Source organism: Diadema setosum, chromosome 16 (assembly GCF_964275005.1).
Source record: "Diadema setosum chromosome 16, eeDiaSeto1, whole genome shotgun sequence".
Classification (NCBI taxonomy): Eukaryota; Metazoa; Echinodermata; class Echinoidea; order Diadematoida; family Diadematidae; genus Diadema; species Diadema setosum.
In genome coordinates, this window is record NC_092700.1 from 6,641,970 (window position 1) to 6,714,058 (window position 72,089).

General features: G+C 38.6%; 1 protein-coding gene across 1 annotated transcript; it reads left to right on the forward strand.

Moving 5' to 3' along the window:
• Positions 1-36,426: 36,426 nt before the first annotated feature.
• Positions 36,427-52,386, forward strand: LOC140240150 (succinate dehydrogenase [ubiquinone] flavoprotein subunit, mitochondrial-like). The gene is made up of 14 exons (XM_072319955.1): positions 36,427-36,585; positions 39,388-39,443; positions 40,041-40,128; positions 40,771-40,935; positions 41,843-41,991; positions 42,569-42,693; positions 42,821-42,989; positions 43,744-43,939; positions 44,305-44,505; positions 45,930-46,022; positions 46,751-46,849; positions 47,842-47,985; positions 48,955-49,068; positions 50,092-52,386. Exons 2-14 carry the CDS (start codon positions 39,415-39,417, stop codon positions 50,176-50,178), a joined length of 1,659 nt encoding a protein of 552 aa, XP_072176056.1. The 5' UTR covers positions 36,427-36,585; positions 39,388-39,414; the 3' UTR covers positions 50,179-52,386.
• Positions 52,387-72,089: the final 19,703 nt, after the last annotated feature.

Below are 72,089 nucleotides of genomic sequence, written 5' to 3' on the forward strand. Positions count from 1 at the left end.
TCACCGCTGGATGAGAAGACTACTGCAGTGTATGATGTCACATGCGTACAACAATAAATAAGGAAAATATAAAGAGAATTTCACAAAATTTCATCTTTTGAAAAAAGTACGCATTCTCTTGACTCGTTACTGACATTATGTTATGGGTAATATTATTCCCATTGCCTTTAGAAAGAGGCAAGTCAAGTGCTCTTTTATTATGCGAAAAAAGTGAAAAAATGTTGAATTGTCTTTACATTTCTTTCATACTGTTGTACTCATATGACATCACGAGCCTTAGTAGTCTCCTCATCCAGCGGTTCCAACAGAAACATTTTAAAAAATCATAACTTTTGCATCGATTGTCCAATTTTCCTCAAACTTTCACTGATGTGTTCTACTAATATTGCTGCATTCTCTCAATCCTTATGTTTATGAAGGTGAACTTGTCCTTTAACTTTTGTTGACGAAGTGATACGTGTTCTGTGTAATAAAATTTGCGTGTATATTTATATAGTTCATCTTGGAATATATATATATATATATATATATATATATATATATATATATATATATATAAACAGTCCAGTTGATGCTACTTTCGCAGAAGAAAATGTGAATTAAGACAGTTTTATTTGAGAGGTCACTGTATACGCTATCCAAACTTCCCATGAAAACGTTCACAGATCAACTAATCCATGTCGATATCATACAGAATCTTTGCGGCATGGTTCGCCCTTGGCGTCCGGTTGCGTTCAGTGCAACAGTGCGGCGTAGGGTAGGGTTTGTTCTGTCTGGAGCCCCGTGGTTCTTGACCACATGGCGATGTGGTCCCACTGTGACAGGTGTCCCGAATCGGTACACTCTGTTCTCAGGGGGGTGTTTCATCAACGTTTGTCGGCGCTGACAACTTGAATCACCATAGTAACAGTCAGTGACCACAGCATCTCAGCCAATCAAAACCAAGGATTTTGCTGAAATTGGTCAGCGCCGACAGTTGTCGGCGCTGACAAGCGTTGATGAAACACCCCCCTGGCATGGTCTGATGCACGGCAGGAACTGTCAGTCCCAGATCAAAGTACCGGTATAATTATGTTCTACACCTGTGACACGTTTGAAAAGTGTGACTACGTACATGGCGCATCCTTCATATAGGCCTACATACATGTAAGAAGTCCAGTTTAGCTTATCTTTCATTCTGCTGATCTGAGTTTACCCGCCTGTGATACAGGGTAAACTCGGATCAACAGAATGAATCAATGTCAGACAAATGACTAGAAAGTCATCAAAGAATTATTACACATGTTTCTGCGTGCGTGCATGACGTGTGTCCACAGTAAAGTTGCACAAACTAGTATATAGATCGCAACTGCATTACCAAAAAAAAAAAGAAATAAAAGAGGCATTGATAACATCACCTCCTTTCCTTCCCTCTTGATTTTTACCAATAAACACACGTGAGCACATGAGGAATAGTTTGCACATTGTCTCCACAATGATATTACTACTACTATTCACTACTATACTGCTACTACTATACTAATAATAATAATAATGATAATAATAAATAATAAATCAGGATCATCTTAATAATAATCATAATTATAATAATAATCATAATCATAATAATAATAATAATGATAATAATAAGAAGAAAATAAAGCTGCTTCAGGGCATTACATCAAAGCCATGTGTTTGGTAATATTACATACCGACGATTCAGGCAGTTTCAGATTCGATGCGGCATTTTCCGGGGGTATCAGCGACATTGGGAAAATTTAGTATACACCCAGCTTACATGAAGTGTGCTTACTTTTGTGGTACCAACATTCCGAGACTGTACGATGTATTATGGTTTAATATGCGGCAAATTTCTGCGTCACAGGCGGGTTTTTGATTTATAATATCAACTCACGTTCATCTTTCAGAGCACATTTTACATCTCATAACCCTCTTGGTCTTAGGTCTGTTAAATTATTATGTCCAATAGATCAGATAAGGATGCCGCGGCCGTACACGTCTTTTATCCACATGAGCGGATGATTAGCCTATTCAGGCATTATACCAGGAACATGCCCACGTAACTACACGTAAAAAGTGTCATACCCAACCAAGACGTCAAAATAGTGGGAGAAATCCTGCTAAAAACTGATGATGAAAAATTAGAAGACATAATTTTTTATTCATGAGACATGTACAGTGTGTAATTGACTTACCGAATGTTACATCAGTATACCGTTGTCTTGCATCTACTGGTTATATCTAGAGCGAATATGTCTGAGTCGAACTAGATCACGTTGAAATTGAATGCAATCCTCTGGTACAATGCGAGCAAAAATGCCCGGCGCTTCGTTAATGGAAATTCGAACGTACGACCTGTTACTATGCTTAGATTGCCGATCACAACACGATCAGCTCTCTGTGATGCATACGCAAATATAGTGGCGTATGCGTCACCACTATTCCAGACGTCAAACCAGGAAGTACAAAAATCATCCATTGACAATCAAGCAAACGAAAAGCGGTATGTCTCACCTGCAAATCGCAATTTAATCAGCACTATGGGCTGGTGCATTGAAAGATGACCGGATGGATGCATTTTTTATATAATAAAAATGATAAATACACAATAACAATAATTTTGCCCAAATATACCGGAAAACAGAATGTCCTTCCTCAAATCATTGGCTTTGATGTGGAATATGAAAGACACACCATTTCCAAGTAGCCCACCTGAATTCAGTGCTTTCCTGTAAACTCTACCCCACTTGCCTTTCACAGAAGTTGGTGATAAACCGTTTCGCAGCTGGAGTCAGATTTCGGGATATCCTCGTTTCTTGCAACCTCACGATACTGATACTGTATCCGTCCATACGTAATGCTACAACAACATGACTTCCTTCGTTTCTCGAAGCATGGACCTACAACGATCGAAGCTTGCATACTTTTTTTTCACCAGTTATTATGCACAAAAATCCTGGGTCCCTTTAAATCCTGGCGTTTTAAATGTCAAAGCTGGAAGTACGTATACATAATCACAAATCACAAATTCTGCTCTAAAATCCTCAATTTTTGTCCGATTTCATCCATTCAACTTTCTGCATGGAGGCTGCCATTTGTCTATCTAGAAAAAGACATTTGCGCGAATGTCTTTATCTCAGGCTACAGGACAGAGGGCGAAAAACACACATTTACGGTCAATCATCTTTAAACGCACCACGCTATAGAACCTGTATTACATGAAATTACAATAGGGCCTACAAGATTTTTGGACGTTTTCAAAATTCATGTGTATTGTTTTGAAATAAAATAAAAAAAAGGAAATATCACGTATAGACAAGTTATGTCACGGTTGCTTTAAAGAGGTATTCCAGACGATTTTCATAATTTCACATCATGTAGTACATAGATCGACAACTCCATGTATAGATTTATGGAATTTATTGTGGCCCTTGAGCAGAGAAAGCAATACTCTGAAAAATCTTGAACAAATTACACTGAACTGTGTTGATGACATAGGAGCCTCACATATTTCAGAAATGTAGCAATGTAATTCCATTACAATACCTTTGCTTAACAAGGTCACCTGTGTAGATTCTATATGCATATGCCTTCTTCTTTTGTTCTGCTTCCTTGAGCCCCAACTCATCGATTCTTATGGTGAGGCTGCCATGTCATCATCCTTGTTCATTGGAATTCGCTATGAATTTTGAACAAAAAAAAATATTTATATATATTCTTTATCCCAATCACTATAAATTCTGAAACTATGTACTCAGTATAACTAATTTAAGGTTGTTCAAATGTAAAAGTTTGAAAATCATCCGGATGTCTCCTTTAAGTCTGGAGTTAACGAGGCATAGATACGATTCTTCAATATGACTGGCAGAGAGATTTCCCTCACGTACAATTTCTTTGATTGATTCATTCATTTATTTTTCCATTTCCAACAGAATCATAAACATATCTTACAGAAAATGAATACGTAAATTACATCACAATATACATAATAAAAGATGAGTTTACAGAATTTCGTAAACATACGGATATGCTGGGCATGGGGAGGAATGCTAAAAAGCAGTGCATGTATAGGGTGGATTCCCCAACAAGTAATACAGCAAATTATATGATTCTATGATTATAGATTGGTAACGTGAAACATCTAATTCTAAGTAGGAATGCTAAGTGGATAGTTATTGAGAGTACACCCAATACTGTATGAATATTGTTTTAAATGTCACTCCATGTAAGATATAAAGGGGGCATGAGGGCAACTTTAAGGAAACACGCAAAGTCGGCAATGTGCCTTTGTATCGTTGACAGGGTCCTTGATTTGATTTGATTTGATTTGATTTGATTTGATTTGATTTATATGGGTTGGCTTGGATTTGATTTAATTTGGTTTGACATGATTTTGATTTGATTTGATTTGATCTTGATTGGATTAAACTTGATTGGATTGGATTGGATTGGATTGGATTGGATTGGATTGGATTGGATTGGATTGGATAAATTATGCAGCTAAGCCACATAGGAATTATTTATGCACGCCGTGTGGGTGGGCGTGTCTCCCAGACTACAGTGATAGAAACCTCCCCATACTCGCCTTGCCAGATCAACTTGCAATACAAGACTCTAATACATGATTATGATAGATTACAGAAATGTATTCACGTGCAGTTACACATACAGTCTTGTTATTGTCAAATTAAAGTTACATTGGGTACATATAGGATTGGAAAAATAAGCTAAGGAGTAAATATAGTTCAAGATAGTACATCACCATATCATGGCGTAGAGAAGAGCATAACTTGCCCGACATACCAAGAATAACTGACAACAGAGACAAATATGTGTCCTATAAAATAAGAGGAGCGGAGTATATTGTAGGAACTGTCAGGTGCATGTTCAGAATCTCAAAAACAAATATATAAAATAAATTTAGTCAGGGGTGTAACGAATGAATCGCCTATGGGTTTCTAACTTGCTTTGAATATAGGCAAGTTGAACTACATGGCCTTTTCGCCTTCTCATCCTAAACAAACAGCAGGAGTGAGCTAATATTTCCCTTCTGTTTCTCGTTGTGAAGGAGGTACCTAGTCCAGTTATAACAATCCACTTTTTTGTCTTTTCGCCCATACAGTCGTGTCACAGACAAAGCGTGGAAAGGAATGTCAAAAGTTTGTCTTTTCTTTCTTATCAATTGACTTCAATCGACTTGAGCTTGAACCTGAATTGACTTTTCATCTCGCCTTCGAGTTGAGCTTCCATTTCATGTATATGGACCCAACTTTATGGGGGGTAATATTATAAATTTGACGGAAACACTCGTATACACGGACTTTGAGACTTCTTTTGATGGGTGGATCATGCGTTTGAGATTGCGCGCAGATATGTGTATACATATCATTCTGTTGTTTGTTTTTTTCCTAACCGTGGTGACATGCATGCACAGTTCTTATCGTCATTGATAATCATATTGATTCAGGTACGTCACAAAGCTGGATGATCTTTCTTTCTAATTGGGAATAATGGACCATTCTCATGATACGTGCATATTGAACAACCCGTAGATGGCGTACTGTCTGGGAAGCGTTATATCTTTGAACGCACAAGTCAATGCATTTTCAGTTTTCATTTTCAGAAGTCTTGTACCTTGTACCTTGTAGAAATAGACCTCCGGAACACTTCCTCTAGGAAATATAACTGGAGGTTGACGAGAGCTGGACGGTGGTTATTGGTTTAGTCTATTTATTGAGTTAGGGCAGTCGGCGGTTCTAATGTGATTTTTGAAGTTTTGGTTTGATGTGGAATCAACGACAGTCTGGGATAGCCTGTTCCAGGCAGAGATTACTTCCGGGAAGAACGACTGTTGGTGTGGCTTGGATGTGCAATGGTTTATCTGGAACTGCTTTGTATGCGAGCGTCTTGATCTGCTAACTTTAGGTCTTGTGTAGTTTCCCGGATTGATGTCTATTTCCCCCGTGAACATCTTGTGAAATGTGATGAGTCGTTGGTCCTGGCATCTTTGTTCCAAATTTTCCCACTTAACATGCTTAAGATCTTTTAACATGTCGCTGACACTAGCATACTTTCTATAATCACCTTGAAAAAATCTAGCAGCCCGTCGTTGAACTCGCTGGAGAATTTCCCTATTTGTTTGGGTTCCCGGGTTCCACGCTGATGTAGCATATTCGAGGTGAGGTTGGATGATGGTTTTGTACAGATTTTCTTTAACTGTCTTGGAACAATGCGAGAAGTTTCTTTGAGTGAAATTCAGCATTTTTGTAGCATTTGCAGCTGCATGCTGGGTTTGTTTATCCCATTTTAGGTTGTTTTGCAGAATGACTCCCAAATACTTATCTTCCTTGACTTCTTCAAGTTTTTCACCAAGCACTGAGTAATCAGCACTCCCTGGTTGCCTCTTTCTAGATATTCTAAGGACTTTACATTTTGATACATTGAACTTCATGCCCATGTTTCGGACCAATTTACAAGACTATCCAAATCATTCTGGAAGAAAGTTTCATCCTCTGAGGATATGATGGGTTTGTAAATGATGCAATCGTCAGCAAACAATCTGATGGTAGCCTTGACGCATTCAGTGATGTTGTTGATGAAAACAATTAATAGGTGTGGACCCAATTCACTCCCCTGGGGTACTCCGCTGAGTACCGGCATCCATGGTGATGTTTTTTCCATTTACGACCACTCTTTGGAACCGGTGGGTAAGAAAAGACTGGATCCACTTGAAGGTCTTACTTCGTATGCCGTAGTAGTCAATCTTTAGGAGGAGTCGACGGTGAGGGACGACATCAAAGGCTTTGCTGAAATCAAGGACTCCAATGTCAGTTGTTAACTTCTGATCATGGTTGGCTGTGAGGTCATGAATGGTAGTGATGAGCTGTGTATCGCATGATCTAGCTTTTCTAAAAGCATATTGGGTATCAGAAAGAATATTTTTATTGGTTAAATGCTTCATGAGATGGCTGTCGATTATGTGTTCCATGAGCTTACAGCAGACACACGTCAGTGATATGGGCTGGTAATTCCCTGGGTCTAATTTAGAACCTTTTTTGAAGATAGGACAGATGTTTGCCTTCTTCCAGTCCTCAGGCAATTAATGGACCAATCTCATGATACGTGCATATTGAACAACCCATAAATGGTGTACTGTCTGGGAAGAGTTATATCTTTGAACGCACAAGTCAATGCATTTTCAGTTTTTATTTTCAGAAGTCTTGGTTCGACATATCATTTTGCATCAGCTAAGAAGAGAAATCAGTAATCATGCGTTCCTATGCAGAATTTTCTGAATGTACCAAGTTCGGCAACATCTCTTGGATTTATTTGCTGAAGATAATATCAACCACATCTTAGGTTGATCACTTTCTAGTGTGGAATGTCAATGAGTTCAAGAGGCGTTGGTCAAGTTCATGGCATTTTACAGAAACGTTTTCTTGGGGTGCAAATTAATGTGTTCTTTTTGTGGGGCGGACACGCAAGCAATGGAGCTTTTCCGCTTTAAGAATTGACATTCAACAGTCTGATGTACAATTTTGGTGGAATTTGGAGAGTTTTCAATGAAAACAATAGGATGATACGTTGGTTATTTCGATTTAAGTTGCAAGAAATGAAAATCGCCACACAATTTAGATTCTGTAACTGTTACGTCATTTCCACATTATCGAAGAGCGTGGTTCCAAAAGGCACTAAATCCATCATTTGCAATGGATTTAGCACCTTTTGGTTGCAAGCTCTTCATTTACTGATCAATAATTTGAAACAAAATAAAAATCTAATTTCATCATCACTACAATAGGCCAGTGCCACAACTCAGAGTATACTAGTAATACTGAACCTGTGAGGCCATTATTCTTTGTTTCCAGGCGTTACGCTGTAAATTTTTGTGTGATATTTACTCAGTTATTTTTGTGATGACAACTGGTATGCAAGCTTTTCACCGCAGTATTCAAAGCCCTCGCATTTCCATCATTGTAAAGGTCTGTTTGCAGTAAGTCTACTCTATCAGTGTCAGTTTTTCAGCTACATTTCACAGCTCCTCAGGAGTCTAGTGTGTTAAATATTTTTTTTTATTTTTTTTTTTACTCTTTTTTTTTCTTCTTTTTTTTCAGTCCTGAGCGCTTCGACTCGTGCGAGGTTTGCTGTGTATGCAACATTTGCCATAGCATGTAGCTTGTCAATGTCACATTTTCATACTCATTGTTACCTCTCTGTACAACTCCCTTTGAGGAATATTTCACTGCAATGTTGTCATGGGAACTATTATCATGTTTTCGTTGGGGTTTTTTTGTGTGTGTTTGTGTTTGTGATGTTGTAAGGCAGCTCACCACAAGCTTTCCTTTTTTGAGGTACTGCCTTCCTGTACAATAATTTCATGCATGTGATTTCCTACATGGAAAAAAGGATGGAAAATAAATGTTATACAAACTTGAAATATCAGAATTGCAAAAGAAAAATAAATAAAAGCTCTACTACCCATCTATGAATACCAAGGTTGATTTCTTAGTGGTCATAAGAGAGTTGTTTTTTTGTTTGTTTGTTTGTTTGCTTGGTTTATTTGTTTGTTTGTTTGTTTTCTTTTGTTTTGTTTTGTCTTATTCAATCACTTGATAAAATCCCCTCGATTACCTATAGGTAAGGCTGTTTTTCGGAGGGAGACGCCGTGAATATAATGTTACTACAACAACAAAAACAACGCAAATCAAAGTAAATTAGCATTAGTATAATACAAGCATAAAATATTGATAAAATAAACTCCTACATAGTAGAAACTACATACCATAAAAAAGAAAAAACATAGACAAAAGCACTGAACACAAACGCTACAAAAGAAGGTGACACAAACAGGCTCACGAAAATGAAGACAAGTTAGATCAAACATGTAAAATCCATACTAGCACCCAAAATTGAATATTCTTTCAATGAGTAACTGGTGAAAGAATTTAGGAATTAATATTGCAGCGTGTTTTCCCCAACGGTTACTAAGTGCTCCCCCCCCCCCCCATAATTAATCGATACAACGCTCGACTACTAAAACGCTTACAATCTACTATTAGTTGGGGGCCTAAGGGCTCAAAATGGGTCGTTTCGTTCAGATTCTTCCAAAAGCACCAAATTTGGCTCATAGGTCCCTTGTATCATCCTCTTTCGATTTTTGATGGACGCCAAGATTAAAAACCCTTGTGGCCGCTATATTGGTGAAATCCAAAATGGCCGCCATCCGGGTTAAAGGTCAACTGCAGTTACAAATTGAAAGGGTTTATTAAAGTAATGAATCCCATGTGGGAGGGTTTAAGGGGTTAGAGAATGTGATTCTAAATATCATTTCTGCAATCCAAGGTCACTATCACCTCTCAAGGTCACTGTCAAGGTCAAATAAGGGTCAAATCAGGCATTTACAGTGAAAACCTTGAGCAAAGAATTTTTGTTGTATTTTCCTCATCCGAGGTACTTTATTTTTCCACATAACTTCGCATATTTACAATCACTTTATCTGCAAGTATCCAAAAGGCGTTCAACATAATCATTATGACAGGAAAAAAAATTAATTAAAGGGTACATCAATGATACCAACCAAAATAACTGCCTATTCTTCTTAATCCAATATAATCAAATCTTGTTTGATTGCACTTCAAACTGATATAAAATCTTAATTCCGCTTTCAAATCTTCTACTAAATGGTGTACATTGTGTACATTGAATAAACATTTGTTTCTTTCATTGCGTTCTCTGACATAATTCCTGTAGACAATGAATTGGGCATAATTTAAAAAAAGGTTTACTAATTTCGTCTTTTTGTTACCTATATCATATCCGAGAATAATGACTTTTTCATTGATATCTATTACAAGATCAAAAATATTTCGCATTAAAACCGAAACCACTTTCCAATACATTTTGATTTTGTGCATTTCAGCAAAAAAAAAAAAAAAAAAAAAAAATGACAATTGGTTTCTTTACAATTACATATAGTACACAAATTATCATTCAAAATTTCCCATTTAAACAAATTGTCTTTACTGGGCAGTATTCGATGAAAAGACTTGAAATTAAATTGTTTTATTTTGTTATCATTAATCTGATGAATTGTAATACATTTTTCCAATCAAAATCACAGGGTAAATCCAAATAATCGAGTCCGTGCACATGCAACGATGAGCAACAATGTTTGTGGTGCAGCCGGTGTCAACGAGAGTAGGCATCATCTTGTCATAACGTGGGAATCAGAAACCACCCGTTCTGCTCAATCGGCGCTGTATCAACATTTCGAAGATGAGTGCTGCTACAAGCGAGTTTCTACTGGAATCATGACAGCATGGGTCATGATGTGACCCCTGACTTCAGGGAGTTAAGTTGGAGTAAAGATAGCACAGGTACATGGCAATTACTATCAGCCATTCTCCGCAATGCTTCAGTACCAAATGTCATTCTTCTGCACTATACAGCTATATTTCAAGGCATGCATTGGGAGGTGGAAAAAATGGAAATGGAAAAAAAAAATGAATGACATGAATGAATGAAGGTGAAAATGCACAATGTAGAGCAGTAGGTGTCAGACGAGCCATGATCAGTAGTTTGATATTCCTGCAAATTTAAAGTGGGGGGGGGATTGAGGGCCTATCTGACGGGAGGAGACATTAGTTACGTTCAGACGACAAGCCTTAACCTCGAGGTTAGGAAACCTCGAGGTTAGAGCTTGTAGTTAGGGACCGTGAAGACGCACTCGAAGTTAGCTAACCTCGAAGTTAGCTCGATGTTAAGAGCCACGAGAAATCTTATGGTTAGCGCTCTAACCACGAGCCGCGGGGGGTCCCACTTGTAGTTAAGCACCGTGTGGACACAAAAATCAACGTACTCAAAGGGGCAGGAGCTTAACCTCGAGGTTAAGATTCGTCGTGTGGACGCACGTCGTAGTTTGGGGGCAAGAGTTTAACCTCGAGGCTAGGGTCCGTCGTCTGAACGTAATTAATGTCGCAATGCCAGCGTCCCCAAGAAAATTGTTTGCGCTGTCACAACTAACGCGATTTCCAGGGCGACGTCCGAGACGTCTTAAAACAAAGGGACAATTTATTTGCTTGGAACTCACGGCGATGTCGACAGGGCTTTTGCAGTCGCAGGGACTTGTCAGAGACGTCTTTTCTCAGCGACTTCTCCATCTCGTCGCCATTAGGTTATTACGGGTCTCCACAAGATGCGGGGACATCTCGAAGACGTTGCAGACAAATTTAGTCCCGACGACATGGCCGCAGTGATGGAGACTTCGCGGAGACGTCTTCGAGACCACCTGGAAGCCGGAAATATTCTCTGCAAAAATCGACAATGTTCGATTCTCCTGCGACTCCTGGAGATTGGGCTCGTCTCCTGAGACGTGCGTCGTAGAGATGTTACGGAGAATAGAGTTGCAACCTAGTCTTCAGACCAACGAGATACCAACTTACAGTCTTGTGATATCATACCCATTCGCGTCCAAGCACTTTAGAATCTCAATAGACCCTAGATGTTGTCATGAAAGTTGTACTATGGCATATCTAATCTGTACCCCGTTTATAGTGTCACTGTGGCATCTGATGTGAAATATGCTTGTTCCCTGCATGGCGTCACGAGGACCGTCATATTCTCTAAATGGCATATTTCGCTGTGGTGGCACATAAAATTTCCTATAAGGAATTTAGAGTCGAACTTTCTTACACAAGTTCGAAAATAGCGAATTGATGCCAACCTGATCTACTAAAATCTCTCTTAAACAATGCAGAATTATTTTTTTTCATCCAGAGTAGGAGTGATCTTCATAATTATTATTCTATTGAATTCAAAACTGAATTATGAATATAAATTGTGATTGAGGATCCTTGAACTGCAACAGAAAAAATAAAAACACTTCTCTTTTTATTGGCAACGTCAAGGACGCTGGTAATATAGAGAGTAGCCCTCCCCCTTATTGCTAAACTATTAATGTATTAGATAGCAATTGGATTCTATTTCTCATATAAGAATTTTTTTATCGCAGCATTCCTTGCAGATGAAGATGAAAATAATAATCCAACCATCAAATCTTGAAAACTCTTTGAAAAGGCACTACCCATGATTCTAACTAGCTCTTTTGGCTGTCATTAAAGCGAATGAAAACATATTGAATTCCGCAAATATGACCAGGCGATGAGGACCTTTCCTCTTAGCGCCTGTAAAAAAAAAAAATAATAAAATAAAAAAAAATGGAATGATTGTGACGTGAACATGATATTTCATAGCTTTGGACAGAACCTCACTTAAAATCTTATGTAGCCATATACTAACAGACCATAACTGAAATGATGCAGAAAAATACCATAAGTAATCATTAAAGTGAAATTGAAGGGTAACCAAGTCTTCAAATTAAGTTGTGAAATAAGGATCTGCGTAAGATCCCTAGAACCTTATTACTCTCAGAAAGGGGTTATTATCATGAGGGGTTATCATGAGTGCATATCTAGTGTTTGAAATCTTTAACACGAAAGCAAATATATTGGTGTTACTCGTGAGAAAGCCCACCCCTCCCTCTCCCACAGCCCTCAACAACTGCAATTCTATTAGCAAGACTGGCATTCCTGCTATATTGATTATAGGCAAGCCATTTTTAAATTACCTATTGTGAATATAATGGTTTGACCCCAAATGACCTCTAGGGTGACCTTATAAATAAAAGTTGACTTCAGACCTAAAAAACAACTTCAGAATCGAATTCCTTGACCCAGAAAACCTCTAAAGCTGGATTTTGAAATTATTGTAACACTTTTAAGGTTATTAATTGTTATACTGGCCTTTAAACGTAGGTGGCAGCCATATTGGATTTTGCCAATGTGCCGCCTTGGAGGGCGCCCTTCACCAGAAATATGTCCTTTTTCAGCCGTCGACAACTGCAATTCTGTTACCAAGGCTGGCATTCCTGGAATTGATCATGGGCAAGCCATTTTTAAATTACCTGTTATGAATACAATGGCTTGACCCCCAAATGACCTTTAGATGACCTTCTAAGGAAAAATTGACTTCAGACCATAAAAAAAAAACTTCAGATTCGAATTCCTTGACCCAGAAAACCTCTAAACCTGAATTTTCAAATGATTGTAACCCTTTTATGTTTTCTGCAAGTGACCTTTAAATTTATATGGCGGCCATATTGGATTTTGCTATTATGGCCGCCCCAGAGGGCGCCCTCCTTGGCGCCCATCAAAAATGGAAATAATATGGTTTCGGCTACATGTGTGCCAAATTTGGAGCTTTTGGAAGAATTTGAACCAAAAAAATCCCTTGCACCCCCAATATAATAAAATGGTGCGGAGAGCCCTTTTTTGTCAAACATTAATGTCATTAGTTTACTTATTGTAGACTTTTACCGGCGTTCCTCCACACAATTGAACAATAATCTAAATGGGGCTGATTAAGCCTTTGTATAAAATAAGGGCCGTGCCTCGCGGAATATATGACCTTATTCTCTTGAAGCAGTTCAACGTAGGAGAGAGTTTGGCCTTTACATTCGCAATTTGATTGTTCCACGTCAAAGTGTCGTTTATGATCACATCTAAATACCTGCAGAAGTTTCTTTGTTGTACGCAAAAATCTTTAACCGATACCTCAGAGTATGTTAAGGAGTGTTGAAAGAAAAGAAGCCAGAATACACCATAAGTTTTCCATCGATGCGTCAACTTATGAATTTGAAATAAACAAAACACGATGGACGTTTGAACAGTGTATTATTACACGTTGTAGCCTACAGCGCCTGTAGGAAGCTATCGCAGTCATGACTTTGTATACAACACAGGTGCCGCACGGAGCTATCAATAATATAACCTGGAAATTGTGGAACCTCTATGTAGTACAAATGCCGGTCCAGACAAATCATCGATATCTATACATGAAACAAACAGGGGAATACCCAGGTATTCCTTAATTTACCCAGGTAAGCCTTCATTTAAACATTCACGTACATTGGCATTAAAAGCTATAGAAATACAGCGTATAAATGTATGAATAAGACGAATATGCAAATGTAGCGTAATAAACATGAATACCTTTTGACAATGTGAATTCATATATCTAACGTCATGGCATCATTTTAAAATGGAGGTTCTCTTCCTTAGTGATCTACGAAGATGATCCGTATTATTCATAGTCAAAAGAGGAGACCATGCAGTGAGTTCCGGGAGTGAGTTTATAATGGTAGGCTTATATGTTGTTCTGTGAGCGATGGATTATCGTAACGCAGACGTGAATATTGTGTTACGCTCTCGCAAGCGATTTAAAGGGAACCCAAACCCAAAGAGCAATGTTGATTGGTTGAAAGTAGCAACATTAGCAGAAACATCAGTGAAAGTTTGAGGAAAACCGGACAATCGATGCAAAAGTAAGGAACCTTTAAAGTTTTGGTGTTGAAACCGGTAGATGAGGAGACTGCGAGAGGTTATGCATACAATATAAAGAAAATATAAAGAAAATTCCACAAAAATTCACTTTTCCAGCATAATGAAAGAGAACTTGACTAAATGTTTTCAGAAAGCAGGGGGATAATTGCTACCCTTAACATATGTCAGTATCAAGTTGATGGAATGTGTAATTTTCATGAAAAATTAATCTTTGTGGAATTCCCTTCATATTTTCTTTATATTGTTGTCCACACATACGTCAAAACCTCTGTAGTAGTCTCCTCATCCAGCGATTCCAGCACCAAAACTTTAAAAATTCAAAACTATTGCATCGATTGTCCGACTTTCCTCAAACTTTGATTTGATTTGATTTGATTTGATTTGATTTAATTCTGCATTTTTCAACAAGTATTTAATAATAATAATAATAATAATAATAATAATAATAATAATAATAATAACAAATCATTTATTAAGCGCAGAAGCTGTGTCTATATATTGTACTGCGCTTTGAGAGCTCTTAAATTCCTATGTCTCATAATGCTGCATGGGAAGTAAAAAAAAAAATAATAATTTAAAAAAAAAATAATAGGTCCATGCTAAAACAAAAAAGTTTTCACTTTTGATTTAAAACTGTCTAAAGTCTGACATTTCCGAATGTCTAATGGTAATCTATTCCACATATAGGGGCTGCACAAGAAAATGATCGGTCACCTGAGGTAACTTTTGTTTTGTTTTGGGGTATTTGCAATATCAATCTATCATTAATACTGCGGAGATTATGACCATGAGTCTGAGATTTAAAATTCAATAATTCACTGATATAACTAAGGGCCTGACCATTAAGAGCTTTATAAACCAGCATTAATGTCTTTATTCTTTTCTTCTTCTTCTTCTACTGAACAGTCCACTATGAGGTGTATCAGCGTACTGGTTGGGTGTGCAGTGCAGGCAGTTAACAGTGGCAGTGCTCCAGATAAAATTCATGTGGGCTATGTACAGTGGTAGAAAAAAAAAATGTGCAGCTAAAAAACACTCCCACTGTCTAACGGAGCTGAAGATTTTTCACCTCCTCCTTAAATGTAAGTGGGGAGGTACATCTTATGAGCTGATCAGGTATAGACCGGGGGCCCAGAAGATTTATTCAGCTGAAAAGGGTCACACTTTTTAATGGTCTCATCATATAGGGATGTGTCCAAGGGTCAATAAAATGCATTGCTGGCAAGTCACATCCTGTACCGTAAGCCTAGGGACCACAAAAAGGGACCCCGAAAAATGGATTTATTCAGCCGAAGGGGGTCACGGACAAAAGTTGGTGGATATTGTTCCTTTGGGTGTACTTATCGTGAAAACAGCAATGCCAGCTATTTTATCCTGTACGGGGCCCCAGACAGTAGCCCCAAAGGGCCCCAGAAATATGGTGTTATTCAGGTGAAAAGGGCCACGGCTAATTTCTTTTGCGATGGAAGTAGTTCCCATCAGAGATATCCAAAACACCAATGCCAGCTATTTTATCCTGTACGGGGCCCTATACAGTAGCCCCAAAGGGCCCCACCCCCCATAGGCCTACGTACAAACACACACAAACATTGATTTTATTCAGTTGAAAAGAGTCACGGCTAATTTCTTTTGCAATTGAAGTAGTTCCCATCAGAGATATTCAAAACACCAATACCAGCTATTTTATCCTGTACGGGGCCCTAGACAGTAGCCCCAAAGGGCCCCACCCCCCATAGGCCTACGTATAAACACACACAAACATTGATTTTATTCAATTAAAAAGAATCAGGGCTAATTTCTTTTGCAATGGAAGGAGTACCAATCAGAGGTATCCAAAACACCAAAGCCAGCTATTTTATCCTGCACGGGGCCCCAGACAGTAGCCCCAAAGTGCCCCACCCCCTATAAGCCCTACGTACAAACACACACACACACATTGACTTTATTCAGCTGATAAGCGTAACGGCTAATTTCATTTGCAATGGAAGTAGTACCCATCAGAGACATACAAAACACCAAAGCCAGTTATTTTGTCCTGTACGGGGCCCTAGACAGTAGCCCCAAAGTGCCCCCCCCCCCCCCAACACACATACTCACACAATAGTTTCATTCACGTGAAAAAGGGTCACGGCTAATTTCTTTTGCAATGGAATTAGTACCCATCAGAGAAATCCAAAATACCAAAGCCAGTTATTTTATCCTGCATGGGGCCCCAGATAGTAGCCCCAAATTGCCCCCTTACCCCCTCCCCCTCCCCAGAGCTACCAAGTCTCACGCATTCTGCGTGAGACTCAAGCATTTAGGGGCCATCTCACGATCTCACGCATGACACCCATTTTTCACACGCATCGGGCAAAGTCTGCAACTTGGGGCTATTATAATGAGCATAGCTCAAAAGATGTAAGTGATAGTTGCAATTGAAGGTATATTTAACTTATGTCTTTCAAAATAAGTAAAAAATAGTCACTTAACGTTAAGTATGCACCTGATCGCACCATTAAGAGCTCAAAATTGAAAAAGCTCCCTACCGTGGGAGGCCACAGGGGAAAAAACCCCTCCCACACCCTCGCTCGCGCGCACATTCGCATGCCGAGATGCCGAGTCATGAAAATCTCACTCATAAAATCTTTTTGAACTTGGCATCCCTGCCTCCCCCCCCCCCCCACACACACACACACACACACATTGATTTTATTCAGCTGAAAAGGGTCACGGCTACTTGCTTTTGCAATCGGAAGTAGTACTCATCAGAGATATCCAAAGCACTAAAGCCAGTTATTTCATCCTGTACGGGGCCCCAGACAGTAGCCCCAAAGTGCCCCCTACACACACACACACACACACACACACATATATATATATATATATATATATATATATATATTGGTTTCATTCAGCCGAAAAGGGTCACGGCTAATTTCTTTTGCAATGGAAGTAGTATCCATCGGATATCAAAATACCAAAGTCAGATATCTTATCCTGCACAGGGTCCCGTACAGTAGCTCCAAAGTGTTTTGCTTTATTCTCTTTATTGTTTGAATCTCTTCTTCTTAAATATGCGCTCCTTCGTCTTCATTTTCGCGACAACGACAACGCGTCCTCCTCATCATCATCAGTTTTGCTGTTCTGGCAAACATTTCCCAGCGTATCGGCTACGTTCGATTTTAGAGCGGCGAGTGCGGAAGACGTGCATAATTGAGTCTGGGAAAGCGTAGGAACAGCGTAGCTAAAGCGGAATTGTTACGCTCATTCCGCGGTATTTACACCGCGGTATTTACACTGTCACTGCTCTCTCCCCGTTTGAGCTACGATTCAAAATAGGTCAATCTTGATGGGGAGATGAGGAAGAAAATGTTGAACCAGTTCAAAATTTCTTCCCGATCTGTAAAATTGCCAGATCCAACCCCATCACCCAAACGCTGCTGCTACGATGCTCCCGGTCCCCGTACACTAACTTTTGCAGCTCTCTCCCGATCTGACAGATTGAATAGATCGGGATGCAGATCTTGATAGTGGAATTACATGTGGGGACACTTTAGGAACACTCCGTGGGGCCCCGTACAGCTATATAACTGGTTTCGGTGTTTTTGATACCTCCTTGAGTAGTACTTCCATTGCAAAAGAAATTAAAGCAATGATTCTTTTCACTTAGAATAAAATAATACGGGAGCACTTTCCAGCTACTGGCTGGGGGCCCCTTAACTGGATGGGTTTGTGTTTTACGTATCTCAGCTGTTAATTCCACTGCCAAGGAAAATAGGCATACATGACTGTTTTCACCTAAAAACAATTAATTCATATGGGGTGGGAATACATTGGGGCTATACCTGTCAAGGGCCCTGCATCCGGGCCAATATCGCACCTCTTTTAATCGAATTCTCTAATGTTGAATTAAATTTAGCAAAAATTTCGCCTAGATGACATGGTAGTTCAATGTCATATTAATCTCTTCATTCAAATTTATTTTGAAACATTCACATTACCTCTAACCTTATTCTAAATAACACTTTTTCAACTGAAATCCATATATAAGACAAGTACCATTCCACTATCCGTTCATTCATAAATTCATAATGATAATAGTCACGTGATTACATGCTGCGCTCGTTCATTCAAATTGATTTCTGGCTATCTAATTTAACATGTTCTGCAGTCAATTAAACAGATATGTTCATGTTTGGCCTCTTTCCTTATTTTCTTTCGTCGTAGTTATTGTTTTGTAAGCATCATAGCATTTCATGTTTTCGTATTCGTTTAAGAGACGTTGACACCATTTTTTAACGTGCTTTTTGAATCCAAAGAAGTAAGAAGCCACAAATTATCTGGCCGTTACGAGCGCTTTATTACGAGCGGTCGGCCAGTTACAAGAAGTCATGGTTATGATCCTCAAATGTTTTTTTTTTTTATAATTCTTTCTATGTCTTCTAGAGATATACGTCTGTATATATTGTGCTGTCATGACTATAAAAAATGAAGTTAAGCTGCATTACTGGTACATGTATATAGGCCTATAATGACATGTATATGAAAGAGAAGGAGCGTTACCAGTCTGGTTACAGAACAACCAAATCCAGTTATGCTAGATAAGAAATATGACACTTTTACTGCTTTATAACAGTAATTTATAGATAAAACGAAAACACACATAGAAAGACATGTTAAAAAGATCTGAAACAAAGAAATAGCATGATTTGAATTTGAATGAACACGTTTGGAATTTGACTGTCTTTCGCGAAATTTAATGACTGAAATACACTTTCCGGCAAGTCAAGGCGAATTTGAATGAACGTAGGGTACCAGCCAATTTGAATACCCATTTTACGAATTCGAACCTTCTATCAAAATTAATGAACCAACAAAAGTGCGAAATTGGCTGGGAAAACCTAACTGGCTTTGATGTTTTGGGTATCTATGATGTAAACTAAGGCCTACTTCGATTGTAAAAGAAAACAACTATGACTCTTTTCAGCTAAATGATGTCATAATAATTATGTGGGGGAGGGGCACTTTATGGCTACTGTAACCTGGGCCCAGTGCAAGATGAAATGACTGGTTTTCGTAATATGGTCATCTTGGTTGTGCACTATACAGAAGTATGCTTCCTTTGCAAATTTCTGGAGTGTTTTGCTACTGTAACCTATGGGACCCCGTATACAGGATAAGATGACTTGCTTTAGTGTTTGTGATCTCTGTTCAGTAGGCCCTGATATTAACGTTACAAAAGAATTTGTAAGACCATTTTCAGCTGGGTGCACGTCACGAGACCGACACCCACGAGTCATACAGCCCACAAGTTATACAGCTCACAAGTCATACAGCCCACAAGTCATACAGCTCACAAGTCATACAGCCCACCAGTTATACAGCCCACGAGTTCGACACTGAGTGAATAAAGCCCACGAGTTCGACATCAAGTAAAATAAGCCCAGGAGTTATACGGCTCACGAGACCGACATTACGCACAAAAGGCTCACGAGACCGACAGTAAGCAAACAAAGCCCACGAGACCGACACTACACTTAAAAGGTCCACGAGACCGACGCTACGCATACAAGGCTCACAAGACCGACATTACGCAAAAGAGGTTCACGAGACCGACACTAAGCAAAGAAGGCCCACGAGACCGACAGGATGAACAGCGCCACCTATAGACCAATAAATTGTATAGGGTGTCCTGATACTTGGCATAGGAAGATATGAGAGATGGAAAAGAAGAGTTGCCATCTCCGGCAGGGTGTAACCCCATCAGTTGCCCCCCCCCCCCCCCCCCTGAAATGATCAGGATCTTTAATTGTGTTTGCATTGGTGTGTGTTTGTGAAACAAAATGAACAAAGTACAGTAAAAGTGTGTAACAGATCTTTCTACAATAAACCTGCGAGGGTGTTGATTTAGTATCAATAAAAAATAAAAATAACGTAATCGTCTATTAACCCTATAAAGCCCAAGGGGGGGGGGGGCACATTGTGCCCCCCTACCAGATTTTCGTTTGCCACTCCTTCGTCCTTAATCCGATTTCAACCAAATTTGGTGACTTTTCCTAAAATCTTATTGCGAACATTTTGATATATAATTTAGCTATATTTGATGTTGCCGGTTGCCATGGCAACCATAAACTGACAACCATGTCAGTCAGATTTTGCATCTTTTTTCTGTTCCCATTTTATTTAACAGCATTACCGTGTATGAAATGGGTATTTCTTGGCTGAAATTTGTTGAAAAAGCAAAATTTGAAGTAATTATGGTCCTGGAAAGTTTTTCTTATTATTTCCTTTGTTTTTATGTGACAAAGGCATAAAACAATAGATATAATAGAGATAATTGGAAACAATAATATTTTCTACAGATTGCCCTTATATTTTGAGTTATTTTGATTCCTTCACCCAAGTTATGCCTCTAATATCATTAGTTTATCATATTATCAATTTGCAATCTCAAAATTCCACTATTATGCAAATATAAAATGTCATAACTATACATGTACCCATCCCAAACATTTCATCCCAGGTCTCATAATGTATCACTATGTTGATATGAATAGCGCCCCCATGTGGTGACCTTGAGAAATTTCAAACATAACAAATAATAAAATTCCACTTGCTTATCACTTGTGACAAATATGAAAATGATTGGTCTGTAATAAGACATATATAATGGGGATAAAGAAATTATACCGAAAAATCATGTTTTTAGCATATTTCCTATGTATTTCTTTATATTTTTGTAAATAGCGCCCTCCATGGGTGACCTTGTGAAAATTCAAATGTACGGTCATGTAGAGTATGGAGTTACTCTACCCACGTGCCAAATATGACGATGATACATCAAATAAATAAAAAAGTTATATAGGGGGGGGGCACAATGTGCCCCCCCCCCCCTTGGGCCTGCAAGGGTCAAAATAGCTTGGGCTTAATAGGGTTAAGGTAGCGTAAGGGATTCGGAAAAAATTAGATGCATCCATGAAAACAGCTATTGTATTTCACGAAAAATGTACTGTTTGGAGAAGAATAACACAAGCCACAAATTGAGGTGAATCCCTGCGATATAAAAACGTTTTAATCAGTAGCATTACATTACAGTTACAGAGAAAATTACAAATAGATCTTACTGCAAACTTCCATGCAGGAGGGTAGAAAATCTAAAATAGAATAAGTAACTAGTGAATAGGGAAAGAGAAGAGGTAAAAATTATATCCTGTCCATCTTCTAGCTAAAAACTGGGAAAGCCTATTAAAATAGCACGATGGCATTATTAAAAAGTTTAAAATTAATCCGTACATCGTTCTTGCCCTATTTTAATTCATTTGTGGGTTTTTTTTTTTTTTTTTTGTCTTTTTTTTTTGGGGGGATGAAGAATACTAATTCTTCTATTTTTTTTTGGGGGGGGGGGGCATGAAGAATACAATTCTATTTTTCTACTTGACAACAATGTCGCTCCCACACTTGCCCCCCACCAGAAGTACAGTGTATGTAGAAATACATGTTTGATGTCGTTCATTAAAATTTACAAATTACAACCGCCAGTATCTTATTTTTCCGTTCATGGAACACCCTGTACAGGTGATTGACATGTAGATGGCGCTGTTTATCCTGTCGGTCTCGTGGGCCTTCTTTGCCTACTGTCGGTCTCGTGAGCTTTCTTTGCTTAGTGTCGGTCTCGTGAGCCTTTTTAGCTTAGTGTCGGTCTCGTGGGCCTTTTCTGCCTACTGTCGGTCTCGTGGGCTTTCTTTGCTTAGTGTCGGTCTCATGAGCCTTTTACTGCTTAGTGTCGGTCTCGTGGGCTATGTTTGCTTAGTGTCGGTCTCATGAGCCTTTTGTCCGTAGTGTCGAACTCATGGGCTGTATGACTCCTGAGCCGTATAACTCGTGGGCTGTATGACTCATGGACCTATTATTGATGTCGGTCTCGTGGACCGTATGACTCGTGGGTGTCGGTCTCGTGGGATGCCCCCATATTATTCCCCCTGCCTTCTGAAAGAGAGAAGTCGAGTGTTCTTTGTTATTCGAGAAAGTGAAAATATAGTGAATTTTCCTTATTCTTTCTTTATATAGTTGTACACATGTGACATCACAAGCTATAGTAGTCTTCTCATCCAGCCGTGACTGAGCAGAACTTCAAAAATTCATAGCTTTTTAATGGGTTGTCCGATTTTCCTCAAATTCTCACTGATGTGTCCTACTAATATTGCTGCATTCACTCAACCCATATGTCTATGAAGGTGAACTTGTCCTTTCAGTACTAAAGATAGTGCAGATTTCCATATGCGGTTTATTTCGTTTACATGTCAATTACGATAACGTGCAGGCTTAAGCACTATACAGTAGTTTCTGCATGTCATACATAATGATGAATAGGACACATTGCATGCGAGTGCTTACTCCGTACACTCAAATTCATAGCTTCATTATAATGTGTCGTGTATCCACTTAACCCTACACACAATGGATTACAACGATGCTGAAATGACGGTTCAAATTCAATCAAGCGTGCTGTATGTACACGGAATTGCATTACCTCATTAATCAACATGGTGGATGTCATGGACAGGTAACGGGGTACATTGTGGTCCTTTGTGGTCAGGGGCCATTTATGTTGGTTAGACACGGCTCATTGAATAGTGCCTGCGGGCTTAATGTTAGATTATCCTGAATTTGTTTTATGGTGTGTTTTTTTTTTTTTTTGTAGGCCTACTTTAAAACAGCAATTATTTATAAAAATGGCGTAAAGTAAATTGTTATGTATTATGTTTGTGAGTGATCCATGTATTACAAGCCTTGCTTCTTCTTTTTAGTGGATCATGCACTCTTTTCCATACTTACTTTTCTGTCAACCTTCCAAGCATGCATTTAGATGTTCTTAGTTATTCTACTTAAGTGTACATATACTTCAACAATTTATAACTTCCTTAATAAATCGTTTTATATCAGATTTGATCATACTTTAAGTGGTGTGCTTGTAGGACTTTTCTCTTTCTTTATAGAGACTAACTGTTTGCTTGTTTTTGTCCAGCATTTCCCCTTTAAAAAAGAGCAAGCCCTATAGTTTTGCGCTCTCTTAGGGGATGGCTAGTAACTGATCAGTGGGAATCAGTGGGAATGCTCGGGGATGATTGTTCCAATTCTTGTGGGATTAATTTAAGAGCAGATTATATCTATTGTTGTGTGAAATATCATTTGCCTCAGAATGGTCTCATATTCGAGTAATGTGCAGTTTAATGGTTCCAGGCTAGCATGCCTGTACAGTGACGGGGCATTAAACTGCACATTACTTGAATATGAGACCGTTCTGAAGCAAATAATTTTCACACAACAATAGATATATAATGTACTCTTAAATGAATTCCACAAGAATTGGAACAATCACCCCCAGCATTCCCACTGATTCCCACTGATCAGTATATACAAGCCATCCCCTTTAAACCACCACAAGATTACAAATATTTGATGAACGCACTGAAATATTCTGTCTGTCAGGTCGTTATTGACATATTAAATATTTAGATTACCGGTTTCGCAGGCTAAATAGCTTACACAAACTCCAGCAGTATACACAAAGGCTACAGGGCTCTCACGGGTAAATATTTTCCCATAGAGACACGTGTTAAAATTCAAAATGCCAAAAAATTCTGTAAAATACCTGGAAGAAATTAGGTGTTACATCTTTGGTAACCTGAAAAAGTGAGATATACCCTTTCATCCATCAAACAGAATTTCCAAGGGGGGTTCTTCAGCTAAAACTAGTTCGGAAAGCCACAGACTACGAGTTCTTTTTACTTTAAAAAAAATTACATATTTCCGTAAAGGAATGATATTCTATTCTAATTTTGTGCAGACATGGGTAATATGCAGTAGAACCCCACCTAGGTAGCTGTTGTTGTAGTGTTTTTGGAGTGAATGATGGGGTATTTGCCCTTGTTATTATGTTAAAGAGATTGGTGGGGAGCTTACCTTAGTCGACAAATCTGTATTTAATTTTTTTTTCTTTCAAAAGTGGCACCCAGCCGTTATCTCAAATTATTGTGAATGCTTTTTCCTGTTATTGTGTGATTTCAACACATGTAATTATTATTTTATAGAACGTAATTTATTTCCATGGCTCTTGTTATGGTGGGACTCCACTGCATATGCAGGAAGACATTTTCGTTGTGTTGTGTTGTGTTGTATTGTATTGTATTGTGTTGTCGTCGTTGTGTGTTCATTTATGCTCCATTGAACATTCTACTTTCACAGGTATGATATGTACTTTGTTTCATGGCAAATGCTATAGTTTTCAATAAAAACAAAAATTAAAAAAAAAATCACATATTTTCTGTACAGAGTGGCGGATTCATGCAGAGGGGGCGCATCGGGCGCACGCTCCAGCCCCCCCCCCCCTTATTTTTCGTTAAAAACAAAAGAAAACAAAAGAAAAATGAGATGAAACTCGGAAGTGGCACCAGAAATATTAGTTGTTCCCCCCCCCCCCCCCTTTACAGAATCCCTGGATCCCCCCCCCCCCCCCCGGTACAGGCACCCAATCAATTATAGTCCCTTCAAATTCCATGAGAAAAGCTTTCATCTTCCAACCAAACAACATGCAGTTTGTAGAGGAATTCATACTCAATATCGACAGCTGTTCAGGTTTTTGCCAAACTGCATTTCTGATTTTTAATTATTTTTTTATCTTCATTTATTCCATAACAGGTGTGAGCACTATAGGCAACATTCTTGAGGGCGCTATCACTGACTCCGAAGTACCGACACTTGGTGAGTTATTGTGAAGGTATGAGGTCGCTGTTTGCATAGTCACTGATAGTGTAATAGAATATGTTACTTCATGCAAATAACGATACTTCATTTGGATTACTTCATGTATAGTTTTGTAATGTAGGTATACTGCTCTTTCACTGTGTGATTGGTAAGGTTGAAGAGACGGTCCAAACTCTATCAGTTAGAAGGCGTTCGTCACGAACAATGAGAAAATAGTGCATTGTTTTACTGTAAAGAGTAGAAAAGTTGTCAACAGCATTATCATACTTTTGCTGTCATTTTCGTACGTTTGTCATTCAGTTTGATAATCACGTCATTCAGAATCGCGCGAGATGACAGGGCCATGAAGATATTCATTCAGTTTTTAGTTTTCTGTCATTTAATTGAAGAGTTTAAGTGCAAAATGAGCCAAGCGCCAATTTTAAACATTTCGAAGTAAGTCCATCATCAGATAGAGCAAAATAAAACCTTTTCAGTAATACCTCACTTGTAACGACAAGGAATATTCTAAAATTTTTTGTTAAAAATATCTTGTATTTTCTTGTTACTTTCTTTGTTTTTTAACAAATATCTCAACTTAACAAAAATGGAGTTAACTCGTTTTGCGATAAACTCTTCAATTTATTTTACTCTTCGTCAAACAATTTAACGAGCATTTCCATCATTCAAACTAAAATGCCCGTCGATAGCATTCAAATTCGTCGGGGAAAGAAAAAGAGAAAGTATCGATCCGCAATATTTTGATACATTAAAAACTGTGTTTGGCACATTTTCATCCAAAGGCAAATTCACGTCAGTGTGCCAAGTTAGTGAGTCCGATCCGAATTATTTTGCTCTGATTCATCGCAATTTTATGCCGTACCCATGCATAGCGATGCACTTTCCAACAAATTCGAATAACATTATCTTGCACGTCATCATCACATGGCAATTTAGTATGCGCCAAATTTCATGAGCTTTGTTAAAAAACTAATATAGGCTTATAGAGCGATCCGTAATATTTGATACGGACCGAAATCATGACTGTCTTCTGATACCATCCTTGGTCTTATCGATATTTGCAACAGAACGAGAAGTGGACTTTACCTGTTTTTTGTTGTTGTTTTTTTGTTTTGTTTTCTTTTGTCGCAAAACGCATGGAACAGTACCATTTTATTTGTATTATTTTTTTTTCTTTTACTATTCGTGTGTATTTCCGAAAATTAAATCTTCTTTTACATTGGCAACCACAATTCTTAACCGATCTTTGTTATGTCACTCGTTCGGTACGCCAACGCTCCTCCCGCCCCCCCCCCCCCCCCCAAAAAAAAAAAAATAAAATAAAAAATCACGATTTCAAAAGACCAAAAAAAAAAAAGGAAATGGATTCATCGGATTCTGCCAATAAACTTTTGCGTGCTCTGCTTTTCATGTTCAGTGCGTTGTGTCCGTTAAAATCATTTAAACAGCGCCCTCACCGAAAAAAAAAAATCAGTTCTTGAAAACTGACGCGAGTTTTCCACATGGATGTTGAAACAAAACAACTTACCACACTTTTATACTGAATGGAGTATTTCCAAACAAAATAAAATTCAATACACATCGTGTAGTGGGTAAAACACCATCAAATTATTCTCATTGTCCGAAACATAAAAACTCATTGAATACTATAGGTGCAAACTAGAAGCTAAGTTGTATTTAAATACTAGTAAATGAACACGATAAGTACTGGTAGCGAAGTAACATTATTGTGCAAAATTTGGTTAAACGTCATGTTCGAACACTTTAAAGAAAGTTAAGTTCATGATCAGCGATAGGGCTAACTATAAAACCTACCCATTATAGGGTCTGCATTACTTGTAATATAAACTTTGGAATTTTCTTGAAAGTCATTAAAAAAAATACTTCTGATCTTTGTGTGTGTGTGTTTCAGGTGCTTTAATCGCAAATATCTCCAAGAATCTTCATGACCCATTTTACTACCAGACACTTGAACTCTTTTGGGTAGAACCTATATAGGTCCCTACTCAATAGGCCTAGCGCCTACAGATTTCTCTGAGTAGGGCCCATATTACATGCATAAAATATCAAACATGATGCTTTTACTAATCTGCTACTTTACTTCTCAAAACGGCCTAAACACTGCTTTATATAGGCCTACAGTGTTCTGAATTAAAGAAAAATATAGACTTATAAGCTAAATACAGTAATAGGCATTACGCATTGAGTATCGAACATATTATGAGTAGGCCTAGGCCTAAACACATACTTTTGAGCAACGGCGTAAATCCATACTGAGGAGTGGGGGGGGGGGGGGGGATGGTCACCATCACCACGATTACAAGCCCATAACCGGACCGGCGCAGCCTTTTTTTTTTTTTTTTTTTTTTTTGGGGGGGGGGAGAAGTTTGTGCCCCCCTCCCCCCCCCCGCCCCCCACACACATTACAGGGATCGGATGCCCCACTCTTTTGCATGAAATATAAAGTGGGAGAAAGTGGCAGCAACAACATAAAGACTTTTTGTTCTTGTTGCTTTTTTTTTTTTTTTTTTTGCTTGTCAGACGACTTTCGGCGGAAAATCAGACCTTAAAAGTAGGAAAACATTTTTTTTTTTTTTGGAAATATCTGTGAGAGGGAGCGGAACGACCGAACGGGGAAAGGGTGTGTATGGGGGGGGGGGGTATCCCTCTCCCACACGAGGAAGATTTTGCATTTTCAGACCTGAATTCAGCGATCTGGTGCTCACTTGTGGTGAAAATTTTGTTTTCTTTTCTTTAAAAAACAAAAAGAAAATGAAATATTCACAATATATTATTGAATGTCAAAATCGTGGGTATTTCAGCTCTTGCTGTGCGACATCACTGTGAAGGCCTACTAAATAATAGGGCCTATCATCGGCGTAGACAGGATTTGAAGAGTTTGTTCGCAAAAACCGATAAGTCCATTTTTGAAGATTTTGAAGTACGGTCTCTGTCATAAAATACAAAGTAGTACCTTTTAAATGATATATTGTTCATTACATATAAAGGTTCATTTTTGCAGTTATGCTCAAAAGAAGCAAAAATTTTCTTATCATTCTCTTTATTTTTCTTGACCTTTAATCGCAAATATCTCAATTTGGCAAATATGGACTTATCGGTTTTTGCGAACAAACTCTTCATTTGATCTTAGGAGGAGCGGTTATGTGAGGGAACGAATCAAGCGAGGGGGAGGGTATGGTAGGGGGGTTTCCCCCTCCTACGGTGAAATCTCTTTGCGTTGAAAATTTTGACATTTTCCAGTCCAAAAACTGCCGTTTGTAGCTATATTCTTCGCTTTGGAAATTAAGGGGGGCACACCAGGCGCAACTGCTGTCAATCACTGGCAGCAACATCAGGAGAATGGCATAGCGATTAAATGCGAGCGAGCGGAGCGAGCGAACATGAAAATTTTAACATTTTACAGTCTAAAAACTGCCGTTTGTAGCTATACTTTTTCGCTTTGGAATTAAGGGCGGCCGCATCAGGCGCAACTGCTGGCAATTACTGGCAGCAACATCAGGAGAATGGCATAGCAGTTAAATGCGAGCGAGCGGGGCGAGCGAGCTTGAAAATTTTGACATTTTACAGTCCAAAGACTGCCGTTTGTGGCTGTATTTTTTCGCTTTGGAAATTATGGGGGCACACCGGGCGCAACTGCCGGCAATCGGGCAGCAACATCAGAATGGCATAACGATTAAATGCGAGCGAGCGAAGCGAGTGAGCTTGAAATTTTTGATTTTTTACAGTCCCACATGTCCTTTGTGGCTGTACTAGTATTTTTCGCTTTGGAAGTTAAGGGGGGGGCGCACCGGGCGAAAACTGCTGGCAATTACGGGCAGCAACATCAGGAGAATGGCATAATGATTAAATGCGAGCGAGCGAAGCGAATGAGCTTGAAAATTTTGACATTTTCCAGTCCCAAAAACTGTCGTTTGTGGCTGTATTTTTTCGCTTTGGAAATTAAGGGGCGCACCGGGCAAAAACTGTTGGCAATTACTGGCAGCAACATCAGGAGAATGGCATAATGATTAAATGCGAGCGAGCGAGCTTCAAAATTTTGACATTTTGACAGTCCAAAAACTGCCGTTTGTAGCTATATTTTTCGCTTTGGAAATTAAGGGGGCGCACCGGGCAAAAACTGCTGGCAATTACTGGCAGCAACATCAGGAGAATGGAATAATAATAAATGCGAGCGAGCGAAGCGAGCGAGCTTCAAAAATCTGACATTTTACAGTCCCCAAACTGCCGTTTGTAGCTATATTTTTCGCTTTAGAAATTAAGGGGGGGCGCACCTGCTCACAATCACTGGCAGCAACATCAGGAGAATGGCATAGCGATTAAAATGCGAGCGAGCGGAGCGAGCGAGCTTAAAAATTTTGACATTTTACAGTCTAAAAACTGCGTTGTAGCTATACTTTTTTCGCTTTGGAAATTTAGGGGCACACCGAGTGCAACTGCCGGCAATTACTGGCAGCAACATCAGGAGAATGGCATAGCGGTTAAATGCGAGAGAGCGGAGCGAGCGAGCTTGAAAATTTTGACATTTTACAGTCCAAAGACTGCCGTTTGTGGCTGTATTTTTTCGCTTTGGAAATTAAGGGGGCACACCGGGCGCAACTGCCGGCAATTATAAATGCTAGCGAGCGAAGCGAGTGAGCTTGAAAATTTTGACATTTTCCAGTCCTAAAAACTGTCGTTTGTAGCTATATTTTCGCTTTGGAAATTAAGGGGGGCGCACCGGGTGCACCTGCTGTCAATCACTGGCAGCAACATCAGGAGAATGGCATAGCGGTTAAATGCGAGCGAGCGGAGCGAGCGAGCTGTGAAATTTTAACATTTACGCTCCAAAAACTGCCGTTTGTAGCTATATTTTTCGCTTTTGTTTGTCCCACTTTTATTTGAGAACCATCCCCCCCCCCCCCATCGACGCCTCTATACATATTAGGTTGCTTTAGTTAAGTGAAAGATCTGCTGCACACTCTTTGATAAATTAGGGAATATATGTCTATGTCAAAGTGTACAAAGTTTATCCCTTATCCTGTATAGCGGACCTTTTGCATATGATTGCAATACAACAATCTGGTGCATAGTTATGGCGATATTTGGACAATTTTCCATTAAGAGAGTTCGAGATTTGTCCTCATCTCGGGAATTGCTTGGAGGATAAATGATTTGTCTGTCTAAACACTTCCTTTGGGGCGGGGCAAATGCCCCTTTGCCCCCCATAGATTCGACGTCCGTGATCTTCCCTTGGTATGCCCATAGATGTATCCTGACTGAGTGGTCATCAGTCACTGTCGTTTCTCAGGAATGATTCAGGAAATGGAGGGGATTCAATTATGGCGATAAAGTTGTTGTTATTGTTTGTTTGTATGTTTTCGTACATATTTTGCAGATGGTCCCCAGTTACTCGCGTCATAGCATGTTTACATGTAGACCTATACTATTTGACGTTGTCAACGCCTGAGCCATACCTTACAGTGTATGTCGATGTTACTTTCTTCGCGAGCGAGCGAAGCGAGCGAGCGCTTGAGAAAATTATACATTTTCCTACAAGATAGAATACTGTTCAGCTCTGTTACCTGTCTGAAGGCCGGCGTACAAACGTCATGCAATATGCCAAAATTGATACAATCACATTTCTGCTTCCTCCATTTTTTCCCCTCAAAATTCAGGGGGGATGATTGTACAGGCCATCCCCCCTCCTCCATTTCAGGGGGGGGGATATATCCCCCCCCCCATCCCCCCGGGATTTACGCCCATGCTTTTGAGCAGTAGGTAAATAAACTGAGCAGCACTTTGGGCTCTATTAGTTTGTCATTGTTCATTAGATCTATTTTTCATAGTAATATGGACAACTTTGGCCTTAATTTATCATCAAAGAAATATATTTTCGTCAACATTGATGTAATGATCGACTGCAATTCCGTCCATAATTGGGCCTAATTATGTAGGCAACCCTACTCAGTGGTAGTCTGTTTAAACCGCTAAGTAGGTATTTTTGTTTGTTTGTTTTTACTCATCAACATAGACTGTCCGGAATCCCTCCCCCCCTCCCCCCCCCCCCCAAAAAAAAAAAAAAGAACGAACAAAACAAAACAAAACAAACACATTAACAACGACAACAGAGAGCTATTCGAGTAGGTTTTCAATTGTATCATTGTCAAGCAATGAGCCCCTAAAGAGTCTTGCCAATTCTAGAATCATTTGTAATAAAGACTTTTTACAGTTCTGCATTTTATTTTATTTTATTTCATTCTATCTTGGTAATGCAACTAGAGCTCTGTTTAGACCAATCAAATTCATCCTTTTCTTTGACTCAGACACATACAATTATTATCTAAGTGCACATGTACTGTATGACGTTGGTCCCAATACATAACACACATTACATCACAGGGTGGTTTTTCGGTTGTGTAAGGAGTTGGCTGCTCCCTGTATTATGAAAACCGTAATACCTGTAATGGCAATTCCTATACAGCTAGACCAGCTGCAGTGTACGTTGAGGCAGCTAAAACTGTCTTGCACGAGCGGTATGGTACTGCTCTCCCCGCTACGTAGTGATCTGCGGCAGTAAATGTACGTTACGTGTTTATCGCCAGCGAATACGTACACTAGTGGACGTACGTGTATTCACTACCGGTAGAGCAAACTATTTCTGCGGAGAAAAGAGCGTTTCGGAGACGAAGTGAAGTCGTTCCGTTACGAATATTGCGCCAAGCAAGTCATAAATACTAGGAAAATGGCATCGCAACTTGGCGTTAGATTGTGGTCAGCGGCCAGAAAACTAGATGTGGTCCCGAAGTCTGTAAGTAGATATAAAATTTAGATCTAGAGATCTGTAGTAGGCTAGTAAACATTAGATTCTCTTACCTGCTTACAAATTGATTGCACCGGTTACTTGGTCCTCGAGTCCTTCAATTTTCAGACCTTGTGTAGTACGAACACGATGAAACCCTGTGTTAAGTCTGAACCACGTTAGAACTTCTACTAGTCTAGCTACTGCTCCTTCATTTTCTTTTTCTGTCTTATAAATGATGGCAGTCCCATCTAGCATTTAAAGAGAGGTAACAGTTACAACTACATAGATCTACATGTAAAGTTTTAGTCATTTGTCTGTGCTGTAGCCGACAACAATCAGGGGCGGATCCAGGAATTTCGTAAAGAGGGGGCGTGTTTACAAAAATAAAGGGGGGCGCACGCACCCCTCCCCCATTTTTTTTCTTTTTATTTCTTTTGTTTCAACAAAAATTAAAGGGGGGGCGTGCGCCGGTTGTCGTCCTCCCTGGATCCGCCCCTGACAATCAATGTAGGTGCCTACCGTTAACAAACAAAAAATAGTTTGATTAACTGTTTAGGTAATCTTCTAGTAGGCCTACTGTTGAGTGTTACATGCATGAGGGTCTAGACAGTGCAGAAAGATCCGTCTGTCCAGAGAAGTCTTATTTTTTTTTATGTTATCGCTCTCCTCAGAAGAAGGGGATCCGTGAAGCCAGACGCAGTCTCCGCGGAACATTATCCCCGACGACCAGAAAAACAGACCAATCTTTTGGTCAATAGTTTGATTAGACAGAAAGATCCGTCTGTCCGGAGGAGTCTTTTTTTTTTTTTTTTATGTTATCGCGCTCCTCCGTATTTATAGGACTAGGACTAGCTTAGGCAGTGTTAGGAGGGGATCCATGAAGCCAGATGCATTCTCCGCGGAACATGTCCCTGACGACCAGATACAGACTAACGATCTTTCGGTCAATAGTTTGATTAGCTGAAGACAGTTGATCCCATCTGCAGCGATCAGCGCGTCGTGCGTGAGGATTAATTATGTACTCAGAAGTGATGTAGGGGGCCCTACATGTACATTGACTGTAGGCAGGCACAGAGCGACTCTAAGAAGGCTGTTTAACACAGATGGGGCAATGACAGGGCTGCCAACTCTCACTCATTGAGAGTGAGACTCATTCATTTTGGTCCTTTCTCACTCTAAAACTTTATTTCATTTGCATGCACTTCTATTGATCTCACTCATTTTGACTCCTAAATTATAGCATTGGCCTATGGGAGTCTCACTCTTAACTAGTTTCCAATGTTGGCAGCCCTGCAATGATTACCATATTTCTGTGTTCTCTCTCTTCCCCTGTCACAGATAACTTCAAGCAAGCTTCTGAAGCCGTTTGCGAGTCAGCGTGACTTTCATTTCACAGTTGGCGGAAGGCAAACCGGAGATGGAGCAAAAACAAGTCAGGTTTGTATGCCAACAGAATTTAAAGAACTTGTGAGTAATTCTACCAAGTCCTCATCAGGTCCAGGTGTTACATGTATGGTTGAGGGGTCTAGATATCGCGCACGTAAATTTGAAATGCTCTTATAATAGAAGTTATTCTATAATCGTACCTGAATTTCTCAATGAATATCACGAAAAAGTAGAAAAATCACCTCCCAGAATCTCCTGATGATACGATGACGGAGTAGTGCGCTGTCGCCGTTTGTATGTCGGACTTTCTTTTATGCGTTCAATTTCTCGGGGTATGTAAAGATCGCGCAGCTGCCCTCTGTAGTTTCATGCGTGAAAGTGTCTGCCCCTCTGCGGCTGTAACGTGCTCCGGCTTTCGTAGAATATTTTTTCACTTGATATTAAATTTGTCCCTGTTATAAGCAACAGCAGTTTTACCTAACTTGTGTATATTATTGTTATTATTATTATTATATGTGTTATTATTATTATCATTATTATTATTATTATTGTTATTATTATTATCATCATTATTACTATTATCACCACCACCATCATCGATCATCATAATCATCATCATCATTATCATTTTCATTATTATTATTATCACTTCCACCACCATCATCATTTTATCATTCTTATTATCATTATTTCTATCATTGATATTTTCATAATCGTTAATGATTTTCATTTATAAAGTTTTCTTACAATATTTCTAATCACTTTAACCAATAATATACACGTAATATAAAATGGAAAAAAGTAAAATATGAACATATACTTTGTGTGTGTGTGTGTGTGTGTGTGTGTGTGTGTTTGTGTGTGTGCTTACCCATTCGTCACCCTCTCATTTTCGTCACCCATTTGTCACACTCTCATCTAATTTGTTTTCTTCATATTATGGCCCTCCCCTGTCACAAATATATCACAAGTTAGCGCAAGAAATCACAAGCAAATTCAAATTGAAATCACACTTCAACTTCGATAGACTGAAATATTTATTCCTTTGTAATATTATAATCGTTGTGTTAAAATTTGACTTAAAACAACATTTATTAACAGTATTTCAGCGTAGCTGGCAGCATACATTGTTCTTGTGTATGATGACGTCACGTGGTAAACGATCGATCGAACAAATTACGAATTCTATCGACTACGAACGAGACAAGCGAGACGACACGTCTAGGCTACAACATCCTTAGAACAGATTTTAAGGGAAGGTAGGTTTGCACAAGGTAAAAAATTGGAAATTTAGTGGAAAATTCGTTGGAAATCAAAATTTCTTACCTGCTTCCTTCTCATGTTGAGCGGTTAGTCAGGTATGTTTATTCCATGGGCGTATCGGCAAATTTTGCGCTTAGTCCTACGCGTAATATCGCTTGCTATACGCAGTTACGCTATGCGCGATCATTAGGTCCCTGCGCGAGACCTAGTACCCTTACTATACATGTACTGTAGATACAGTTTAGGGAACAGTTTGTTAAAGAAAAACTTGTCGTAGTAACCGGTATTATATTTCTATCTGTGCAGGTGTTTGAGCGGTACCTTTAATATTGTTAATGAACTTACTGAAGTACAAGTGTACCTTGAATTGTCAGATACTTGCAGTATTGAAATTGATTAATTGCATTCAGGCTTTTCATTGAAAAATGTAATAATGATAATTATCAGCCACATCAATTTCATGGCATTGTTGTGGCTAATGTTCACTTTATTTGAAGAAAAAAAAAATTACAAAGGACTTTGAAAATTATGCATGAGGTCCTATAGTATAGATATTGTGGCCTAGATTTGAAATCTTATAGTGCATAATTTTGTCATTAAAACCTGGAATCTGTTTTCCGTTGAATGGAGTGCTCACCATTGAAAACGGGAGTAAAGCATTTCGCTCATGAGGTAGCAAGACTTCATATTTAAAAATCATTAAATTTCACATCACAAGCTTTTATTTGTGTCATTTTTGCTACACTTATTGCAATGAACAATAGCATCACTGTTAATGTGAAATAGTGTAGAAACATTTTTGGGGATTTAATACTTGCACATTAATATTATATTGATAATATGATGTATTAATAAATTAACACATTTTTAAACTCAAATTAGTATTTTTGATACTCAAAATTGAGTTGGGATCAAAATGAATGTACAATGTGTGCCAGTTGAGATGGAAGGTCTTATCACCCTTGGGATAGATTTTACTGTGTATGTACATTATCCCATGTATTGTAGTTACCTTTATGTGTGTAATCCTCTCTTAAAACTCCCTTGTTATTTCAGCACGTACACTAGATCATGCTAGATAAATACAAATATTGATCTTTGAGATGGACTCTGCAATGGCATTCGTATCACTGCTGCTTTATTGTGTTGTCACAGACATTGATCTGTGTCAACAATTATTTGTACAGTGTTGTATCTTGTTAAATGATGTCATTGCTGTAGTCAGCATACAATTATTGCATTGTACAGTGTAGTAGACAAATCAGATCTCCAGGAGACTCCTAAATACAACTACATGGGGTGCCATGTCTTCATAGTACAGTGTACGCACAGTTTATACAACATGTATCATGCTCTGTGTCTATCTATTTGTCCACAAATGCACCATTCACTCAGTGTCTATCTTGACCTTGGTGAATGTAAAATTCTGAGTATGGCCATAGGAGAGGAGAAAAGAAAATAGCATGACAGTGCTGACACAACACTAGATAATCAGATCATATTTTTATTACCATTTCCTTTATTTTTGTCTTTAATGTATAAACTGTAGCCATTTCAAATTCAAGACAACAGAAAATGTAGCCCCCCCCCCCAAAAAAAAAAAAAAATGAAAATGAAAATACATGTTAAGCAAGAATGTGCGAGGCTGAATTTCTTTAAAATAGTTTTGAGCTCTAAAAGGGCTGCTAGAGAAGAAACAGGTAATGGACATAATGGCCATTTTAATCATCCCAGCAACATGCTCTGTAATACCACTGATATTAACTGTCTGGCTGAGAGGGAAAAGAGATAAATGCAATTCTCTGTTATGTGTGTCTTTATGCACAGATCTCCCGTGACTACCCTGTGGTGGACCACACGTTTGATGCTGTGGTCGTTGGTGCTGGTGGGGCCGGCCTGAGAGCGGCCTTTGGGCTCGCCCACGAAGGGTTCAAGACTGCCTGTGTCACAAAGCTGTTCCCCACGAGATCACACACGGTGGCAGCACAGGTAAAGAAGAATTCAATCCCTCATCTTGTGTTCAGCAGAGCAGATTGAAGTTGATGCTTACCCCACTGAAGACTCGTCCTGACTGCACCTAGGCATGGTTTCTATGGGAAGCCTATACTATGTTATAGCAAAATAACAAAGCTTATCCTCTATGGGTGAAATAATTTTCAATGAACTGATGCGATAGTCATGTTCTCATAATGTACTTGACATAAAGACTGTGGCCACAGTTCCAATTAATTTCTACTGTTCATAAATGATACCCAGGATAAATAATGGAAAGGTGTTCATTCCGCCAATGCCAATGGGGCGTCAGCAGCTTAAGTGGTCTAATGATCAGCTGAAGAACATATGTTTGCAAAGCTACTGTGCAGCAAGTTGTGTAATGCTAACCAGAGATAAAAGATACCAGGAGAGCATAGTTTAGTCATTAAAGGTCATGTCCATGAAACAATACTGTACAATACTAGGAGATAACCCTGTGCAGGAAAAAATCGCAAACTGAACGAACTCAAATTGTTGTGTGATTTGTTCGTTGCATTTTCTTCATTGCATTTTTTTTTTTCATACTGACAGTACCATAAACAGAGTGTTCCAGTTCCAAAATCTTTCGGTACAAAGTTAATATAATTTTCAAAATTTTCTGCCGTGTAGGTGCCTCTTCATTTTCAGTCAAGCTTAAAACCATGGCAGAAATCTGGGCGTATGAATTGACAAGCAGACTGGGATACAATTCTGACTCTCCAAATATACATTCCTTTACATTGCACTGTGTGTACAATAGCTCTGGGTTGTTCGGACATTAATGTCCCAGTAAGATACAAAATATTATGCATGCTCATTTATTTGTGCTAGACATGAGCTCATACATACATGGCTCGCCATCTTTTTCTTCTCATAGTGCACACACACTCACACACTCACACACACACACGTAACTTTTCATGTGACAAATTTTATGATGCCCAATGTACACATGACATGACCCTGCCGTTTGAACATGTTGCCAAGCTTTAAAGAGGTTTTATGTTTCTGGTAGCAAGCAAATGTGTGACATCGCTCTGCATGGCTCTAAAACTTATTACTCTGCACTTTGGTGCTCAAATAAAGATGATTTTATACATATATTATTTCCTTTATTTATCACCTTTCTGATCTGATCATGTACATATTTGATCATCATTAGAATAGGACAATAAAATGCTTCAACAGTAGGCCCATGGAATGAATTCAAGTGCAGTTTCTTTCATTCCATGTAAAACCTCTGCGTGCATAAGCATTTGAATGTCTCACATTAGAGATTGAATCACTTTAACGGAATGAAAATATATGTAATACAGTTAAACTCGCATAAGTCGATCTTCTCGGGACTGAGCAAAACACATCGACTTAGGCGATTTTCGACTTGTGTGTAATTCGAAAAAAATCGACTTACAGTTTCACCACAGGTACATGTTTAATGTACATGTATGTTGTCTACTCTGGAGCCGAGAGCTGGAGCGGTGTGCCGCAGCACGGGTCGCCCAGCAGGGCCGCGGCTAACTTTGCATGGACAGTGCATTATTATTGGCACAGGTCCGATTACTTTACACCCTTGTTAAACCTTGGGGAAGTGAATATGAACGATATTTGAGCAGTGATTGATTCCAGTTTACCATACCGTGGCTTGAAATGCGTGTAGAGGTGCAATTCTGATTTACCCGTGCCCGTAACTTTCCCCCTACCTTCCGCTTTGAAAACTCAGCAGCTTCATCCATTATACCACTCCACTGCACAGCGCTGCAAATGCCAAGCTACATGTACACTGCAAGCTCAATACTGTAAATGAACGCATGTGTACTGTACGAACGCTGTACGTACATAGCGCGACAGCTGACAGGGCTGTACCAGCGGACCTCCAAATACGAAGAGAGTTAAACGATCCCATGCGATCGCTTTGAATTTTGATTTTAGATCATTTTTTTTTGTCACCTCAAACTCATCTGACAAACAAAATAAAGATGAGTAATAGGTAATGAATAATAAATGACCGTGATTTATTACACAATAAAATCTTATTCGACTTAGGCACAGTGAATTCAGTGGTTTTTCCGTGAAAGTGTTCTTGGAATTTCATCGACTTAGGCGAGTATTCGACTTACAAAATTCGACTTGTGAGTGAATTAATACACGTACGTCAACGGGGAAAAATTGGGACTTTTTAAAATCATCGACTTACGCGATTATTCGACATATGCGATGTCGACTTAGGCGAGTTTAACTGTACATGTAAATTAATTAATTAATGCACTGTAGGTAAGATTACAAACTGTTACCAGTTCACTAAATGGTTTTGCTTGCCCATTCTTACAGCAGATTTCGAAGGTTTAGTTCAGCCTTCAGTGGACCAGATGACTTAATACAAAAATTATTAACCAAAAGAGTTTTTAGAGAATGTTTATTCACATGATGAAAATTGACTTTAAAGCTTTGTATTCTGGAACCTCATGAAAGGAACAATGGTATGCTTATGTTAGTTCAAAAAAGAAAAAAAACAAACGAAATAACAATGAATATTACAGGTTTATTGATAGGTATATTGATACAATGTAGATACATAGATACACTGTAGATTGATGGATAGATTGATAGATGGATTGATACATTGTAGATAGATGGATAGATGGACGGTTTTTAGATGATACATGTATAGATAGATAGGGAGGTAGGAAGACAAACAGACAGACAGACAAAGATACAGACTGACTGACTGACTGACTGACTGAAAGATTTATGCTAAAATCCTTTTTCTACAATTTACAGGGAGGCATCAATGCAGCACTTGGAAATATGGAGCCCGACAACTGGAGGTGGCACATGTAAGTCATCTTCTAGTCATCTTAATTCTTTTACTCAACACCTCATATTAAATGAGCAACTTTTTGCATTAATAGTGCAGGACATTTGAACTGAGTATCCATCAGAAACCTTGTTGGCAAATCCCACTAATGAGTATGATAAAGTAGACGCTGGCTGTTGAGTTAGAGCAAAAAAAAAAAAAAATAGAATGTCATTGTTTGTTTTTGATACATATAGATGAATGTGATGTATTTAGGTGACTGTGATGACAACATGAAATTCTTTGTAGATAAAAATGTTCCATTGATGACCATCACATCGACATACAAAATTGCATGTTCATGTACAGTTGTATGTCATTACTGTACGTTGCTTTGTTGTTTGTTTTCCTAAAATAGAAAGTGAAAAGGGGGAAAGACCTTTTTCTCCGTGATCAACAAGAGTAGAGCTGAAAAGTGTGTTTTATTTGCATTTGTTGGAAATGGACATAGTTTGTGCTTCTTGTTCCTAGCTTATTTATTTCTGTATTTCCAGTCTGACAATAGAAATGGTGCCTCTCCAGGTATTCCACTACCTGTATTTAGATTTGCCCTTTGCCCTTTGGTCACATGACTCAGGTATGACACAGTGAAGGGATCTGATTGGTTGGGAGATCAGGACGCCATCCATTACATGACTGAGGAAGCTCCCAAAGCCGTTATTGAGGTTAGTAGATAACAGTTCACCATGTTTCCAGTAAAGCTGTTACTATTGCCAAGAATATTGCATGATGACAACTGATTAGGTGGTAAAGCCCTTGACCACCAAAATGGTTTAAAAGAGAGTACTGTAAAGAGAGCTGATTCTGACAAAAGTTTCAAAATTCAGGTGATTTGCATTATAGTGAAGCCTTCGGGAATGGCAGTTTTCTTTTGTTATATCAAAATTTCATCATTACTGAATTATGAAGTATATTTCGATATTGAAAGACGATGATGAATTTAACTTTGTTATAAGGAAATTTTGTTATAACTCTGTTCGTGTAACATGTGCTTCCTGTACACTCACATTAACCCTCTTTCACAGTCATAGTTAATGTTGAAAAAACAATTAAATAGCCTCTTTAAGAGCGATACTTAAGTCGAGGCTTCCATTTGGAAAAGCAGCATTTAACAAATGTCCACTACAATAGTTACAGTGTCCATGAAGACATGCTGTAAGCAGCAACCAATCAAGCTTGAGTGTTTCAGTGGCTGACATTGTTACAACTATTGTGAGCCACAGCTGCCGATAATCTCATAAAGTAAAACAGAAGCCTGGGCATATACTGCCAACAAGATTTTTCTCCTCCCTTTTGGCTTCGGACAGCTGGAGAACTACGGCATGCCTTTCAGCAGGACGGAAGACGGGAAGATCTACCAGAGGGCATTCGGTGGCCAGAGCTACGACTATGGCAAGGGGGGCCAAGCCCACCGATGCTGTGCCGTGGCAGACAGAACGGGCCACTCCCTCCTGCACACACTTTATGGTCAGGTATGGATGACAGAATTTCATTCTTTTTTTTTTTTTTACCTGGACAAGAGAATCAAATATCAAAACATGCTGGAATGTTGTCATATTATATGTATTGTGTAGATGTCATGAAAAATCAAACCAGTGATTATAATGAGACAACACTGACAGCAAGATGAATTGTTCTTAGTGTTTATAATGGTGTGATATAAATCATGATAGTGATAGTATGTGGTATATATTTCTTGGATTACATGAAGGAGCCAGTTTGCTTGCAGTAATGATGTGTTAATGGTAATAATGGTAGACATAACTAGAAAAGCACTCTGAGAGTGCAAACCTCCGCCAAGCAGCTACTTTCCACCGATGATCTTGCTCTTCCATAGTGATCAGTAGTTTCCACCACATGCTGAAAAATCACCCAATTTCCCAATATAGAAGCCTTTGTTACATCATAAACGCTCTACTGTGTGGCACGCCTGAAGGCGGCCTCGCCCTGGCAGAAACTAGAGCACGCACTTCTTAGTGCGTGTATAATGAAAACCTAAAAAATGCGCAGCTTAAACTCCCAAGTTCATTGACCCTACCTGCCAAAATATCGAAAATCCTTCATAAAATCCGTAAAAGTTTCTAGATCACTACCAAAATTTAATAATTTGTTCCTTGTGTCATTCTTAACCTTTACTGTAAGTTTCATCTAAATCCGTTTCCAACTTATTGAGTTATTTTGCACACGGACAAACAAACAAATGGTAACGAAAACATAACCTCCTCCCTTGGCGCAGGTACCGGTAATGATGATGATAATGGTAGGCATGAATGTTTGGAGGATGATTGTATTTGTGGTCAGATAGTCATAGAGAGATTGACATGATTCCGATGATGACAAGGTTTGTGATCCAAAATATCCATTCTCTCTGATTGGCAGTCCCTGCGATACGACACCTCGTACTTCGTCGAGTACTTCGCCCTCGACCTCATCATGGAGGAAGGGGAATGCAGGGGCGTGGTGGCGCTCTGCATGGAGGACGGATCCATCCATCGCATCCGCTCCAAGAACACCATCCTTGCCACTGGGTGAGCAGCTAGTCTTCCACCAGTTCACATTGCCTTGGGAATGTCCTATTTTTCTGCAACAACTAATGTATAAAATTTGCAGTCTACACAAAGAGGAGATGAGTGATTTGCAACAGTCTTGAATATTGCTAAAGAAATTGTTGTGTACAAAATATGCATATTACGTAGGGCATTGGTAAGAATTATCCACCTGATAGAAACTTTGGACTGTTCAGTTCCCGTTTCATAAAGCTTGTTATCAACAGCTGCCACACTTCTGTGACAAATTTGCTCTCAGCCAATCAGATGCAAGGATTTCTGTAGCTTATAACAATGATCGTAACTTGTTATTGATAACAAGTTTTATGAAATGGGGCCCAAAATTTATGAATGCCCCACCAAGTAATGTTCATTATTTGTTTTAGGAAATGATGCCACGAGTTTAATTTTCACAAGAGTTCTAGGCAAACTGAACTTCACACATTTACAACTACCATGCATATTTATGAATGTTTATGAATGTGAATTCATAAACATGAGCATGAATATAGATATCCAGCCCACTAATTGTTCTCTTTCCAACTCTGTCTTTTTGCAGTGGCTACGGGCGAGCCTACTTCAGCTGCACCTCGGCTCATTCCTGCACCGGGGATGGCACGGCAATGATCAGCAGAGCAGGCCTGGCTAATGAGGACATGGAGTTTGTGCAGTTCCACCCGACAGGTAGGCACAATATCAACTCCAGCGCTTTCCCCAGAACATGAACATCATCCTTCCTCAATTCATGCCTGTGTCTTGATGATTCAAAATCAGGTGTTTTTGCATTAACTCTCTATCGTCTCTGCATCAGGTATATACGGTGCAGGATGCCTCATCACGGAGGGTTGCCGTGGCGAGGGAGGATACCTCCTGAACAGCGAGGGTGAGAGGTTCATGGAGCGCTATGCCCCAACGGCCAAGGACCTTGCCTCAAGGGACGTCGTCTCTCGTTCCATGACCATTGAGATCAGGGAGGGAAGGTAAGGATTGCTAATGGTGTTGGTTTTTAGCCCTTTGTATACGTTTTCATGCCAATTGGCACAAAAGAACCCCTTAGCACCTACATGGTTTATTGCCACTTGGTCTAATATCAGATGGTCTACTTCCCAGTTTGTTTTACACAACTGCAGCTGAACTTATTTGGTCTACTATCAATTTTGTCCAAAGCCCGTTTGGTCTAATCCTCACTTGGTTTTATGCTCAGTTTGGCTATCGTTTCGTCTAATGACCAGATGGTCAAACTGCAATTTTGTGTCGTTGGATTTTTTTTCCCATTTTGTCTAATAGACTATGGGTATTAGATGAAATGGGCATAGCCCATCTGGCTGGAAGTAGACTAACTGGTAATGAGGCTAAGTGGCAATCAGACTAAATGGTCAGTAGACAAACTTGTTGTAGACGAAACAGGATTAGACCGTGTGGGTTGAAACTAAATGGTCGTTAGACAAAGTTGGAGTAGACCAAGTTGTAGATCACCCTGTACATACTGTCAAAAGTCCCTTGTCACAGAAAGAGAGAAAAAAAATAATGTTTCTTATGAATCAAATCTTATCCACTTAATGGTGGTCAGAAAACTTGAACAGACCACATTGTATTAATAGTGTGGTGTTGTAGTCTCTGTACCTCTGACAGGATACTTCAAAAGTTGTGTCTGGTGAAGTGATCTGTGTTCATGCCCCTGGGAGTGGTGTAAGTGAGGGTGAATAATAGTATGTGTTCTTGTTACTCAAAAAGGGGTGTCGGCCCGGGCAAGGACCATGTGTACCTCCAGCTCTCCCACCTCCCACCCCAGCAGCTTGCCACCAGGCTGCCAGGTATCTCAGAAACCGCACAGATCTTTGCCGGGGTAGACGTGACCCGCGACCCCATCCCAGTGCTCCCCACAGTCCACTACAACATGGGCGGCATCCCAACAAACTACAAGGGTCAGGTGAGTGTGTGCTAGAAGCTTTTCATCACGGATGTGAGTTCCATTGGATTAGCAGCAGAAGGTTGTTACTTCCATTTAGCTTGTAAAGAGTGAAATGTTTCTCTGGCTCTCAACCAACAATCTACCACTCAAATTCCCTACAACCTCTTCTGTTTGGACTTAGAATATATATCATGCATTTTTACACAAGTGTTTTCATGTGATGACTTGAAGGGGAATGTGTTTATTATTGCTGAGGAAGTTCACTAGGTCTTTCCTTAGGTGGTAGAGTCTCCTGAGCGATACTGGGGAAGACAGTTTGGTAATCATATTTGTACTGACACATGCTCAGCATTACTGATGCATTTGATTTGGTCTTACTCTAGGTGCTGAACTACACCAAGGAGGACGGAGACACCGTCGTCCCAGGTCTCTATGCTTGTGGAGAGGCGGCCTGCGCCTCAGTCCACGGTGCCAACCGACTCGGCGCCAACTCCCTGCTCGATCTCGTCGTCTTTGGACGTGCCTGCGCCCTCACAATCAAGGACGAGAACAGGCCAGGAGAGCCCATCCCAGAAATCAAGCCGGTCAGTTCAAAAAACATGCCAAAAGCATGCCAATTCTTGCTTTGTTTTGCATGATTTTTCTTTATTACGAGTGTGTGTTTGTATGTCTGTGCATTGTGTGTGTCCGAATCTTGATCGAGTAGTAGCTACAACTGTAGTAAAAAAATAAAAATTAAGAAAAAAATTATTAAAAAATTGTTTTTAAAAAAAAAATCATTGGTGATGTCCATGAAAGTTTGTGATGGAGAAGAGCAAAGGAAGATGTGGATGGATGTGATGATCCTTAAAGGGAAGATAAACCCCAAGAGCAATGTGGATTGAGTGAAAGCAGCAACATTAGTAGAACACATCAGTGAAAGTTTGAAGAAAATCGGACAATCGATGCAAAAGTTATGAATTTTTAAAGTTTTGGTGTTGGAACCGCTGGATGAGGAGACTACTAGAGGTTATGACGTATGAGTGGACAACAATACCAAGAAAATATAAAGAAAATACTACAAAAATCCATTTTTCATGAAAATTACAAATTCCATCAACTTCATATTGACATATGTTAAGGGTAGCAATTATTCCCCCTGCTTTCTGAAAGTGGTTGATCCATTGCTCTTTCATAATTCTAGAAAAGTGAATTTTTGTTGAATTTCCTTTATATTTTCTTTGTATTGCTGTCCACTCATACGTCATATCCTCTAGTAGTCTCCTCGTCCAGCGGTTCCAACACCAAAACTTTAAAAATTCATAACTTTTGCATCGATTGTCCGATTTTCCTCAAACTTTCACTGATGTGTTCTGCTAATGTTGCTGCTTTCACTCAATTCACATTGCTCTTTGGGTTTACCTTCCCTTTAAGATGTGAAGAGTATGGTCATGAAGATCCAATATTATGAGAGCAAAATTTCTAATTACTGGCAACTCTATCCAAGTCGAAAGGCCCATCAGTGGAAGGTCACCCAGGTTTCTATACACTCAAGATCATGATATGATAAGTATTTGGTGTTCACGACATCATGCAAGATGTACATTGCTGCTGAGCTGAAGCATTTTGGGGGAGTGTCACTTGATTGACCCAATGAAAAGTTGACGTGATTGATATTTCTTGTCCTAAGAATTGCTAAGATGAGGATGACACTTTGAACAAACTTTTTGAGCATTTGATATTATGAGGTTATTGCATGCCAGCAGCAGAGTTTATGGAAATTTTGTCGAGAGATTTACAGAGTTTTAAAAAAAAACTATTGTTGCAGAACTGTGTTAACATATAGATACAATTCTTGGAGCTACCCTGTATCACATCGCTGTTAGTGATTGTAATTAAAATCAAATGCTATTTAAATGCTATATATATATGAAAGTTCTCTGATAAGGTTTCCTCTTATAACAAGGCACATGGCTTCAGCACAACTGAATGAGTTGAAATTTGTGTATTTGTGTGCTTTTCATTCTAGAATGCTGGAGAAGCTTCGGTAGCCAACCTAGACAGCCTGAGGTATGCTGACGGTGACATCCCCACAGCTGAGCTGAGGCTTAAGATGCAGAAGGTGAGTAGTCCCACCCTGGCACCAAAGCCTAGGTTTTTTGGGTTTTTTTTTTTGGGGGGGGGGGGTTGATTATGATAGTTTGTATCTTTGTTTTGAGTGAAATGACACTCTTTGCCACTAAGTTGTTGACAACAGTCAAAATCAGAAACATACAAAATGCATCAATACTGTAAAAGTGGATATTTTCGCGCGACTAATTTTTCGCACTCTGCGGGGTAAGAAGAGTTTCACGTGTTTGTAATTCCATGGAATCAAGTCATCAACTGCTGGAACATATGGCAAACAAAAATATTCATGTGCTTTTATTTTCGCACTAATTTCGGGTTGCCGAAAATGTGCGAAAATTTCCACTTTTTCAGTACTTACCAAATGCAAAAATGCACTTTATAGTGTGATGTTGCTTCCTTGCTCTAGAGAAGACTTAATTCACAAAAGTTCTGTGTCCTTAATTGTAGTTGTCAATCTGCTGTAGGCATTTGTTCAGAGAAGTAATGGTAGTGAACCAGCATTACATGTCATGAGTTGTTTGAAAGTTTGCAAGGTGATGTTAATGAGGAAGAGAGGTTTGCAGAAGCAATGAAACTCACGGTGTTACCGCAAAAGCTCTCTTCCTCTCATTGCTTGCTGATTTGAAGTTTCTTCATTGGAATTGACTAGTGTCGTAAGAAATCCAACTGAGACAGTAGTCAGTATTGAACGAGTCCAATTCCTGCTTGTCCCCATGACAGACTATGCAGAACAACGCCGCTGTCTTCAGAACCGGCGAGACGCTGAAAGAGGGATGCGAACTGATCAGCGACGTCTACTCGAACCTGGACAATATCAAGGTGAGAATATTGCTCTCCCCTCTCGTATACAAGTAGTCTGAATAGAAATTTTGTTCACTGAGAAATTCAGAAAGAAGTTGCCACTTTTTCATTTCTCCACTTTTCTTTTCCACTCATTTACTGTCTAAGTTGTCTTAGTTGTCCTAGATATGCCTATATAAGATCTTTGCCAAAGGAATGAATAGCTATTAGGGGCATTACAAAAAGCAGTGCTCGCACTTGTGTCTATCCATTGAAGAACAGTCCAAAGTATATACAGTGCACTCCCGTTATAACGAACACGGTTATAACGAAATTCCGGTTACAACGAAATAAAATTTAGGGCCGCAACATTATCAACTCTATGTATTTTTATTGTTTATTCATTCGGTTATAACAAAATTTCGTTATAACGAAAGAAAACTGCCGGTCCCAAGGACTTCGTTATAACGGGAGTCCACTGTACGCGGGCAGGGGCCTATAGGAAATGCGTTACAGCACAATCCACTGGCTGTCAATGTGAGGTCACGAGCATTTAGGTGACGATTCTGTGTTCTTTTGTAACAGGGAAGTACCTATTTGTTTCAGTGGCGGATCCAGAGGCAAGTGCACCGGGTGCCCCCCCCCCCCTTTTTTTTTAACAAAAGAAAGTAAAAGAAAAAAATTGGGGGAGATCCTGGATCCACCCCTGTGTTTTGCCAGCATTTTGGTGAGTTTTAGTAATTTCAGGCATGAAGATTAGTTAGTTTGCAGCACTCAGCTGCATTTAAATATCTGTATGATTATGATCATTGGGATTCAAATGTGACACTCCGTCATGTGAAACTCACATTGTCACTGTCCAGAATGACCAGCTTTTTTATTTCAGTAATTGAAGTGACCTTTATTGACTATTGCAGACATCATTTTTGTTGTTCACATCGTGGTTGAGTTCTAGTGAGCACTGATATTTAAATCAGGCTTTCATCACAGCCAGCTGTAAACCAGCTTTCTCCATACTCCCCCTCCCACAGCTCTTTGACCGAGGTATCGTGTGGAACACAGACCTGGTTGAGGCCCTGGAGCTGCAGAACCTCCTGCTCAACTCTGTCCAGACCATGTACAGCGCTGAGAACCGCAAGGAAAGCAGGGGAGCACACGCCAGGGAAGACTTCAAGGTAATAGACACAGCATTCCACGTCTCCCGCGAGACTGTCAAGAGGCTTTCTGAGAATTCTGCTATCTCTTTGGCCCGAATTCACGAAGGTGGTACAATTGAAATAATGGTTTAAACATGCTTTATGCAAATTTCTTCTGTGTAAATGCGATAAACAGATTGCGTACGTCAACAGACGTCCAGAAGCTAACACACATTGATACGCACATGTCAAAGGTACGCCTATTTCTCGTTTATTTTAGACCGTAGTCTGAATTTGTACCATGGTCTAAGTTTAAACTACCTTCGTGAATTTGGGTGTTTAGGTCTAGATAGGAAAGTGTACAAGTCTCCCTGATTTATGGAATAGATGTGAAACTGTTTTTGCCAAGTGAGATGCAAGCAACACAGAGGTATCTCCTTTGTTTTGATTTATGTATGTTGGTTGCCTTTTGATATTCATTCGGGCAAGCTTGCCTCTCTTATTCTTTCCCCTTTCTTGAGTTCTTAATATCTTCCAATGGGTCTGCCAATACTTTCATCATCTTTGTGCATCTTTGAGCAAATATGAATTATTTTGTCTCAAAAATCATAGCATTAATGATTGATGAAAAGAAAGGATTAAATGATGGATTTGTACAACTACTGCACTTAGAGATTTGTGCTCTGCCAAAATGGTTTATTTGCATTACTGTAAAAGCAGATATTTTGTATTTATAAGTAATTTTTCATGCTCAGCCTGGTATGATGAATATCACTTTTAATTCTGGAGAATCAAAATATAAAGTAGTATTGCATGTAAGAAACAAAACAATTTGCATGTTTTTATTTTTGCGTCAGTTTCATGTCGCTCGAATGCGAGAAAATTTCCACGCCACATAGATTTCATTCCGATAAACCTCCAACGGAATGATTGAAATTGACATGGTATTTTGTAGCGTAAACTTATTACATCGTAACATTCCCTCATTCATTGTACCACCCCCGACAGGACCGAGTGGACGAGTATGACTACAAGTTGCCACTTGAGGGACAGGAGGAGAAACCGTTTGAAGAGCACTGGAGGAAACACACTATGTCCTACATGGATGAGAAGACGGGCAAGGTGAGTAAAAAGGAAATACTCTCTCATTGTCTTAAAGGCATTTATTTACCATTTGCAGATGAAACAGAAGACCCAGCTTAGTGATTCTAGGTAGTTCTAAAATGTGAGTTTAGGATAGAAACAATGAATGTAAAAATTTGAATCAGTATTATCAATGTTTGGTATTGTTAAATATACGAAATGTAAACAGTAGTTCAAATAAAAAATGTTTCCAGACTAAACCGTCTACAGTTATGGTTTACTGTGAAAAATGATGATATCTCCTAAATATTTTAGGCTCTATTGCAATTTTTTTTTACATGGTAGGATGTTTTGTGATACAAGTGTACAACTGACCTTCACATTTTTTAAATCACTGCTCCCAATGGTAAACTGTACTTGTAAAGGTTGTGTGTCCCTTTCTGAGAAAAGAGACTCCTAAAGTACAGGGTCTGTTCAAGCGCTTAATCTTTACCAAGCCGTGCGAGCTGTGCAATGAAAGGGACAAAACACAGGATGTAAACCACCGGAGCAACAACAATGAAGGGATTACCAAATTAAGCTGATATTGAGCATGTTCTATTAACACATTCTGTCCATGATTAATGCTAACTTTTAAAGCAGCAGCGTTATCCTTTCAAAAGTTATAGACTTGAAAGTGAAGAGTGTGCAAAGGAGTTCAAGAAATGAGAAGGGGTCTCTAAGATATACCTGATCATTCTATTCTCCCCCAAAATAGGTTGCAGAAAAACTGCTGAAAACACACTTTCCCATTCGTGTTATGATCCCAAACTTGAGAATAATGTAGAAGGATAGCTCTTTCAGAAAGTATGAAAAACTCAAGGTTGACTTGGTTGACCCTTTTAACCTTTTTTTAGTCCTCACATAAAATCAAGGGGTGCGACTTTTTGTTCGTTTTGTGATGCACGGTCACAAATGATATGATATGAATATCAAATTTCAAGTTCATGGTGTCTAACCAGTGAAAACTGTCCAATGTGAGGCACTTGTTTATTTCTTTTTATTCGTGTTTCACTTTGACAGGTCACACTGGACTACAGACCGGTGATTGACCACACGCTGGACCAGGAGGACTGCGCCACAGTGCCACCAGCAGTGCGATCCTACTAAGGGAGAAAGGACACCAGTCTTTGGCACAAAATGGAAGCATTATACAGTATGCAGTGGGAAAAGAGGAAAGACAACCCACAACACTGGACATACAAAATTTTGCCCTTCTTATCTGTTGGGCCCTACAAAGCGTGTTGTTGGTTGTCTTATTTGTTATAAGCCATCAGCGTACAAGCAGATGGATAATATTCAGCCTGTTGGAATGGCGACTGCAGCATTTATTCACATTTCTTCTTACTACCGTTGTGCGCTTGGACATCTTCGTGAAATTTAGACTGGACTGTTGTGGTAGTGTTGGTGCAAGTCACTGGAGCTCATTTTTGTTGGCGGTCCCTCCCCTTTTCAAACTGTCATCAATTCAGCAAGACACACACCACACTCCAAGACCTGTTATGTCTTATTTGTGTCGTGTTTATACCCAGAGTTTCTCAAGTATGGCTCAAGTTGTGCAGAGCTGTCCTCGTCTTGTTGTAATCGAGTGTGTGTGTGAGTTAGCTACATGTATCCTCAAGTTACAAAGTTATCATATACGGGAGGGTATTAAGCAAGGGATAGAACATTATTAACGAAATTAATGTGAATGAGATGTGTGGTGTATATCTGCTAGCATAACAAAATTCATTGCCTATATTGCCTCTGGCTACCATGAAAAGGCCAAGCATTGTTTAAAAATGCAGGTGCTCCACGCAAAGTATGACGCGATCATCAACTTCCGATATTGTGATGTCATTGAATAAGTTGAAAGAATGTTGACCTATGGACCTTGAATGACCTGTGAATGTTGTCCTGATACACACCATGGAATCTAGGGACAAGCATGTGGCAATACCAAATAAGATTATCGATAAAATATTTTACGTGTGTGAGATTTTCTTTTTTATTTGTCTTGCACATACATTTCATGATGTTTGACTTTCCTCTCACTTAGAGATTCTAGTACTTAACTCCTGATTATGTATTAATTCTTGCAAACTTTCTATTAGCTGGGCCAATATTTGTCTGCATGGATTAGAAATGAGATAAGATATTATTTTTCATGGGTCTTTTCATTATTGACATTTCTGTTGCAATATCCAGGATTATATTTCTCTCTTTCTTTCTTTTTTTTAAACAGGAAGAAATTTTCTATAAACAACTTTTATGCACTAATGATTCTTGTATTCACTTGCTGAAGAAGCTGACGGATAAGAGCCAGAAGGGCATTATTACTGTTTTCTGTGAATGTTACGCGATACCCTCCTGGTGCTCATCCGACACTAACATGACTATTATGTACTGGGACATGGATTGTCAAATACTGAGATGATTTTTAAGTTGACCCCTAAGGTTGCCTGCTGTGCACCACTTTTTCTACTTTAACAATATCTATCATGTGATTCTTATTACACATTTCTGATACTCCTGTCATTTGTTGTTGTTTTTTTCTTTAGGTGGATACAGATGAAATGTGAAGATAACATCATTCAGTGAATGTACAGATGTGAATAATTTACATAGAGGTTTGACAATGTAATATACATATTAGACAGTGAAGTATTTATTGATCTCAGTTACAGACTGATTTATTGAGTAATGCCATTAAAACATTAATTTACCTCATGTAATGTTTATTTTCCCATCATCTTGGAGGTTATTATAATATTTAGGATAAATTACCTGTACCTCAAACTATGCATAATCATACATTCGCCTGCAGAAATTCACATAACATTCATTGTGAAACACATTTTTGGCAAGTGTGATGTCTTAATGACCCCTGGTATACGTGATTGTATGTCAATAGCAAGAGTCAAAGTGCGATGACCTTCAAGGAAGAGGCATTAGACATGTACATGATGTGTGTCCAGAAATTCGCTCCAGTCGGCACGGAAAGTTTTGTTCTTCCAGTAGAATTTGGAGGAATCTTAATGAGATACAGCAAGGCTTCTCCGATTGACAGTCTACAAGAAGGAGAAGTATTGCTTTATTGTTGTGTAACATAGAATTTGTGGAATTTATGAATAAAAGTATTACCTCTAGAGTGTTGCGTGGGTATCATTTTTGTATCTGAGAGTCTAATTCAATGTCTTAGTGGCGGTAAAATTGTCATTACACTTTGTGAAACCTGAAGTGATAAAACTATGACAGTTTGAAGGCGCTTTCTTGAGAGAAATGTCTCTTTGAATTGAGTATGGAAAAAAAAAATGGTTGAAAACTTTTACTTGTATACACTAGAAACATTCTAAGTGAAATAAATATGTAAAAGTACGTTCCTGATTTGTCCATTCCCTTGATGTTGCAGTGATCCCATTCTTTTAGGTTGAATGATATCGCTGACAACCCTTCTCATATTCCGAGGTTAAAGTAAGCCATGAGTGGTGTATTTCGTGTGTGTGTGTGTGTGTGCGTGTGTGCCTGCCCTCATTCAGAACCCATTATTTTCCATACCTCCTGACCTATTCATCCCAGACATTGATAAGAAAATTTATCATGAATGTCAAAGATGATGGGGGGGGGGGGCTATGAAAAGCAAAAAAGGGGGAATTTTTACCTCTTTTTTTTTTTTTTTTTTTTTTTTTTTTTGCTGCCACTTCTCTCTCCAAATGGGCTGACAACAAAACAACAAAAGGTGGTGGTGGTGGTTGTTTTTGTAGGTTATTTTTGCTGAATTATTGCCAGCCAGAAAAGGAAAATTCTTATGAAATGCTGATTGGGGGGAGGGGGGGGGGGGAGTAATGATGGAGGCGCAGTTCCTTCTGTAAAGAGAGGTTAAAGTTCGTTCACAAGATCAGTTGGACAACATAAACATTATTTGACTGTCTTGACCTAAGATTATGTAATTAAGAGCCAGCCCTAAGGTTATTCATATAGATATAATAGGGAGCTTTAGATTTTAGACGCGCGGACGTTCAAAGGGAAAAAAACATGGTCTGAGCGTGCGCAATAACTTGACGTGCGCTACTGCGCACGCTCAGACCATGTTTTTTTCCCTTTGAACGTCCGCGCGTCTAAAATCTAAAGCTCACTATGAGCACCAGTTCTGATTACCAATTATCAATCAAATATTTTAAGGAGGTGTATGACTGACACAAAAAGATACATGAAAGTGTATGCTGTAACTTTGACCAAAAAACAAGGGAGTGATGTGATTTTGTTCCAACATTTTGTGCTAAAATATGGGTATTGACCAAATATGAATCGTCACCTATTCATTTCTGTCGATTAGTCTGAAATGATTGCTGAGAATAGAAAACTTCAAAATCGGGCCTCTCTTGCTCAAGACTAGTCGCTGAAAACTCACAGGATACAATCATACTACGTGACAACCCGTAGGAGCACTCGTATGTAGATCACACGTAGGGAACATTTGGTGATGAATGTCATGTTGGTTGTGGTGCGGACACACGCGTCTGATGTTTCAAGACTGTTTTGACATATAAAGACAGACTTTGGAAAGTCAAGTGCCCGCACATTACTTTTTTTTTTTTCTCTCTCTCTGTTATTATTTTTAACGGCGGTAAAGAAATGTCATTTATGGCCGCAATCTATTTTCGGTGAAGTTCAGACTACTCTCCCCGCCCATACATGACGATGTTGTCGATAACATTTCGAAAAGAGGTTATCGCCGCGTCCTGCTGCCCGAATTTAGGTATGACGACACGTCCCCTCTTTTTGTCCACCTATTATATCGTCTTTCTCCACTTGCCCCTCCTGTTTCTTCTCTTCTTTTTTTTTCCCTCATCGTGCATCGAAGTTGAATTGACTATGTTGTTAGTAACAGTAATGATAATGTAACGATAGAAACAATTATAGTAATGATGATTATAATCGATGATCATACTAACGATGAGAATGAAAACAGATAATTTTTATAATGATAACAATAATACTACTTATTGTTATTAACATCACTATTATTATTATCATTTTTTAATTATTATTGTTATATTTATTATCATTTTTTATTATTATTGTTATTATTATTATCATTTTCATTATTATTATTATTATTTGAGACAAAAATAGTGATCTTCATTGATTGTATAGTAGAAGCATTTTAATGATAATTATTGCTATTCCTCATCTGTATATACGTACTTTGCACTGGCGTTATTATGTTTAGGTATATCTACCTTTATTTTACGTGTTTTTGAATTCTTCTCATAATTGCTTCTTCTTTTGCCTTTTCCTCTCATTGCCCATCCTTTTATCTTCTTTCTGTTCTCCTGTCCTCTTTTACTTTCCTTGCATGTCTTCGGGCCTCTTGCAAAATGGCGCCACTTTAAGAAACCTACAATGTGCTCCGCAGTGTGTAGAATAGACCTTGCTACCATGATTGAGATTTTTTTTTAAAGAAGAAGAAATAGTAATTCAGGTCATGACATTTAAGATTCTCAAACTTCATGAGTTTAATTTAGCGTAAAGGGGCGTCCTGACTCATAATTCTGCCGTGATACAATTGCAAGATCAGTTTTCGACCTATCTCACTCCGAATTACCGCATCGTCCTATATTTCTATGTCCGCAATGAACGCCCAACCTGACTATATTTAGGCTTCTGGGAACCACTCTCATTTCAAGTCCCAAATTTAACCCTCCATAGGCGTTAAGTAGTCGACTAACATAACTCGCAGAACGATATCCATTTCTAATTGGTGTACCGCTTTCTGGCAGATAAAGATTATCTCCCCCTCCCCCCTTTTTTCCATGGTGTCCTTGCACCCTTGACTGTTTCGCCTAAAAATAAGCCGCGATCAATCACAAGTTGGCCGCATGGTAAACCACCCCCGAGAAAGAAATGAAAGTGACGTCCACAATCATTGCGCAGTTTGTCATTTTAAAGAACCGCCTTCCATGGCCATGCGAGAAAAGTAGAGCAGTCCCCCCCCCCCCCCCCCCAAAAAAAAAAAAAAAAAACCGCGGCGTCACATACATTTTTTTTTTCCAAAGATGATATATCATTTTATGAAATATCATGCCGCTAACATGGCTAATGCTGATCTCCTAAAAGAATAATTGTTAATGTAATCATGAGAAAATGAAAGAAGGAAGGTTTTGATAGAAGCAGAAGAGGGGACAGGACGACGGAATCGAAAATTATAAAAACAAATGAATAAATAAATTCGGGATGTAGAACAAAACACTCTGGAAACAGAAAGTGAGAGGAAAGAGAGATTTGTCAACATAAAATGGAAATGACGTAATTAGGAAGAATACCTTCTGAAGATTGAATGTAACTAAACAAAAAATTGTTGAATAGCCAATAAGGTAATATTTTCTCGAAAACAAAATACTCTGGAAACAGAAAGTGAGAGAAAAGAGAGATTTGTAAACATAAAATAGAAATGACGGAAATAGGAAGAACACCTTATGAATATTGAATGTTTTTATAACTAAACAAAAAAGTGTTAATTAGAAAAAGAAGTAACAATGATTATTTTCACGGAATTGAGATCCAATTTTGGTGTGAAAATTTGTCAGAAGTTAAAAGAGTTAAGTATGGACATTCAACAAGATTATGTGAAAACCCCAATTTCGACAATTTGGGCCGTATGTCACTCTATTTATCGGTTCGTTTGGTGGACGGCGGTATAAGGTTGTCCGCCATGATGAGAACTTGTTCTACATTTTGAAAGTCGATGATATCTCGTTTAAAGAAATGAAGAAGCAGAAAGTACGAATCAGCGCATAGTTTATAACCAACTGACCAGAGTTGATTTCTGACACCGAGTGACGTATGAATGCTGCACATCCTGTATCTCCATGACCGGTTCAACTGCGGACAGTAACCGCAACGCTCGGTCACAAAGTGACAAGTGAGACCGCGATTCGCAGTCCATTAATTCCGAGGGATAAACCATGTTGTTCTCTGTTTCTTTATATTCGGAAGATTACCAGTGACTTGATGGGCTTAGAGGCTTCGAAAAAATGTAGCATTTTCGCGGAAATCCGTCACTAACAGCGAACACAAGCATCTATTTGGCTAAGAGATATTTCCGATTTTAAAACCCCCCAGAGATGCATCGCCAATTCGCCCTGGACAAATCAAATTGTTCCTCACTCTACCTAAGAGTATACATACGTCAACATACGTAGGTACGTGAATGCATACCCCTGCTGGCTGCACTACACCATAAAAACAAAAATACCTACATTCATCAGGCATATATACAAACATATACAGGAACCGCGGGACGTTTTTTTTTTTTGTCTGTCTGTTTATTTGTTTACTTGTTTGAATAGTTGGTGTGTGTGTGTGTGTGATTTTTTATTTCTTTTCAGCCAAAGGTGTAGATTATTAGGGGCTTGCCTTCACAAATAAACATATGGAATTCGTGTACAGGTGGCCCTATAGATGATTATTAAACTTGCAATACATCTTATATTCATTCCATTTGTTTCCGTATACACTGTTTTTATACCTCCGCCACGAAGTAGTGCCGGAGGCATTATGTTTTCGGGTTGTCCGTCCTTAAACATCCATCCGTCCGTCAGTAATGGATTTTGTGGACAACGTAACTAGAAGCCCTTTGAGGTATCCTAATGAAACTTGGCATGTACATGCATGAGGGGTTGAAGTTGTGTCTATCAACTTTTGGGTGCAATGCTCAAGGTCAAATTCTCAAAATTTCATTATTTCCCCCATATCTATACAATGCCCGAAAGGTATTTTGTTGAAACTTAGTGTAAACATGTACTACCAAGTAAAGATTCTCCAGAGAGAATTTCGGGTCATGAGGTTAAAGGTCAACGGTCAAAATCAAATGTCAAGTGAAAATGTTAGAATGTCACTTTTTTGCTCCCCATATCTCGAAAATGGTTCAAGGTATCTTCATGGAACGTAGTACATTTATGCATACATAGGCCTACTGACTGGCAGTGATTATCTAGGGAATTTGGGGGTCATGGGGTCAAAGGTCAGGCTCACATGTCAAGGTCAACTTCAAAATTTTACTTTTTCCCTCATATTTATGCAGTGCCTTTAGGATTTTTTTTAACTCGGTGTATACATGTATTACCCACTAGAGATTATCCGGGACGGTGGTTTGTTTGTTTTTTTGTTCCTTTTTTCGTTCTGTTTTTGTTTTTTTGCCAAAAGGTAAAAGATCAAGTGAAAGTGCTGAATTTCACTTCTTCCTCCATATCTCGGAAGTAGCTCAAGGCATCTTGAAACTTAGTACATATTTATGCATGTTCTGCCTGTCAGTGATTCTATTGGGAAGGTCAAGGGTCAAAGACCAGGTTAAAATGCTAACAATTTACTATTCAATACAGAAATACCACTTTTTTTTCTCCATACCTTGAAAATTACTCAACGCATACACTTATAAAAGGGTCAAAAGTCAAGTAAAGGTCTTCAAATCCCCAAATACATGCTCTCCCATTCATCCAATTAAATCTACACAATTAGTTCCAGGAAAGTGAACACTTGAACACATTTGTGACAAACATGGCATTTCAATAATACATTTGCCAATTATGTGAAACTGCCATCACACATTGTTTTAAAGATTATTAATGTTTGAGCAAGTACTTGATAAATTAGTAATAATTGCTCTATGAAACCGTTCCAATTGAACACATTTCAATCCAGTTAAAGAACTCTGCATGCAATAGACTGATATCCTAATGTATAGGCCTATAGTCAAATTGATAAACGTTTCTTTCCTGGGTTCCTACTTTCCTGATGAGTAAACTTCAATACTTAGAATCTACCCTGCATGCATACATTAGTTGTTGGCATGTCGGGCACGTCTCGGGCAAGACTTTTGGTTGTCAGGAACTACCTTGGTGTAAAAAAAAATGATAATAATGATAAATACTTTAAAAAAAAGGAAGAAAATTTGAATGTGTTAGTAAACCGGTCTATTGTCTTGCCGTGTTTGGCAACTCTCGGGCAAACCTTTTTTCTTCTTCTTCTTCTTCTTCTTCTTCTTCTTTTTCTTCTTCTTCTTCTTCTTCTTCCTCTTCTTCTTCTTCTTCTTCTTCTTCTTTTTGATAAAGGGTAACGTTTGACGTAGGGGTCCATCTATCAGCAGCTTTCAGTTAGCATTGGTAAAACCGTTCTAGTACGAATAGCTCTCAAAAACAAATTGTCTTGGAAACCTTGATTGAAGGCTAAAGGTTAGCCCTTGTCATAGCAGACTACAAGCAGAGATATAACTTTACTATACTCTCATAGTCTGACCTTATTGGCCATCCGAAGGTAGTAGGCTCAGCGAATCGCGTCAGTGCGATGAGTCCGTCTTATACAAGCGGATGCTGCGATGACAGACCGACTGTCAGGTCCGCGCGACATATCATACATACGTGACCTTTGTCGTGATTGACAGGTCCGTTATATGAGAGCAGTGATGATCACGCTCCCACCTCAGACACAACTCGGCACGTGTCCGTGTGACCGACCGGAAAATAACAAACCCCACCCCACACGACGCAATAGTCTTCCTTCACAGTTGTTTCATCGCAGTTTTCACTGGTCCGTCGGTGTCGTGAAACATTCATAATCTTTGTGACATTTCATTTCATTTGATTACATTTCCTTAACATTATTTCGTTCTTTCATATTCGACGTTACTATAGATTACCTTTACATTTTTCTATTGTAAGTTCGATTTATTGAGTGGCCCACATTTCTACAAGCTTGTCTTTTACGTGGGCCTCTTTTCTCCACACAATTATTTTGGACAATTAGTTTCATATGTACGTATATTATTGCAAAACATTGCACGTTTTGTTTTCCTTGAACTTATGTAACAACAACAAAATGTGCTATTGGAAATTTTTAAAAAAAAGTCATTTGAATTGAATTGAATTGAATTGATTTTTTTTTAATTCAAAATTATTTTCGTCTATCCTACCTTAAAGTAACAGGAAACTTCGTGATAATCTGTCCGTTAGGGGAGTGGGAGTTGGTTTCCTCGACCTAAACATATCAGGGGTATAAGCTTAAGATCCTCTTGACTATTTTAGCAGCAGTAGTATTACGCTAATCCTCTTGAACTTCCACTGGACAATTTTCGTCGGGTCAGCTTAAGTCAATTAAAGTCTGGAAAGATCAGTTGAAGGAAGCAGTAAGTTCACTTCACAAGGGTATTGTGTAGAGGGCTTAGCTTAAGTTCCTAGGACTCTCCTGTCGTGAAAGAAAATATAGCCAATTTACCTTCCTCAATGCTCAATGATTGGAATAATTTTGATTTAGGTCGTTATTCTCAAGATAAGTTCTCTTCAGGAAATGAGGAGTCACTTTATCGATTTCAAAACATCAGAAATTGCTTACAGCTGAACTAAGACGGTCAGCACTAGCTGCTTACCATATTCCATACAAAATGTATACATTTAAAAAGCATTCTTGTCTCGTGAAATAAACATGACAGAAAAAAACTATTTTTTACCTTTCCATTGAGTATCAATTGTATTGATTTGTGTTGTATTGTATTGTATTGTATTGTCAAAATACAAAATTGTCATTAATTTGACTTACATGAATGAAGTCATGTTTTGTATTTAATCAAATCAATAAGCATATCAAATTAAAGCGATTCGAAAAACTTGAACTTCATTGGCAAAAATGAGTGCAACAAGGTTTACTGTGTACATCGACTGATGGTAGCAAGTTCCATCAGCCATCTCTCTATAGACAGAGCATAATTTTAATAGACTGTATAGTTTGCCAAGGTTAACAGCCTGAAAAGAGAGTCCTATGACATTGACACAATTTTCTCAATGAAATAGCAATCGAGCATCACCTTCCAGAGGACAGCGATGGATTTTTGATGATTTGCCAACCATGCTGTGACTACTAGATCTTGTTCCTGTAAAGCGCCCAAAAGATACAATACTCTCTCAATTATCAATAGCTTGTTTAGAAATAGTAACACATAGTTTTCTTCTTCTTCTTCTTCTTCTTCTTCTTCTTCTTCTTCTTCTTCTTTTTCTTCTTCTTCTTCTTCTTTCTTCTTCTTTAGGCATGCATGGACATATAAAATCCAATCTAGCAACAAAACGTTGTTCCTCTGGAGTATGCAATGTATTTTGCTTCAGTTGAACAGCTTTACATCCTTGCGTGCAGGGAAGGAATTAAAAAAAAGAACACACATATTGTAATCATAACATGCATGCATGCAGTATCATAATATGCATGCATGTGTAATCATTGAAAATATGTTTATTATATGAACATATGATAAAATGATGGCATTTGAATTTTTCCGGGGGCCTAAGTAATACAAGCTCTCTCCCTTTCCCTCTCTTCCCCCCCCCCCTTACACACACCAAAAAAAAAAAAAAATCCCACACGAAAACACGCACAAAAAAAAAAAACGCCAAATGAATAGGCCCGCCAGCTTACTAAAAGTATTCCTCAATATCTTCTCTTCACTTGATGTGGACATGAATTCATATAGCTTGCTATGATCCCAAGGATCGGGAGAAGGCCAAGCGATATACTACAGAGGATCCAGGCCTGTAGATATCAATCAAGACAGAGCTGGGTTTGTCTGCAATAACAGGAAACTTCGGAGAGCGACCGAATATCTGCGAACAAGTGCCCCAAGTGTTGACGTTCTCCGAGTGAAGCCATTACGGATACGTGTATTTTGCACGAAGAAGTCAAATATATTGCGCCAAACCAGACATTTACGACGCTAGGATAAAGTTAAAAAGGGATAAAATTTTTTTTGGTCGTAGGGTATAATGATAAAATTATGGGGATGGCACACTAATTGCAACAGTATAGTGTATGTATATGACTGTGCGTGATGATTTGCAGTGATGACTGCACGTATCGATCAGGATGTTGTCATCGATGTTAATGAAAATTAATCTATGGAAGTTTATAAATCATGTTATAAATCCAACAGTGACATGTGAATTCTGAGGATAGAATGTGAAATAAGAGCGATGAATCAGTGAAAATTATTCGAGAGAAGTCTTAAATAGTTCATGACCCTGTGAAGTCATGCAATAGAAGCATTTCAAGGACGCGTCAATTAAAGGATATTGAATTTCTTCTAAATTTCCGGGACGTTTATTATTTCATATAAAGTCAATAAAAATTATATTTTGTCTTTCAGCGTATAAGTGGGCCCCAGACCCTCAATAGAGAATCACCCTTTTCCAAGTGTCTCCCACTGCATGCGTGGAGAATATAGTACATGTATTCTATAACACTGCCTTACCGATTCTGTCCATCTTATGCATGTGTAATGAATGGGTACATGGCACAATATGATATAGTACTGGGAGAAAAACGGCAAGACGCCTCGAAGGAATTAGCGGTACTACAAAGGTATTATGTAACACTAATTAATGTGTGCCCTGGCTAGAAAAGGTCGTATACAATGGTATACCATATTCCATTTATTATTACAGAGTATACTATGAATTTTAGGTCCGGAAGTGACGTCATGTGACTAAACAGGTGTTTTAAGAGGTCACTATTGGTCGACTCACTGCCGTTCAAAATTTCAAACTTCGAAAATTTAGTTCAAATTTATTTGAAGTTGACCAGTCCCTTAAATTTTCCGACTCCTTTGACATTTTCTCCACGAGATAATAAAGTTACAAAATTTTGTTGCATAAATCTAATGGACGTCTCATTCTTGCAGTGTGCCCGTTTCCTTGCAAAAGACCTATTTGCAGTGCAGTCCCTGGCACTGTTTTGATATCATACAAAACGGGTTGTATTGTGGGTGGCAGTGTCTAAATATACCCAGGGCTTGACAAATGAAATTTCCTGCGATTCTGTCATTTTGTGAGAAGTGTTGACCTACAAACTATCTAGATTGGGATAGTAGACGTAATTGCTTCGTCATATCCGACTCAGTTCTTCGCGTTCCGGAGAGAGCAGCGGAAGTAAAACCCTTTAAACCCTTGACCCCCAAGAATGTACTTATTTTCCAAACTACCCCCACTAGAACACAGATTCCCAAGTCTCAACCTCGAGGCATGCAGGTAGTCAAAACAATTTCACCGTCCTATAATCTCACTGACGAACTTGTCAAAACCATTTCATCTATATACCCTCGTCGACGAACTAGTCAAAACAATCGCATCTACCCTCTGCGACCTACTAATCAAAACCATCTTACATATACCCACGCCGACGAACTAGTCAAAAATCATCTCATTTGCCCTCGCCGACCAACTAGTCAAAACCATCTCATCTACCCTCGCCGACCAACAAGTCAAAACTTTTATTTATCTCATCGTATACCCTATAGCCGACGAACCAGTCAAAAACATCTCATCTGGATTCGCCGACGAACTAGTCAAAGCCATCTCACCTATATACCCTCGCCGAACTCAGACATTTGAATCGTTGCCTCAGGAAATCGCTCTATATGATTATGGACCCTACTGATATAGGGCCCATTATATAATGGGTGCACGTCACGAGACCGACACCCACGAGTCATACAGCCCAAAAGTCATACAGCTTTATACAAGTCATACAGCCCACGAGTCATACAGCTCACAAGTCATACAGCCCATTAATTCGACACTAAGCCAACAAGGCCCACGAGACCGACACATTACGCGCCGTGTTGTATCTGTCGAACTCGTGGGCTTTTTTTACCTAGTGTCGAACTCATGGGCTTTACTTGCCTAGTGTCGAACTCATGGGCTTTATTTGCCTAGTGTCGAACTCATGGGCTGTTTGACTCGTGAGCTGTATGACTCATGGACCTGTTTTCAATGTCGAACTCGTGGGCTGTATGACTCGTGGGTGCCGGTCTAGTGGGATGACCCCGATATAATTACCAAAGCTGTCAGAACCATCCTTCCGCCAGCATCCGTGATCCTCCATCAAGACCTAAAGACAGTACACTGTACTAGCTGTCAAAACTACAACTCTACTAGGAGCCAAGATTCTGAGAGCATACGCTGTCAATCTCTAGCCCTCAGTGCACACGTTCCTTGCCATTTGTATCAAACTTATAAAGGTCTCCTCCAGCCGTTGTAGAATAGACCATTTCTGTAAAAGTATTTAATTGTAGGGATGTTTCTTTTCCTACGGATTAGTTACGATGTATTTCATTCACCTGTTCCTTCCCAAAGTCCCATTGGGCAGGAACCGCGACATGCTTTACGATGATCCACATTTCATTTTTCTCTGGTAAATGTGACCACTTAACCAAGCTTAATGGGGTTCCCTGCAAACTGAAGTAAGAAGCTATATAGTTTCATTCCCTGAAGTAGCATCTAGATTATGCAATCATTGTCAATCATTAATTGAGAAATCTGATTGTATTTCTTCTTCTTTTTATGTGGGTGCAATATGGGGGCCACATGCTGTAGAGTCATCCCTCAGTCTGAAATCAAGACTATTGGTTTGACTGAGTATTCACTACTGAATGACACTCTCCTTAAAAATTAAAATAACAACAACAACATTGGAGTTCCTACCTGGCTATCTCCGAGAGAAAATTCAGGGGCTGCTATTCCCCGGGCCACAACGCACCTGGCTCGAGGCCAGTTCAGATACATCTTTCACACCTAGAAACATTTACAAATTTAAGAAAATTTAAAGAAGCTCGACGAGTTACTTGGCAGAGAACGTCCTTAGTGAATTTTCAATCGCCTTTTAGCGCTTGAAATAATATCAACACACACACACACACACACACACACACACACACACACCCTATCGTTTCTGTCTGAAGAAGTATCAACTTCTTGGTGCTAGGATAATCTGTTATCTGTGTAAATTTACAGAAAATTGCATTTAGGCAAAGTTTATCCAAGTGAAGATAACAGATTTTTACTTGGCCTTTCCTTATAAAATCCTACTCTTTTCATTTACATGAATATGAGTTGTTGTTTGATATCTACAGATTTATAAGCGGAAGAAGGTTCTCGAGACATCGGGATGAACCCAATCCTCTGAGCGTTTGCGTGCATGCAGATTGGCACAGAAAAACCCCAAAGCACTGTTACTTTGTCCAAAGACTGTGGCACAAGAAAGAGTTAATGTTCTTAATGATACTTATGTCGTCATTCTTTCTGTTAATTTCCGTTTTATTAATCGCTTGCTTATATCCTCATGGGCGGCGATGTCACGTAACTCCCAGAAGAAACTTCTCGGAAACAAAAACCAAAAAAAAAAACAACATAAAAGCTTCTCTTTACATTCGTGTTTCGCATCACGCCAATCTCAAGAATTGTGCACGCGTCCAATTTTGAGATATCCTCGTCAGTAATTACAAACACGTGACTATAGTAGTTATATCACCATTCGCTCAAAGTAAACGTCCATTTTGTCTAATGCATATATATTTATATATATATATATATATATATATATATATATATATATATATATATTACGTAATAATTGTGGACTTGCAACTATTACTTTTTCATGGAGAAGTGAGGACTGAAGAATTCAAAAGTTTTATCACACTTTGTTTCCTTTCAATGTAACTTCCATCGTTCCATCTCTTATACAAGCTTGTCTTTATACGTGGACCTCTCTTTTCCAATAGCACAATGATTTTGTTCAAATAGTTTAATATAGGGCCTACTGTAAGTTATGTATTTGCTTATTGTTCCAGCATGTATGTCCATACTTTGTATTGCATTGGCTTTTCTTTATTTGTAATTGTTTTATTTGAAATTATTCTATGTGATATTGGAAATTGATTTGCACGGAATAAAAAAAGAAAGAAGATTACTTTTCAAATATTTTTTGGGAATTTAGTGGAATGCCACTTTAACCCTCCGAGATAAAATGAGTGATGACTCAGCCTGATAAACACAATGAGATAAAATTACGTATCATTGATGATATGATAAATAATTCTCACAGATACAAAAGGTGATGCGTGATCTTTCACGGATCACCTAATGATATTACAGCACCATACTAACAACAATTACGAGAGGAGCATGTGGCGCGAATTGTGACGTCCGCCAGAGGGAGACTACATTTGACATGTGTTTGTTTGTTTGCTAATGTGCTCGTTCGTTCGTCCGTTTGTCTTTTTGTTGGCAACTTTTTTGGCATGCAATTTTTTAATGGATTATGAACGGATCTGGGATGGTGCAGACGAATCTTTCATAAAGGGAAGGGAAGAATAAGGAATTCTTTCTCCTCCATAAATCAAACAAAAAGAAAAAAATCTTTGTAACTTATGTTACAAACATAAAGGGGAATTTTACCATCAGCTGACTCTTCAACAGCTGTCCAGGGTTGTATATAGGTCAAAAATTACAGGACAACCTCGTAAATATAGGTTTTCCCATTCATTTTCAAACTTTTTTCATTCAATTTCACAAATTTTTACTTCAATGTCGTCGTGGAATGTCGAGAGTAGGCCAATCTTACTTTCAAATTCGTCTTTCGTCGTTCATTTTCAAATAAAGTCCATTCAATTTAGACATTTGGCATATATTTTCGTCATTTACAGTTCAAATTCGTCAGTCTCACTCGCAGCACTCAAAACAGCAGGATCGATTTCGTCTTTTGTCAATCATATTCGTCTCATATCTCTACCCGGTGTGATTTTCCAGTCATTCATGTATTGTTTTTTTTTTTCCTGTACACGTTCACATTTTACATTCACGAGTTAACACACACCTAAGTGCCCCCCCCCCCCCCACACACACACACAGAACCACAGATACAGACACACACACAAGCAATCCGAGTACACACTGATACAAACATACATGTACGTATACCGTCTCGCAAACGAAAACATAAAAGTATTTCAGTGCATAAGGGATGTTTCATTCCCACAGCCTAGTTACGATGTATTTCATTCACCTGTTCATTCCCAAAGTTCCATTCGGTAGGGATTCAATTAGTTGTGATAACGACATTGATAAACCGTTCCAAGAGCATCCAATTGCTGAACTTGAAAGAAACGGAACCGCGACATGCTTTACGACGATCCACGTTTTATTTTTCTCTGTTATATGTGACCACTTAACCAAGCTGAATGGGGTTCCCTGCAAACTGAAGTAAGAAGCTATGTAGTTTCATTCCCTGAAGTAGCATCTAGATTATGCAATCATTGTCAATCATCAATTGAGAAATCTGATTGTATTTCTTCTTCTTTTTTGTGCGTGGGGCAACATGCTGTAGAGTCATCCCTCAGTCTGAAGTCAAGACTATTGATTTGACTGAGTAAATATTCACAACTGAATGACACGCTCCTTAAAAATCAAAATAACAACAACAACATTTGACTAGGTTTCTACCTGGCTGTCTCCGAGAGAAAATTCAGGGGCTGCTTTGCACCGGCCTACAACATATTGACTTGAGGCCAATTTCCATACGCCTTTCACACCCGGAAACATTTCCAAATTAAAGAAAATTTACAAGAGGTCGACGAGTTACTTGGCAGAGAACGTCCTTAGTGAACTTTCAGTCGTCTTTTAGCGCTTGAAATAATATCAAAACACACACACACGCACACATATCGTTTCTGTCTGAAGAAATATCAACTTGTTGGTGCTACGATAATCTGTTATCTGTCTAAATTTCAGAAAATTGCATGTGGGCAAAGTTTATCAAAGTAAAGATAACAGATTTTTACTTGGCCTTTCCTTATAAAATTCTACTCTTTTCATTTCCATGAATATGAGCTGTTGTTTGATATCTACAGATTTATAAGCGGAAGAAGGTTCTCGTGACATCGGGATGAACCCAATCCTCTGAGCGTTTGCGTGCATGCAGATTGGCACAGAAAAACCCCAAAGCACTGTACACTTTACTTTGTCCAAAGACTTTGGCACAAGAAAGAGTTAATGTTCTTAATGGTACTTATGTCATCATTCTTTCTGTTAATTTTCGTTTTATTAATCGCTTGCTTATATCCTCATGGGCGGCGATGTCACGTAACTCCCAGAAGAAACTTCTCGGAAACAAACAAAAAAACACAACATAAAAGCTTCTCTTTACATTCGTGTTTCGTATCACGCCAATCTCAAGAATTATGCACGCGTCCAATTTTGAGATATCCTCGTCAGTAATTACAAACACGTGACTATAGTAGTTATATCACCATTCGCTCAAAGTAATCGTCCATTTTGTTTAATGCATATATATATATATATATATATATATATATATATATATATATATATATATATAGTGCGAGAGATAATTCCCTGGGTTCCAAACGTGCGCGGTGCCTCATTGTTGGTTGCATATAGAACCATAGTGAAAGAAATTAGTCTGAGGCGGACGTTGCTCTCGATCTTGAGTCTCCCTTTTATTTGTCAAGCTTTCGGCCAGTCATCAGGCCTTCCTCAGGATCTACCAACAGAATAGTTATTATATGAATAACCTGATGTGTCATATAATATGTAATGCAATTTCATATATTACCAATCTTCTGTTGGTAGATCCTGAGGAAGGCCTGATAACTGGCCGAAAGCTTGACAAATAAACGGGAGACTCAAGATCAAGAGCAACGTCCGCCTCAGACTAATTTCTTTCACTATATATATATATATATATATATATATATATATATACATATATATATATATATATATATATATATATATATATATGTAATATATATATGAAGAGCTTACCCTGCTTCCATAAGGAGCTAAATCCATCATTTTTCAATGGATTTAACGCCTTTTGGTTGAAAGCTCTTCATGTATGTATATATACGTGTTTATATATACGTGTATATCCTAGAAAATCTATCAAAGATAAGAAAAGAAGCTTCACTTGAATAATTCTGACTTATATATTAAGAAATTTATGCGTTTTCTCGAAAATTTATAAAACATTGTTAGTAAATCAATCAATTGAATAGATTAAATAAGATGACATTCGTGCCACATTTACAAAGAACTTCACTAAAATTTTCTCGTTTGAAACGATATTTACTAGAATATTATTGGCATCATTATTATCAAATATTTGTCCTAATTTAGAAAGAGTAACTCTCTTATAAGGTTCACTAACAGTTGTTCAATTACCGACATGACACACGATCTCTATAGTATATAAGGTTTTTTTTTATACGGATGCAAATAAGAGAATACAGTAAGGTGATAGTTACGTAATAATTGTGGATTTGCAACTAATATCTACTTTTTCATGGAGAAGTGAGGACTGTGTAGAATCCAAAAGTTTTATCACACTTTGTTTCCTTTCAATGAAACTTCCATCGTTCCATCTCTTATACAAGCTTGTCTTTATACGTGGACCTCTCTTTTCCAATAGCACAATGGTTTTGTTCAAATAGTTTAATATAGGGCCTAATGTAAGTTATGTATTTGCTTATTGTTCCAGCAAATGTATGTCCATACTTTGTATTGCATTGGCTTTTCTTTATTTGTAATTGTTTTATTTGAAATTATTCTATGTGATATTGGAAATTGATTTGCACGGAATTAAAAAAAAAAAGATAACTTTTTCAATCTTTCTTGGGAATTTAGTGGAATGCCACTTTAACCCTCCGAGATAAAATGAGTGATGACTCAGCCTGATAAACACAATGAGACAAAATGACGTATCATTGATGATATGATAAATAATTCTTACAGATACAAAAAGGTGATGCGTGATCTTTCACGGATCACCTAATGATATCACAGCACCATACTAACAACAATTACGAGAGGAGCATGTGGCGCGAATTGTGACGTCCGCCAGAGGGAGACTACATTTGTCATGTGTTTGTTTGTTTGCTAATGTGCTCGTTCATTCGTCCGTTTGTCTTTTTGTTGGCAACTTCATGCATGCAATTTGTTAATGGATTATGAACAGATCTGGGATGGTGCAGACGAATCTTTCATAAAGGGAAGGGAAGAATAAGGAATTCTTTCTCCTCCATAAATCAAACAAAAAGAAAAAATCTTTGTAACTTATGTTATAAACATAATAAAGGGGAATTTTGCCATCAGTTGACTCTTCAATATCTGTCCAGAATTGTATAGGTCAAAATTTACAGGACAACCTCGTAAATAGTTCTATGGGTCTACACCACAAAATCGATCCTGATACTGACAGTATTATATTGGCGATCCAGGTTTATTAGATTTATAAGGTTTGTGATAAAAAGAAATACGATTATACACACAAAAACTTCTACATTGCATTATATTTCTTGCACGACATCTTGACAAAATAAGACATCCTTTAGCAACTGCGTGTAATTACTCTGAGCAACTTAAGTTTTTACTGGAACTGAGAACAGATGTCTACTATTTGCTTTTCCCTCCTTTCTTCTCTGAATGGCTGATATCAATCAGAATTGGATGATTAGGTACAGTGATTTGAGACAGGCAATTCTGAGAATTCTGGGAAAAACAATTGATACGTATCAGTACAATTTGTTGGGTTTTTTAAAGGCTTGTGCAGAGAACAACAAAAGTTGAACATTTTCATGCACTGCACGATCACGTACACGTTACACGTGCATTATTTCTTTATGCAATATCGTCACCTGTATGTATTTATATCCATTCATGCAATTTTTGATAGATTTTCTAGCTGATCTCTACAAGCCAACAAAGTCGACTTGGAAAACCAAGAAAGAGAGAAAAATCTATGACAAATTAAAACCAAATTGACAATGATGATACACAAGGAAAATGAATAATGCTGGAGAGAACACTTCATGCTACATAAATGCCATGCAGTTCCCCCCCCCCCCCCCGCATAGAAAGCAGAAATCAAAAATAATGTTTGTGCATCCTTAGAAAAAACTCATCTCCTAGCAGTGAATACAACATGCAGGTTGAAATGAATCGAAACTTCTTGGAAGACGTCCAAACAAAGTGGTGACTAACTCAACGTCGACTAATAAGTCATTTAAAGAAATAATAATTTTCTAGAATGAACGTATAAAGTGCTAATGTGACTATGTTGTCATAATAAGTTTCCTACTGAAAAAAACAAACATACACAGTGTTTCACAGTGTGAAACACATTGTGAAGGCAGTGTAATATCTCACACCGTTAAATTCACACTGTTAAACAGAGCGTTAGAGCGTTTTAACATTGCGAACACAATGTGAATTATTTACAGTGTGAAACACAACATTACTGTATGTGAACACTGTGAAAAACCACACCACAGTGTGAAATCATTGTCACACTGTTAAATTCAAGCGTTTTCACATAGTCGGGTATGTGAACACATTGTGAACGCACTGTGGGACACTGTCACAGTTCTTTCCAGTATTGGAAAATAGGGCATGTAGGATAGCAGTTTCCCATGTTTGATGTATATAATATATGATATTATGAATATATACATGAAGAGTTTGTTTGCAAAAACCGATAAGTCCATATTTGCCAAATGGAGATATTTGCGATTAAAGGTCAAGAAAAATAAAGAGAATAATAAGAAAATTTTAGCTTCTTTTGACCATAACTTCAAAAATGTACCTTTATATGTAGTGAACAATATATCATTTAAAAGGTATTATTCTGTACTTTATGACAGAGACCGTACTTCAAAATCTTCAAAAATGGACTTATCGGTTTTTGCGAACAAACTCTTCATATATAAATGTACAGACAAAAAAAAAAAAAAAACTATAGAAGATAAGTAGCTGGGAATGCATCACTATCTTTCACTCTTCCAATCCTATAGAGTTTCGGCATTTTGAGTTCATGGGCGTCATGTTGTTACATGTAGCCATAGCAACACCATGAAGGGCAATATTTTTGTATGTCTCATGCGGATCATGCAAGTAGTTGAACTCGATCTCTATTCTTCTCAAAACCTATTGTCTATTAAACGTTAGATGGATCTCAATTAAAGTCATGTGTGCCTTTACATTACTAGGACGCGAAATACAGTGCAACACGACGGTGATGGTTGTAATTCTTGGATGCCGTTTATTTATTTATGTGTGGGGGCTCTGCTGGAAAGAATACAGTGTCCCCCAGTGTGAGAAACGCAGTGTAAACACATTGTGAACACAATGTGAACATATTGTGAACAGTGTGTGAAATCTCCTCACATTGTTGAATTCGAGCGTTTTAACGGTGTGAACACATTGTGAATCATCAATTCACAGTGTGACACAGATCATGTGAACACTCTGTGAAAACCAAACCACAGTGTGAAATCATCTCCACACTGTTGAATTTGAGCATTTTCATATAGTCGACTATGTGACCACACTGTGAACGCACTGTGGGACACTGTGTTCTTTTCAGCAAGGGGGGAGGGGAGATTATAGAGACAATTACACAAGAAAAATCGCATCAATAGTAAGGAAATATAGAAAGAGACTGGAAAGAGACTATGGGTACATCTATTTTAAGATAGCCTTTGAGGCCAATGTCAATGTCATAGCGTGGGATGCCCCCTGCTATGTGGGCTATGTGTTAATTATAATCAATAAGGTCACAGTATCGTTCGCCGTCCGTGCACGAGTCTGTGGCGCCGTGGCGCACCATCATCTCCTTCACACACTGCTTAGATAATGTCATTACTGTCAAAAAAAAAAGTTTAAAACTCATTTGTGTAGTAACGTTTGTGTAAATTTCGACCACAATATAATATTATTGCAATCTATAATGTTCGGAACAATTGTATTCTTTATCTGGTATGTGTTTGTTGTTGTTTATCATCTTCTTCTCTGTTGTCAAGTTTGAACATTTATGTATATACATTTCATTTTTGAAGCACCATGAGCACCGCAAGAGGGACCTGTGCGCTATGAATAGCCAATATTATTATTGTTATCATTATTATAATTATTATTATTATTATTATTGCTATTATTATTATTATTATTATTATTATTACTATTATTATTATCAATTATTATCACACTCCCATCGAAAGTTGTAAAATATTATAATAATGTACAGCTACGTAAAAGAGTCATCATGCTGCCTGAACTGCAATCTGGATATTGTAAATCTTAGGTGGAGCATCGTGTAGGTCTGGGCTGCGAAGAAATCAATGAGTGTCATACCAATACCTGGTATCG

Bases quoted from the DNA above. Each gene is read 5' to 3' on its own strand.
- LOC140240150 (XM_072319955.1), top strand. From the start codon at position 39,415: ATGGAGCCCGACAACTGGAGGTGGCACAT. The intron at 42,694-42,820 runs GTAGGCACAATA...TCTCTGCATCAG, and splicing joins TGTGCAGTTCCACCCGACAG to GTATATACGGTGCAGGATGC. The intron at 47,986-48,954 runs GTAATAGACACA...CACCCCCGACAG, and splicing joins ACGCCAGGGAAGACTTCAAG to GACCGAGTGGACGAGTATGA.